Source organism: Carica papaya, chromosome 4 (genome assembly GCF_054855325.1).
Source record: "Carica papaya isolate Zhongbai chromosome 4, ASM5485532v1, whole genome shotgun sequence".
NCBI classification, from domain to species: domain Eukaryota; kingdom Viridiplantae; phylum Streptophyta; class Magnoliopsida; order Brassicales; family Caricaceae; genus Carica; species Carica papaya.
Window position 1 is genome coordinate 11,985,294 of NC_142312.1, and position 72,089 is coordinate 12,057,382.

Consider the following 72,089-nt stretch of genomic DNA (forward strand, 5'->3'; position numbering starts at 1 on the left):
ATATGACATGGTTTACCACAATGATGACATTTAAAGTTCTTGTACCTTGATTTTGATTTACTTCTGATCTTGCCTTTATTCTGATCTTGACCCCTTACTTTTACTCCTCCCTCTATTTTCAGTAACCAAGATTTTTTACTATGAATTAAATGTCCCCTGAGTTCTTCTTATCACATTTTCATTCAAAATACTAAGCCTTACATATTGCATGGTTACAACACCATTAGGAACATAATTAGTTAAAGATACTCAAAAGTTTTCCCTTGAGTCGGGAAGTAGAGTCAACAACCAAAGTCCAATAACATCTTCATCAAATTTGACACCAATATCAGACAATTGATTAAAGATACCTTAAAATTCATTCACATGACCAAGTATAGAACTATTTTCTCTATATTGCAAGCATATAGCTTGTTTAAGCGAGAATAACTTATTGTTTCTAGTCTTTAAAGCATCAAAGTTTCAACCTTTTTTCACAAAGTTTTGGCATTTGTTTCAGTAACAATATGAGTCAACACATTATCTTCTACCCATTGTCAAATAAAGCCACATATTTATTTATTTATTTTGAAATAAAAAGTATCAAATGTGTGTTAGCAAGGTACCAAGAACGGGAGTACTGCCCATGTATATAAATTTAAAATAAGATTAGTGAATCAATAGCAATTCCAAAATCTATATCTTCAATAATATCATGCCCTAACAATATAGACCCAAAATAATCCAACTATCTATCTCTTAACCTAGTCATGCTACTAACCTCACTATCAAAGACTCTATTATTCCTTTCTTTTCATAAGACCCAAAAAACAGTCAATGGAATCATATTATCTAACTTATTTTTTACATTTAAACTATCCCAAGCCCAAATCTCACCACCACCGAACCCGCAATAACCCAATTAATGCCCAACAACCCATAAATAAAGGAACACAAACCATAAATCATGGGACACCATGATAATAAGTGGTTACAAGTTTCCTCTGCCTTCAAACAACAATAACACCTATTCACTAGTATACAGCCCTTGTTTCTAAGCTTATCAGTAGTTAAAATCTTCTTTTAGTAAGCCTCCCAAGCAAAAAAAAAAAAAGACATATGAGGCGAAACCAAGGTCTTCCAAATTTATTTAGCCGAAAAGACCATCTTGCACACATCTCTCCCCTTGCACAAGAACTTATAATAGGAAGAATAAATTCCCAATCTTACAAATTCTCAAATTCTCAATCTTCATCGGATTTAGACTTAGGTTTTGGAGAAGTAAATACAGGTAAATGCAACATTTTCACAATAAGAAAATCCATCATTTCATAATTTGTATCATCTAGATAAACTATTTTACTCACAGTCACCTTCATCATTCAAACAAGCAAAAAATCCACAATCAACCAATGAATTAGTAAGCCAGACTTTGATACCACTTTGATGAGAATGAACCAAGATTAATTGGTCTAAAATCAATACCAAAAAAAATTTTGCCAAGAGGCACAAAAACAATCGCACAAAGACACACGAATTGTTTACGTGAAAAACCCCTTCAATGTGAAGGATAAAAACCACGGGACCTTTCCTGGTATAAGCAGAAAGGCTCCTCTATAAAAAATTAATGTTTACAGTAACTACAAGCTACCATAAAAATTCTAAAGCAAAGTCTCAACAATAAATTAACCAAATAATAATAGATATATAAGGGAATGGAGAAATATCACCAAAAATAGATACTATTCATGCAAAGTGGATGAGTTCTGTTTGTTCAAATCTGATCTCTATTGTCCATATCAAAAAAAAAAATCTATTCTAAATGTGCTCACTAAATTTCAACCTAATCAAACCACAAATAACCATTCAATCATAAAAGAAAGCTAAACTCATCACTGCTGCAAAACTGTTGTGAACAATAAACTTTGAACTATAAATACTAGAAATCCAACTGTCCAAAGATGATTGACATTGTTTATAATGGAAAAAAAAATGAATCATTTAAATGCCCACCAAATTTCAGTTTGATCGGAGCATGGATGGTCATCTGGTCGCTGAGAAAATTGAAACTAGTCTAATGTGATCTCTTAGCAAAAATCGCATTTTCCCTCCTTTTTTGTTCTCTTTCTTTTTTTAGGCTAATAAGTTTTCTCACAAGTGAATTAAGACACAAGTGGCATAAGCTAAAATATTAATAACTCTAATTAACCAAAAGAAGTGGAATCAAACAACATGGGTTTTTCGGATAAGAGGGAACCCAAACCCAACAGAGAAAACTATATATAAGCAAGTGATCTTCTACAACAATTCATACCTCCAACATGTATTAACACATTTCACACACGGATGTAAGATTCTATATCCTTAGCTGGCCTCTCAAAAACAAAACTAGAAAATCAATAGCTCCATGTTTATATTCCTCACTTGCTATTAAAGGATTTTTTGTCCAACTTTTATCCATTATCCGAACTTAAAGGTAAGCTCAAGAGGAAGCCTGTGAAATAATATAAAAACATTAATAAGCAAATGTTTATTTTGATTTATACTTATAAGGACTTATAAATAAAATCATTAATAAGTCATGCTAATGGGAAAGATTAGCCAAAGGCTTTGTTTCTTTATAAGCATATTGGCCAAAGGCCAAATGAAATTGAATGCTTTTAATTGTAGCCATCATGGCTTTTAGGTCTTTTCCACTTTTGTTGTTGAACTTAAAATGAAGGTTTGTAGGAAATAAAATTAAAAAGCAAAAAAAAAAGGTGGAAACATAAACATCTATGAGAATAAATTTTACATAGTTGTAATGAAAAACCAGAAGTTATTAAAAATCTGTTCCTTGATATCCTGCTGCAGATGAATATTTCAAAATCAATGATTACTGGGGATGTCTCCTCAGACTTTCTTGAAGGTTTTGAGTATTTTGTAAAGCAGATGAATATTTAATTATAATTTATTAAAAGTAATAAATTTAGTAAATTTTGAGGTTTGATAGGATTCTCGTGGCCCCATCTTATCCATTTCTTAGTGACGATTAGGATCTTAACTTGGATCTTGAAATTGAGATATCAATGTTCATATAAATTAACATATACATGAAATTAATTTGTGGTATTTATTATGTCAACTAAACAAACTAATCAATCTTAGGTACATCAAGGATATAATTTAGAACCCAATGAGATATGTGTTTTATGACTTTTTTTATTTCAGCAACAAACTATAAACTCCACACTCTTGGTCATAATAAAGGGAGCTCAAGGATGAATAGTGACGTTTACATTATGGGTTAACAATAATGACTAACTCAGTCAATAACTTCCTTTAAATACCTAAAGATGTTGAAGGATTAATTGAGTATATTAAGTTCTACTTTCAAAACAAATGTTTTTAAAGTATGACTTATTTCACCTAACGCAAAGTTGAAGAGGAAAGATATATCTAGAATATATTTTTATTAATATGAATCATATATGAAATTACACAAGATATGATCTATTATTGTCAATACATCAAGTAGAATATGTATGTTGCATTTTATGTTCAAACACAAGAATAGATAATGGTGATTGGTGAGATGTGTATGAACTAATTGCTTAAAAAATCATCAATAAACACATGAGAGATATAACATTGTAGAGTAATTATAGTAATAACAAAGAATATTGTGCCTATATTGATGAAAAAGTTTAACTTGGACCTCTTTTTAACACACATAATGACATTAACTTATATGTAGGTCCAATAGAATTTATTACAATATTGGTGGAGAGGAGCAAAGAAAATCTAAGATAGATATAGAAGAATACCATAGTAATGTATGTGAATATGCTAATAATAGTGATTTTTATATTTTTTAAAAAAAAAGTTATTTCAAATATATATCTATTGTTGCTATCTTGATCAAAAGAACATAATTGTTACAAAATATTTTTTTTTCTGCTAGAACTCTAATAATTTATTGAGACAAAATCCAATTTGATCACACAACTTCATCAATAAAATGATGAATTATGTTTTAAACTAATTAAACTAAATATCTAAATTAAATATTATGAATTGACTACTGACAATATATAATACACTCACAAAAAAATTGTGAATTTTACGTTTTCATTAAAATTAAAATTTATAACTGATGAGTACAATGCTATAATCTTAACCATTAGGGTATTATGCTAACTATGTTAATAGTAGTAATTATTACTTTAAACTTTTGTATATATTTCATTAATATACTTTGTATTATATTAAATGTTTAAATATATTTAATTTTTAAATAAATTTGTATATAATTAATTAATCATTACACGTGTTGTTTACTATTGTTGTTAACACATGTATAGTATATATTATAGTTTATAGCTGGTGGTGCATGAGGGTAAAACATGTGAGAGAGAGGTAGGCAAAATCAACCACGTAAAGAGGGCCAATCTTTGGGGTGTTGGGTTCATTAACGTAGTTAATTTATAAATGAAGTTTGTATCTTGATGCATGCATTTTACCAGCAAATTGAATTCATTCATTTTACTCCTACCACTTTACATCAACTTAATTCATAACCTTTTAACATGGGATTTGTCCCAACTTTTAATCATGATCAAGCCTATAAATAAATAAATAAATATTACTTAAGGTTCATGAATTGGAGCTTTAATTTTTAATATTAATTAATTAAAGAAAAGGCAAGAAATATTTTGGGACTTGAGATCATCTTTTAACATTCTCACAATTAATTAACCAAACGATTATCTTAAGAACCTAATTAAGTAATTATATATATACTTAGTTATGTACACGGGATTATAATATATATCTGTGCAGGTAGGTATACGGATGCGGAGGACCACTCTATAAACTTCAACACGTACTGATGTTTCTATTTTTATGATATACTTAATGGCGACAAAGAAAGTAGATGGTTGCAAAAGAGTTAGAGAAAGTGGGACGTATAGCTATATATATATATATATGTACGTGTATATGATACCATACTTCATGTGCTGAAGCTTTTACGTGTTGAAGAAAATTTGAATTTATATAAAAACACTGCTTTCGTATATACAAAGCCAAACGGAGACTACCAAGAAAATATTGCTTTCATGTATATACATAATATGTGTGTGTGTGTGTATATATATACACTTTTGATATTGTATAGTAAAATCTTTGTAGTAAAAGATAATAATAAATAATAACTATAAGTATCAAAAAAATTATGAAATATTTACATGTCCAGCAGACAAACATACTCTAAAAATCATATATCATGAATTATTATTTTTTATTTAATTTTTGATCGTATCCATAAATAAATTAATATTGATGCACACAAATGATATACTCCTACTTGTTAATATCTTAATGTATTTCTTTGTAAAATTAGTTTAGTTTAGTTTATTCTTACAAAAATTATTAAGTAAATATATTAATTTTTACATATATTATAAAACTAGCTTTCCATTTACGTACAAAATTTATAAAACTTTGGGAGGGCTAAGAATAATATGATGTATATGTATACACACACATAATTAATTATGTGGACATAATTAGGATCTTCATTAATTAAGAAAGATAATTAGAAGGAAAAAAAATCTGTCCACACAAATCGAATGAGTCAAAATTGGTTTGTTTAGTCAGGAGAAACTGAACCAATCAGAGTCAGTTTAATTTTGTCGACAAATAAACTCGAGTATAATTTTCAATTTGACTTGTTGAGGACTGATGAAGACATTTATAAAATATTGATAAAGAAAAAAATAATTAAGATATTTAAATAATAAAAGTAATATATTAGCACATCATTTTATTAAAGGAATTTGACATAAAACGTTTTGTAACAAAATTATTAAAAAATAAATGTAAAAATTAAAAAAATAAGAATGAAGAACAAAGATTAAAATATTCTAATTAAATTTTTATTCTATAATATATGGTTTGAATTAAATAAATCTTTATAACTCAAAATCACCTATTGTACAATTGATGGTTAGAATTTTATTCTTTTAATTTAAAATAATCTTAGAATCTGTAAGTTTTTTTTTTTTTTTTTTTGAATGGAGAAATAAAATTTTTTTTTTTTTTTTTTAAATTGGAAACATGACCTCTTAAAAAATATATCATTTCATTATTTTTAATTTAATCCATCATCAAATTAAAAATTAACAATTTACTTTCTACACATTAAATCTATAACTATTTAATACTTTAAAATTAATTATTAATTTTATTAAATCAATAATTAAATTAATTATATTTTAATATAACAATACACATTAAATCACATATGTGTATTTATATGTTAGAATTTTTTTTAATATATATATATGTAGTATTTATTATTATTATCAAATTTAATAGTTATGTACATGTATTAATACAATTAATGATAGTTTTTATTTTCATTTTTACTTATTTAAAAAAGAAATTAATTCATTGTAAAATAGTGGAAACAAAACTTAAACGAAAATCTGAAACTAATAACCAAAACGACAACAGGCTTTCACGGCAAGAAGATGCAGAGGAGAACAGCAAGGTCAGTTTGCAGCGTTCTTGTAGGCCCCCAGCTCTGGTGCGAGCAGACAAATTCATGACTATGTCCATATAAATATTTATTTTTAAATAGTTTATATTTTATAATATTATTTTATTGGTATTTGGTGGTGTCAGGTCCGTTTTGGGTTTGAACTTATTATGCCTCCAGTCTTAAGCTAAACCAATGATCCTTGTGCTGGTGAGTTAATTCTTTTTAAATAATATGGATTTGTTAATTTCTAAAGTTTTGGAGTATTATTACGTTTCTAGAGTGAGATTTTCGTGTTTGTAGTCATAAATAATTAATTAATTAAAGTTCAATCCAATATGAAAGAATTCAATTAGTTATTTACACTTTAACATGTTCTTTCATGCATAATTTGACCAAACTGAAAATTTGGGGACTAAGCACAAATTCATCAAAATATTATGTGAAATTAATTTTTTAGTAAATATAGAACAATCAGAATTAAAGCACTAATATTACAAGTAATCGGTTATCTATTGACTAATTTATGCATACGTTTATATGTATATTGCATGTTGTCTCACTCAGTATCATTTCATCATTCAATGCGAAAAATTTCTTTCTTTTCCATATTTGGTAACATGGTATAAGAGCTCATTTGCTGCATATTCTCTAGTTCTTGATTCTTCTTCATTTTTTTTTTTTAATGAGAAATATGTCTTTTGGGAATGCCAAATCTACTAATGATTATTTTTTAAGCCCATATTTCCTTCATTATTTAGATAGTTTACTACTTACTCTTGTTTGATAGTAGCTCACATAAGGAAAACTATGCATTTAGAGCCGAGTCATGTCCATTGCTCTTGTTTGTGAAGAATAACCTAGGTTTTATCAATGCTTACTTTAAAGATCTAATGATTTTTATCCAAACATTCTCAATTCATGGATCAAAAACAACATAGTTCTTTGTTTATTTTGAATTCAAGGTCTAAAAAAATTTCAACTGCCATCATATTTTCAAAAGTTGCATTTACTATATTGATTGATATTAGAGATCAATTTCAACAAAGAAATGACAATTGCATTTTTCAATTGGTTTTGAATTCATTAATCATTCACAACACCAGCATCAAGTGAGTGTACATTTCACAAAATTGAAGGCGTTATGGAAAAAATTGAGTAACTTCTAACCAGTTTCTACATATGAGAAGCGCACTCATAAATGAGTTACTAAATTAAACACATACTTTTGGATGGAGGATATTATGTCATTTTTCATTGATCTGAATGAGTTTTTTCCTCAAATTAAAGGCACTAGCTACTTCTAATAGATCCTATCCCATCAATTAATAGTGTTCTGTTACTTGTTTCTTAACAAGAGCGACAAAAAATTATATATTTTAATTGTGCTTCATAAAAAAATTTACTCAATTCTTAAAACAGGATTCATGGTCAATGCTGAAACTGTTAAGAAATCTACTATTATTGTACATAAAGTTAATATAAACAAAAAAAGAGAGATTGTTTTATACACATCGTAATGTTCATATTCATAAGGATGAATGGCGTTATAAAATACTTTGTTATCCACTAAGATATAAACAGAGGTAGAAATCGCAACAAAAAACAGCCAATCAAGTTACTCTATCTACTTCTTCTAATATTTTTTATATATATGACCACAATAATGTTGGAAGTTCCATTAACAATTTGGATTTTGCATAATATCAGTAGTTGATGACTCTACTCTCTAATGATTTAGTCTTTTTTACCAAAACAAATTATTATCATTTTTCTACATCATATACATTGTTGAAGAATAATTCAAAATCATAGCTAAGTATCTTTTACTCAATCATTCTAGTTAGTCAAGCTGTGATTATTTTTCTCATATTTGTTAAGGATGTATTTGCTAGTTGTATAGTGGGCATAGTGGTAGGATTTATGGACTGCTTTTTAGTTGATTTTATTTCTATGTAAGCCTATAAATAGAAACTTTCTTTTGTTGATTAATAATAAATCTATTTGCTTATTTATTTTTAAATTCTTCTTTGATTTATTACTTCATTAAAATTATTACTTATTAGTATTTTCTTATTTTCCAACAAAATTTATATTAGAGTCATGTTCATTAGTCAAATGTTCTATAGAAGTTTTGTGAGAAAGCTTCCATGGCAACAAATGAGAGTAGTGTGAATGTTAGGTAGACCCTCATTTTCATCTTTAAAGGTGAGCTCTAGAGCATCAAGATAATGACGTTGTTCAAGTCTCAATACTTTAGGAGCTTGTGGAGAATGGATATGCTACCACAGATGAGGAGAATCGGTTTAGGGACGTAGGAAAAATGACTTAAAGACATTATTTTTCATCTAGCAAACTATCCATGATATGATTTTTCCAAGGATTTCAAGTGCAACTATAATAAAAGAAGCACGTGAGACATCAAAGAAGGAATTTAAAGGCTGAATAAAGGTAATTATGCTGAAATTTTAATCTTTACACTATAAATTTGAAATGTTATTTATGAAAAGCAATAAGACTGTGCAAGATTTTATGTCTAGAGTAATAGAAATTGTAAACCAAATGAGATCCTATAGGGAGAAACTTCATAATCAAACTGCTGAGATTTTGTGTGAAATCAACTTGTTGTATGAGCTATCAAGCTTATGTTTATCCATGCTCAAAACCAATTTGCAGAAATGTTTATAAAGTCTCTACTTCTAGTGTCTTATTGCCTTTATTACCTAAAATATTTGTTAAAGACATTCACAGTACATCTTAAGGTGAAATATTAGATATAATCAATTATCTGTTAGTTAACTTAATATAAACTTGCATGTATACACAAAAACCTTAGGAAACACAAAAAAAAAATAAATCATCACTTAACCATTCCTATTGAATGCAAGTACAGATAGATGATGTAACGGCCCCGAAAATTTAAATGAAATATATGTATTAAAAATATCAAATACGGAAGCATAATAAAAATTTTGATTAACATTCCTTACACAATAACCAAAACATACTCAAAATATGAAAGAACAAACTAACTAAAAGAGATACTCGAGATAAGAATTATAAATATAGCTATGGAGTCTTTAGGCGTCCCCTTCGCCGTCTTCCTGCGGAACGGGCTCGGGAACAATGTCTTCCTGATCTGAAATGGTTAAATAAGGAATGAGCTACACCAGCACAGTAAAGACATCACACTATCTCACCGCCACGGAAGTAAAGGTGGGTAAAAAACAAAAATGACCAATGGAACATAATTTATAACAAATTCATTTATCAATAATAAAATCATTTACTGTCCACTTACCTCAGCGAGATCTATGAAAACAACATATGAAAATAATAACCTTATAATATCATGAAATCATACACACTTTATAACATAACATATGTCACACCTTTACATTTCAATCATCAGGAAACAGATTTTCTCTTTTACCAGCCTACTAGTATCCTTGGGGATCCATAGGGGGTCCCCTCTACACGTGAATTATTAACATTTACAACCTGATTCCAGCGCCGTCCCCATACCCCGTCCGGTATGGGCGCCAAAATCATGAACCTCAATATCCCGTCCGGTATGAGGGTGAAACGAGCCATCTCCATACCCCGTCCGGTATGGGCGTCAAAACACATAAGGTCTCCATACCCGTCCAGTATGAGAGACCACATTCCCAGTAGGGTTCCCTACAGACCCGGTCCATCCACCATCTCCCAGGATATCTAGTCAGGCTGTCCACATTATCCACTTATCAATTCACATAACTTTTTTACCTTTTTTCTTAATCTCAATCATCCAATCATACAAAACATGTAAACCACTAATTGACACCAAATAAGACAATACAGTACAGGGTTCACCATAATACAAACCATAATAAAAGGAACTATAGTTCATGCATACGAGACTATAACATAATTACATCAAACATCATACTGCATTTAATACTGGAAATTAAATCAAACAATAATAGACCAACACTATATCAGGCTCGGGCTCCATCGGCAAACTTAATCAATTATACATCTATAAGGTCATACAGTACAGTTTAATTATTTATTTAGCTTTAATACCGTGATAGGAGATAGGGTGAAGGGTCCTTACCTGTTTTGGGGTCTGAATTCGACTCTACAGTGTGCCTATAAGTCCCTAATTTCTCTGAATTTTTTCCAGAAAGCTGAAACGCACTACCGGTACCTGCACGTGTCCCAAAAAATCCCAAATTAGACCTAGGGTCCCTTTCGGCCAATATCGAAATTCTGGCACGGCAGCTCCGCCGTGCTCCGGCGACGACGGTGGCGATTCGCCTCGAGTTGGGCGTTTTCGACCGTTTTCGGCCGAATTCGACCACACTTGTATCGGTTCCTGTGATAAAATAACCCCAGGATCCTCGGTGGGCCAAAAAATACGAAAAACTGAAACTTACCGGCGGTGGTGTCTCGGGTACGGCAGCTCCTTCGGCGTGAGTCGCGTTTTGATGTTTGGCTCCGATTAACCTGTAGAGAAAAGAACGGTGATCACAGTGGTATAAAATTTGCATCGAACAGAGGTCAGGAAGGGCCTCATCGGAGGCAAAAATAGAGGAGGGGCGCGGCGGCGCCGCTGGGCTTCGGCTAGGTTTTTTGGCTGTTTGGCCGGTGGTTTGGCTCCAGTTTAGCCATAGGCGGACTCAGCATCAAAAAATGAGCCAGGATGAGAAAATTTACCTCGATCGACGGTCAGAAACTTCCCCGGTGCGATGGCGGGTGGCGGCGGCCGGCTCCTCCGACGTCTGGTTCTTCTTCTCCGACGAGGCACTAGTGGCTAGGGTTTTTGTGGTCAGGTGTGGGTGGGGTTATTTATAGCATTTGCCTTTTAATCTCAACCGTCCATCAAGATTAAATCTGGACTGTTCGATCACGATTTAATTGGGATTAAATCTGGGCCGACCATCACAATGCAATCTGGGTTGTCCGTGCCTGATTGAATCTGAGCCGTCCATGCATGTGAATCTGGGTTGTCTGTGCGCACGTTTGATCTGGGTCATCCGTGCGCGCAGGAACGGATCTGGGCCGTCCGATCGCGCACACGCGGATCGCCCACGTGGCCCGTCCCCTGGTCAGCGTTTCCTTGCCACGCGGCATGTCCTGGTTGGCCGGGGCTGCTGACCGGGCTGCTGACGTGGCTGCTGACGTGGGTGCTGACGTAGCACCACTTTTCTAAATTGCGTTTTGACCTCCGATTTTCGATTTTCTTTTCAAAAACACACCCAAAATCCAAATTTTCACCCTTTTTTCCCAAAATCAATTTCAATTAAATCCAAATAATATTTTTACCCAATTTTATCATTATTATTATTTTTATTTTCATGAAATTAAATTAAATTAAATCAAATTAAATTAATTAAAAATCAAAAAAATTCAAATAATTAAAAAATAAAAATAATAACACTTTGGTGTTACAGATGAGGAGAGGAAGACCTCTATTAAACCGAGCAGCCTAGGAGGGTTCACTTCAAGAAGATGTTGACCAACTATTTGAAATGTTGGAGAGATTCATCGCTGCCCAGTAGGCCCGGGAGGAAAGGAGGGAGCTACCTGACCCTCATCCGCTGCCACAAGTTAAGCCACCACTGTAGTGGGAGGATCCTGAGCCACCACGGTATGACCCTGCTCCTCCACAGTACCATCTGGCACCACCACAATATGGTCTGGTGCCCTAACCGCATCACTTGGCACCACTAAAGTATAGTCCGGTGCCCTAACCTCATCACCTAGCACCACTACAGTACAATCTGGTGCCTCCACCGTATCATCCAATACCACCACAGGGCCATCTGGTCCATCCCCAGCACAATCCAGTCCCTCTTCCACAGGACCCAGTTCCTCCCATGATGGACTCAGACTACATTGAGAGGTATAAAAGACTAAATCCATCTGCTTTTACATGGGCATCCTCCTTTGAAGAGTCCAAGTACTGGTTACCTAAGACAGAAAAGGTCTTCACGACTCTTGGGGTGATTCCTGAACAGAGAGTTATACTTACCACCTACATGCTGGTAGGAAAGGCAGGCCGCTGGTGGTAACTCAAGCAGACCACCATGTCCGTTCCAGTCACTTGGAAATAATTCTTGATGGCCTTCAATGCAGAGTACCTCCCAGAGCATCTCCGACATATAAAGAAAATAGAGTTTGCACATCTAGTCCATGATAATATGATTGTATCAGAATATACCCAAAAGTTCCTAGAGTCTGGTCGATATTTTCCTGAGAGCATGATGGAGAAGGCAGAAAAGCAAGAAAGTTCGAGTGAGGTCTCTGTCCTGAGATTAGACAGCAGCTGTATGTATTCAAACTCAGTACTTACTCGGCCGTTTTAGCCAAAGCACAGCTAGTGGAAAGGAACCTTTATATTTTTTCCCAACAGTAGGGAACCTCAAGCCTTCGGTTTCACACTGCAGACTAGCACCTACAACATCTATTCAGTAGAACAAGAGACCTAGGTCAATGACTCAGGCTCCTCCTCAGATTCCAACAACAGAACGCGGTAGGACTTGCCAACACTGTGGTAAGGATCATGGGGACTGACCCTACTATTGCCTCAACAATACTTGTCGTATATGTGGGAGTGTCCAGCATTACACAAGAGAGTGCCTGAAAAATCAGAACTAGGCCAGACCTTCTATCTAGGGCAAGACTTACAACCTCACTCAGCAAGATACAGAAGTCAATGCAGACGTGATACAGGGTACGTACACTATTTGTAATCATCTTGCACATGTTTTGATTGATAACGGTACCTCACATTCATCTGTTTCATATGGTTTTACACCAAACTTGAATGTATTACCTAAAGACTTGATTCTGTATTGTTTGTGCCTACTTTTGGGAGTAGGACACTACTGAGGGAGGTTATATACAAATGTTGTATCATAGATATAGCAAATAGAAAATTGAGTATAGATTTAATAGAGATTAATATGGTGGACTTTGATGTAATCCTAGGCATGAACTGGCTAGCGGCGTATCACGCCACCGTAGATTGTTTTCATAAGGAACTTATATTCAACCCTCCTAATGAAGAGTCATTTACAAATCAATAAAATTCTTTAAACATTATTCCCTTATAGCAATTTTTTCTATTATTAAGTGCTTCAACTCGGTTACTTTCTTTAACTAAGCAAACCTAAGAAAGAAATTTATATTCAAGAGATTCTAGTAGTCCAAGACTTTCTGGATATGTTTCCGGATGAACTAACCGGACCGCTAGTGGATAGAAAAGTCGAATTCACCATAGATATTCAGCCAGACACCCAGCCTATTTCGGTTGCCCCTTACTAAATGAGTCGTATTGAGATAGAGGAGTTGAGGAAACAGATCAATGAATTGCAAGATAGTGGATTCACCCGACATAGTGTGCCCCCTTGGGGTCCGAAGTCATATTTTTAAAGAAGGGGGATGGGATGTTAAGGTTATATATTAACTACAGATGACTGAACAGGTTCACGATCAAGAACAAGTACCCTCTTCCCAAGATTGTTGACCTTTTTGATCAGTTGCAGAGTGTCCAAGTCTTCTCCAAAATAAACTTGTATTCAGGTTACCATCAGGTAAAGATCAAGGTGAAAGACATTCTTAAAATAGATTTTCAAACCAGGTACAGACACTACGAGTTTCTGGTCATGCCATTTGGATTAACCAACGCATGAACCATCTTCATGGATTTGATGAACAGGATTTTTAAACAATTCCTATATCAGTTCGTCATTGTATTTATCGATGATATCTTGGTCTATTCAAAAAGTAGAGAGGAATACGTTCATCATCTGACTCAGGTTTTGCAAGTTCTCATAGAAAAGAAATTGTATACAAAGTTGAGTAAGTGTGGATTTTGGCTCGAGCACACTACCTTTCTAGGGTACATCATATCAAAGGATGGAGTATCAGTGAACCCCGAAAAAGTAAAGGTAATGCTCAGCTGGAAAAATTTAACATCGATCAAGGAGATTCGTGGCTTTATGGGATGACAAGTTATTACCGTAGGTTTGTGGAAGGATTTTCTAGTCTAGCTGCTCCTTTGACTCGGCTCATAAAAAAGAATGTCAAGTTTGAGTGAAACGAGAACTGTGAAAGGAATTTTTCAGAACTAAAGAAGTGGTTGACTACTGCACCTGTGTTGACCTTGCTGAGCGGGACAGGTGGATATACAGTTTATAATGATGCCTCTTACCTGGGGTTGGGTTGTGTTCTAATGCAGCATGGGAAAGTCATAGCTTATGGGTTCAGGTAGTTGAAGAGTCATGAGAAAAACTACTCCACCCATGACTTAGAACTCGCTGTGATTATCCACGCCTTAAAGACTTGGCGCCATTACTTGTATGGGGAGACATTTCAGAATTACATCGACCATAAGAGTTTGAAACACATATTCACTCAAAATGATCTCAACATGCATCAGAGAAGATGGATAGAACTCCTCAAGGAGTACGATTGCAACATCTTATATCACCTAGGCAAGTGCAACATGGTAGCCAATGAACTCAGCAGAAAAAGTGCAGGTATATTAGCTCACTTAATAGTTTCAGAATGTAGGGCAATAGGGGTCACACAACATGTACGACTTCAGGACCTAAAGAGGGTTACATGTTTGGCCCACCTGACTATTCAACCGGAGTTGATCCAAAGAATAAAGAAAGATAAATCCACTGATTCCACCCTAGCAGCCCTAAAAAAAGATGCAGAACAGGGAATGAATTTAGAATTTTGAGTCTCTGCCGATGGGTTGCTTAGATTTCAAGACAGAGTATGTATTCCATGTAATAGTGAGCTGAAAAAGGACATCATGACCGAGGCCCAAAACTCAAAGTTTTTCATGCATCCCAGAAGTACTAAGATGTATCAAAGTATGCGACCCCGATTTTAGTGAAACAAGATGAAAAGAGATGTGACCGACTTTGTTTCCAAGTATTTGGTATGTTAACAAGTCAAAGTAGAGCATTAACGCACAGGCGAGCTATTTCAGCCATTACTAATTCTGGAGTAAAAGTGAGGACACATAACAATAGATTTCGTGATAGGATTGCTTAGGGCACACTCGGAACATGATGCCATTTGGGTGATTGTTGACCGGCTTATTAAGTCTTTCCACTTTTTAACCATCAAGATGACTGACCCCTTGAGCAAGTTAGTAAGAATGTATATCTGGGAGATAGTCAGGTTATATAAAGTGCTAGTGACAGTAGTGTCCGATGGGGACCCCAAGTTTACTTCTCGGTTCTATACTAGTTTTCAGCAAGTCATGGGAATGAAACTATCCCTTAGTACCGCATTCTACCTTCAAACCAATGGACAATCAGAAAGGACAATCTGCACACTAGAGGATATACTCCAAGCTTGTATTCTTGACTTCGGGGACCATTGGGATGATCATTTACCCTTAATAGAGTTCGCCTACAATAACAGCTACCAAGCAAGTATTGGCATGGCTCCGTACGAGGCGTTATATGCCCGCCAATACAGATCGTCGATCTGTTGGGAAGATGTGGGTGATAAAAAATTATTCGGTCCAGATCTTGTGGAGGAAACTATAGCCAAAATAGTTAAGATCAAAAAGAACATACAAACGGCTCAGAGCAGGCAGAAGAGTTATGCAAATACTTGGAGGAGGGATTTGAAATTTTAGAAAGGTGATCGAGTATTCTTTAAGGTCACTCCTTTCAAGGGAATCAGTAAGTTTGACAAGAGAGAGAAACTAAATTCTCGATTTATTGGACCATTTGAAATCTTAAACAGAATTGACACCTCTGCCTACAGACTGGCACTGCCTCCAGAACTATTCAGGGTCCATAATGTGTTTCATGTGTCCATGCTACGCAAATACAATCCGGACCCTTCTCACGTCTTGGCCCATGAGCCCCTTTCACTACAGGAGGATCTGTCTTACAAGGAGGTACCAGTGGGTATTGTGGACCGAAAGAGCATAGTACTTTGTAACTAGGAAATTCCTTTCGTTAAAATCCTTTGGCAGAATCACACACAAAGAGAGACCACATAGGAGCTAGAATTAGACTTCATAACTCAATATCCCCAACTATTTGATTAAGTGAGAGAGAGACAAATTTAAAAGACCAAATTTCTTTTAGGGGGGAGAGTTGTAATACTCGGGTTCGAAATTTGGTTCGTGATTACTCTTAAAAAAAGATAAAAATAAAAATAAATATATATAAATATAATTTTTATACTTATAAATTTTTATTTAATGTAAAAATTAGGAAAAAATAAATGGATGATGAAATTGAAAATAATTTTGGGGAAAATGAGTGAAAATTTGGGTTCGACAGTATTTTTAAAAGAAAATTCAAAAATTAGTGGTCAAAACGTAATTTAAGAAAAATATGCCACATGGGACCACCCAAGTTAGCAGCCCCGACTAACCGGAGTGCGCTGCGTGGCAAGGCACGCTGACTCAGTACCACGTGGGGGGCCACGCTGACAATCTGCGTGCTCGCGATCGGACGGTCCGGATCCGTTCCCTCCTTAGACACGATCGGACAGTCGCGATTAAACACGATAAACGATCCAGATTTATTTTCTCTTTAAACACAATCGTACGGTACATATCAAATTAAAATGAACGGTCCAGATTTATTTTTTTTAAATGCAAACGGACAGTCGAGATCAAACACGATGAACGGTCCAGATTAAAGGAAGACGGGTATAAATATCTCACTTCACACTGAACCTTAACCCTAGCCTGGCAGCCCGCCGCCGCACTGGAGCCACTTTCGACAGTCAAAAAAGGTAAAAATTTTCACATTCACTCGAAATTTGATTTTGAACACCTCCATGGCCAAATCAGAGCAAAAGAACCGACGGATGAGCCAGAAACTGTGGGTAAAGTCCAGCAGCGCTATCGTAAAAAAAAATCAAAAATTGCCTCGGATGAGCTCTTTCCCGATTCCTGTTTCGTGCGATTTTTCCACCATTGTATTTATCATTCTGTTTTTTCACAGATTGACCGATGAAAAACACACAACCACGAAGGTGACGCCGCACCGGAAAACCCTGCCACTAGTAAGTTTTTATTTTTTGACTTTTTTTGGGTCAACCGAGGCCCCTTAACGTATTTTCTCGCAAGAATGAGTATAAAATCGGTTGAAATCGACCAAAATTGACTTAAAACGGCCAGTCTGAGGCAAACCACCGCCACAAACGGTGGTGCCGTCGTGTTGGAATTCTGAAATTGGCCGAAAAAATTTTAACACTAATTTTTGGGTTTTTGGGGTATTTCTAAGTACTTGAAACTTGTTTTACTCTCCGAAGAAAAATTCAGGGAACTCGGGGACCATCAGTAGACGCAGCTGGAAGTTTAGTATTTTAGACACTGATCTGTGTAAGAATCTCTTACCTTATTTCCTATTATGGAATTGAAGTTTAATTGTAAATAATACGGTATTAAGCATTTTGCGTAATTTAAAAAACTTCGATAATTAATTACAGGTTATTAATGGAGCCAGAACCGATCATTTATCAGTGTTTATCCTGTTTGAACTAATTGATTGATTTAACAGTTTTAAATGAATGATAATACGCTGGAGTTGGTAAGATGATTCAGTTGTGTTTCATTGACACATGTATTGCTTGTTTTGCGTGATTTACAGTTAAATTGTGAAACTAGAATTTAAATGTAAACGAAAAATTACTTGATTAAGTGAATGAATAAATGGTACCCTTACTGAATATCCTGAAAAATGATGGACGGACTGGATACATAGAAAACCATACCGTGAACGTTGCCTTATACCGGACGGGGTATCGAGGATTAATATTTTAGCACTCATATCAGACAGGGTATGGGGATGGCCGGTTAGTTGACAATGTTGAATAAGGGTTCACGCGTAGTGGGGATATCCATATGGACCCCCATGGATACCAGTAGGCAGATAAAAATGAAAAGTTGTTGTTCTGGTTAATTGAATATGAGACAATGATGTTGTTTGTGTTATTGTCTCTATAAGTCGGTTTTGGAAATCTCGCTACGGTAAGTATGCAATAAATAATTTTATTTATGATAAATGAATTTACTTAAATTAAGAGTTGCATTAGTTATCTTTTATGATTTTTACCAATCTTTATTTCTGTATCGGTGAGAAGTGTGACATTCTTAATGGACCAGTGTATATTACTCTTTTATTAACTATTCTAGATCAAGATGACAAAGATCCAGATCCCGATTCACAAGAGGGTCACGAATAGGATGTCCAGTTGTTTACTTTTTATTTGTTTATTTGATTTTTAGTTTGTTTTTTTTTTTAGAATGGTCATTCTCGTAACCTTATTGGGTATTCTATATTATTGTGTGAGAAATGTAAATCATAACTCTATCATTTCGCTTTCGCATTCAATTTATTATTATAAATTTTTTTCTAAAGTTCCGGAACGCTACATCTTATTGCCTTTATTTATTACCTAAGATGTTTGTCAAAGACATTCCACAGAAGGTGAAATATTAGATATAATCAATTATCTATTAATTAACTTAATATAAAATTGCATGTATATATAAGCTTTCTATCATTTTATCATTCAATGAGGAAGTATCTTTTTCTTTTCACATTTAGTTAGTAACAACTGGAGACACATTGTAGCATTATTTTAGATTGATATATATATATTATAATTTGGTGCAAACTGAAAATCGAATTAGTTAAATTTGATTTGATCCACAATAACCAAACCAATCAAATAGAATATTTAAAAATATAAATTAAGAAAATGTAATTATGAATAGGTATTAGATTATTATTGTTTTCTAATTAAGTTGGTTGATTATTTGTTGATAAATAATTATGATATCTACAGCTAGTAATAGAATGGAGAGAAATGAGTTTATATACAATAGACTTGCTGAGTGTTTGGTCAAGAAAGAGAGAAGTAAAAAAGAAGATTAAAGAAGATAAAAAGAAAAGTAAAGCGTCGTAATTGGGCACTTATTATATTCATCTTTATCCTTGTCTCTTTTGCTTTAAAAAGATACTTAATTTTCACTGTTCTGGTCTCCACTTTCCCTACTTGGTTGACCACTCCCAAATCCCAATATTAGCATGTACTAAAATTTTATTCATATATAATTACTATGGTTTTGGGCTACCCAGATGTTTTTTTCTTTCTCTTTATTCACAAACATCTGATTCGTCTCCTTCTTCTTTCATTATCGTCCAAAATATAAAGCTTTACATACAACTCTACCCCCTCCGTACTACTAAAAATATTTAAATACAGATTTTAACAAAAATAAATTAAAATTTATGTACAAGGAACGTGGACATAACATAAAAATAAAAATAGACTCTCATTACACCTACCTACTTGTAATATATCATTTGATTTTCATCATCATTTTCCATGCAGCCAACTTTCCTTCCTAATTTTCTCTCACAACTTTCCCTTTTCTGATTATTTCCTACTCGATTCCGTCGATTTTTCATGACATGGATCGCTCACTGATCTTGGTAAAACTGATGCCTCAGACTCTGCCAAATCAAAATCAAAAAAAAAATTCAAAAAAATATTTTAATTAATTAAAATATATTACTATTTCCATTTTGTTTATACCTCGAGACGAATTGAAGGATCTCTTGCAGTGCAAAATGGCGCCTTGGATCCCATCCTGCTGCTGCAGCAGCGAATCGTCGCGCCTCCTTGACACAACCGGTGCCGACGGAGCCGCCGCTACAGCTGCAGATGAAGCCGATCGACTTTTCCCCAAATGTTTGCACACCACCCTCAGTCCTGCCGGAATATTTCCCTGTTTCTGACTTCTCACTTGACTCTCCCCATTCTCCCCCTCCGATTCCCCCTTCTCCCCTCCTGATTTCCCCACAGATGATGATGAAGACAATGATGTTGTGCCAGACCCGAAGCTTAACTGGCCAGAGAACCTCAATTTCTCGCCGTACCTCCTCGAAACGCGAACGTATAACGGCTTCATTTTCTTCAGATACTTGTGCATCACATCCTTCGAGAACCGCTTCTCGTCGGAGACTGGTTCCTCCCCGTTCTGTTTCTGCTTGTTTGTGGAATTTCTAGAGCTGCTGTCTCTGGTGAATAGGGACACTATAGGTACCTCCTCCACCTTGAACTTCACGGTGAACAAATTACGCTGATGTTTGTTTGCCTCTCCTCCCTTTTTGGGAGTGTCGCCGGCGCCGGCAGCCTCTGTTTTGTCGTTTCCGGTTTGTGGCGGCTTCGATTTCTTGAAACCCAACATGAAGACCCGAAACTTGGTGGCGGATTTCAACAGCGAAACAGGGAACTGAGGCTTGGTGCTTAAGTCCGCAGCATTCAACGAGGGCTCAATAGGAACCAGTCTACCTTTAAAGAACAGGTCATCTGAAGGGGAAAGGGGAAGATTGGAGTCCGCACGGTCGTTGCTGGAGCCGGATGAAAGCGTGAAGTTAAACTCGCGTTCGTCGTCCTGTGTAGCGTCGGATTCGACATCTTCCTCACTGACATCGTCTTCTTCCTGTTTGTTGTTCTTGATTTCATCTCCCTCCTCTTCGTCTTCGTCGGGAACGGCAAACTCCAGGTCAAAAAAGGGGCCGTCGTCGTCGTCTCCATCTTCGGCGTCGGTTTCCATTTCATGTTCAGTGACGGCAGTGACTATAGTGGTGGTCGCAGAGGGTGGCGCAGTGCAAGTTCGGAGGTTAGAAGCGGCATTATCAGCGGAAAGGGGAGCGCCGCCACCGCCTCGCCAGTACTTGAGCAAGCTAAAAGATTCCATGGTAGGGAGAGCCAGAATAGAGAATGGAGAGGTATGGGTGATGGGTGGCTTAGGGTAAAAAGGAGAGGAGAGAGGAGAAACTTAAAAAGGGAAGGATAGTTTAGAGAGGCGTAGAGGAGTAAATGGTGGTGGGGGAAGGTGGCAGTAAGAGAGTACTGAAAATGGGAAAAAGCTTTTTTGGCAGGGAGATGGAGAGAGAGAAGCTTTAAATTTATATAATGTTTGGTAAACGTGGGTGCAGGTTACAGTCATGTGAGAGCGCAGGGTGAGAGTGAGTAGAAGACAAAGAGTGTAGGGATAAGAGTGTATCAATCTACATCTACTGGATACCAATACAATAATAATAATTCATTATTAACTAGTTTTTATTATATTTGACTTCATTATTAATTTGGTTAATGAAGTTAGATAATTATTACAATAGAGATATTGGGCGAGACAAGAAAATATATCATTGAAGTTACCCATATGGTCTAATTTTTTAATTATATTACTACACAAATTTATGCTTTTTAAATTCTAAAAATTCAATTTCTTGATCATGAAAATTCAATCCTCCCCTTCAAACATAAAAATATCAAAATTAATATTTTACCATCAAATAATTAATATATAAGTGGCCAATATGTTTAATACTTGTTTTTCTTTTTTACTTGGACGGTTAAAAATTAAAAGTATAATCACACACTAAAAACTAAAAGTTCTTTTGTAGTTTGAAGAATAATTTGTTTTTTTTTTATTAAAAATAATATTAGAAGCTAAAAAAATGGAAACTTTAAAAATAAATAAATAAATTGTGACATAGAAAGTAACAATATTTTTAAGTGAGTATATTAAATATAAAATTAATAAATTAAATATTTAAAAAAAAAAACATAATAATATTGATTCATTATTACTACTTTAATAAATGTCATAACTTATTAAATAATATTTATTTTGTTGGTGCATATTTTTTTTCTCTTTTTGGCATGTATGGAACTTAATATTATATATCTTTACTTTTAAGGATAATATTTATATATTTTAAAGATAAAGTTATTTAATTATTAAATGTGATTTCCTTAATTGTAAATTAATATTAAACCGTTGGATGAGACACACCAAGTTTACGCAACACAGACATATGAGAATTGAGATTTCTTGGCAGACGGAAGTCAAAATTTCTTTTTCTTTTTTTCTTAAAAAAAAAAAATTAATTAATTTAGCTATGATGGAGTAATTTTCTTTTTGAAATCTCTAAAATAAAATAAATTTATTTTCACTTATATAATTATTTCAAAATTTCAAATAAAATTTTTAATTATTAAACTTAAAATATTCATCAATTCAATGCTTCAACACTTTACGACTACGCACAAAACTTTTTGTTTCAGATATTGTGAAAGGAAAATTATTAAATTTTCTGAATTAAATTTAATCTATAAATCAAAAACTTAAATTTCAACCCTTTTTTTAAAATAATAATAATAATAATAATAATAATCCTACATTCGTATAATAATGTGTTAAGGATAGAATATAAGTTTTAATAATTAAATAAAAATAATATAAATATTATTTTGTATAAAAAAGATTTTAAAAATTACCATTATTTAATTTTTGGTGAAAAATTTATAAGATGAATGAGTTGTATAAAAATAAATAAATAAGTGATCAAAAAATCGTACTTTACACAATTTAGAGTTTGTATTCATATAAACCTTCAATTGATAGTAATAAATTAATGATCATAATTTAATATAATATAAAATGCGAACTACCATATGAACAATGTGGCTTGTCATTGTTAAATGATGATATCACATTGCCGTTAGTAATTTTTTTGTTATTATTGTTGGTTACTTTTTAATTATTATTATTATACATTATATTGAATGCCAATATTTGTTATTGGATATTAATAATCATTTTATCATATATAGATTATATCACTTTTATAAATTGAAGATTGTAACACCCAATTATTTTTATTTTTATTATTTATTTTATTTCATTTTTATTGATTCTATATAAATATAAAATATGTATTAATTAAATTAAATTTAATTTAATTTATTTTAATAAATAATAATAATAATAATTGTAACAACCCCGTAAATATTAAAATGAAATGAGTAATTAAATATATCAAATGCGGAAGCGAGATCAAACTTTCAGTTAACATCCTTTACACGAAAAACCAAAAACGTACTTAAAATATAAAAGATTAAACTAACTAAGAGAGAAACTCGAAAATAAAACTATGAGTATGACTACAGAGTCTCTAGATTCACTCCCTATTTAATCGCGATTGGACAGTCCATATTAAAAGCGATAGATGACTTAGATCAAAAGCGGATGGTTATTCCCCATCCACACCCAAACCCAAATCCTAACCACTAGAGCCCCTCGCCGGATAAGACAGCCCAGCCCTCGGGGAGCCGACCGCCGCCACCCGCCACTGTAACGGAGCAATTTCGGTCGCCAAACGAGGTAAAAATTCTGCCATTTGCTCAGAATTTGATTCTAAACCCACCTATGACCAAATCGGAGCGAAAACACCAGCCAATTGGCTGGAAAATGCTGCCGAAGCTCAACGCCGCCACCGCGAGGTGTTTCAATTTTTGCCTTCGATGAGACCCTTCCCAATTCCCGTTCGATGTGATTTTTCCACCGTTTCCTCCTCTACAGGTTGACCGGAGCAAAATACCCAACTGCAACATGAGCCGGAGGAGCCGCCGCACCCGAGAGCCCCACCGCCAGTGAGTTTCAATTTTCTAGGTTTTTTTCACTCACCGAGGGTCCTAAGTGTGTTTTCTCATAGGAATCGATGTAAGTTTGGCTGAATTCGGCTGAAACAGCCAACCCGAGACAGATCGCCGCCGCTCGCAACAGTGCCATCGCCGGAGCACGGCGGAGTCACCGTACTGGAATTTCAAAATTGGCCGAGTAGGCCCTGAGTCTGATTTTTTGGATTATTTGGGACATGTGTAGGTACCGTAAGCGCGTTTCAGTTCCTGAAAAAAAATTCAAAGGACCTAGGGATCGTCCGTAGGCGCAGTGACAATCTAGTTTTCGACGTCGAATTAAGTAAGGACCCCTCACCCTATTTCCTATCATAGATGTGAAGTTTGAATAAATAATAATACTGTATTTTGTACAAATTAAATAGATATGCATAATTAATTATGATTGCTAATGGAGCCCGAACCGGACATTATTATATGTCAATTCCTATTTGATTTATTTACAGTTTAAATGCATTATGGTATCTGGTTTATCTATTCTATAGTTTTAAACGCATGTGTTACTGTCTCACTTGACCACTGTATGATTTTAAGAATTTAAGATATTATTGTATTACCAGGTGCATGTTTATTGTTTATGTGATTATGTTCAACTTGGTAACAGAGACTAAGGAAAAACAAATAAGGTGACAGCTTCACTAGATATCCTGGGAGATGGTGGACGGACCGGGTTCAGAGAGAACCCTACCGTAAACATCGTCTCATACCGAACGGGGTATGAAGACTTGGTCATTTGGCGCTCATACCGGACAGGGTATGGGGACGACCTTGGAATTAAGACTGTTAAAAAGAAGGGTTCATGTGTAGCAGAGATACCCCTATGAATCCCCATAGATATTAGTAGGCTGGTGAAAACGAAAAACGGTGAAAATCAGTAATTGTTAATAAATATAGATTTATGATATATTTTATGTTACCGATTATGCATGAAATTGTGATCTGTATGATATTATTGTCTTTATAAGTTGTTTTCACAGGTTCTCCAAGGGTAAGTGATTTTATTTTAAATGATTGTATTGGTTTAAAATTTATGCTTCATTGATTGTTTTTGGTTTTTTACCAACATTTACTTCTGTGACGGTGACATAATGTGATGTCTTTACTGGGTTAGTGTAACTCATTCCTTATTTAACCATTTCATATAAGGAAGACCTTGTTCCCGAGCCCAATCCACAAGAAGACGGCGAGTAGATGCTAGATGTTTTATAGTTTCCTTTATTTTTCTCATTTTTCGTATTTCTTTTAGAGAACTTATTCCGTGATATTGTTTAGTACTTTTAAGTTATTGTTTAAGGGATGTTAACTTTAATCTTCTATTTCGCTTCCGCACTCAAATTATTATATGTATTTCCTTTTGAATTTTCGGAACCGTTACAAATATTATTAATTATTATTTTATTGTCACAATTTCTAACAATTTCTTTTTCTACTATTAATCCTTGTTCATTACCGGTGTTGTAAAACTCATATGTTAGCTGCCACAAATAAGCATAAGTTTTTATCATAAAAAAAAAAAAAATTGGTGTCCAAAGAGTAAAACATTTGGTTTTAAAGAATTCATGCTTGATATTTAGATCGGAAATAAAAATTACGATTTCAATATGATATTTTATATTTACAAGATTTAATTATTATATATATAGGGCTCTGTCACATTATATTACCGAAATTATAGAACAATATTAAGCTAAAATAGAAGGTTTGTCTTGTATAAATTTTTATGTTTGAAAAAACAAAAGAAATATGATTGGAATTAGTTTGAATAATAGCCTAACTTAACTTATTTTATAGAAGCTCCAATACAATAAAAAATATTTATAAAATACTTGTGAGAATTGTACTTCATAAGTATTTATATACATTTTAAAATAATAGATATAATTATAATTATATTTAAATTTCAATAAATTTTATATAAGTTTTATTTTTTTTATTGGAACAAATTAGGTAACATTATGCACTTAAATAAAACTTTACTAATTCGTAATAGGGTGAAATAACTAGTTACTCAGTTACTAATTTTAATTTAAAATGTGTGTGTGTGTGTGTGTGAGAGAGAGAGAGGGAGAAGGTAATTTTGATTAAAAAGGAAATATAAATTAGGCAAGTAAAAGTAAGCATGTCTCCATTAAACATACTTTTGTAAAGGGTAACTACACTATTACTATTCATTCCCAAAGAAAGTCAAAGACCCTACACCTACTACAGTTTTCTTAGCCTGCCTTAACTTTAAACTCAACTTTAAGGCTACCCTAAACCATGCAAAAAAAAAAACAAAAAGACAAATGCTTAAAATAAACCCTGCTCTCTTCTTTTTTCTCTTCTTTTCTTTTCTTTTCTTTTCTTTTCTCTTCTCTAATATGTATACAAAATTTTGAATATATATCCCCTTTGTAAAACAAAAGTATTTGTGAGGTTTTTAAAACAAGTTTCACTAAAAGTCGGTAAAAATATTTAATTAAAGAAGGAAGATTTTAAATTATTTTATGGTTATTGTGCAAAAATTTTAAAAATATATTAAGTGATGTTGTGGGTTATTTATTGCAAGAAGCATAAAAGTTTGAAGCCTACCCCACAAGCAAATCTGTATGTCAATAAAACCCATATGAATCTTTTGAAGAGAATGATACAAAATCCTAATCAAAGCTTTGTCATTTCTTGCTTAGTTTTTTGGAGAGTGGCCCATCATCCTCTCTTTACATATAATCTTTTCCTACTTCATAAAAACACACTTGTCTCACATTACATACCTCAATCATACGCATATACTCGTTCTAATTTTCTTGGTACTTTTGTCAATGTCCCCATGAGACCAATTTAATAGTGGGAAAGTTACTAGTAAAATCAAATGTCCATAAAAAAAAGGAAAAAGAAAAAAAATATTTTTAATAGTTTGAGAAGTTTTTAATGCGCAAAATATTTTTATTTGAATAAAAAATTGTATATAAAAAATTTTCATTTTAAATTAACTAAATTTTACTGTGATAATATAATAATGTAGGATGATTAGCATGGCTATTAAGAGTTTTAAAGAACAAAATTATATATTTCCTTCTTAAAATAAATCATTTCTAAGTTTTTTTTAAGGAAATGTATATAATTTCATATTTACATATTAGAGCTCCCATACTCATACGAAACTTTCTTTTTTAGAATGCAAGTCCTCAACATTGGCAAAAAAGGGTAGTTCTTTTGACTATGAACAATCATTAATCATGACTACATTAAGAGTAAGCATTTTTGGCTGGATGTAATTTATAAATGGTTTTTCATTGCATTATTTGATTGCATATCTTGGTTCAGAATTTAATTCGAAATTAATTTTAAAATTTTAAAAAAATATATAAAAATTTAATTTTAAAATTAATAAATTTTTATTTAATATAAAATTAGGAAAAAAATAAGTTGATGATGAAATTGAAAACAATTTAAAAAAGAAATGTAAAAATTTAGGTTCAGATGATGTTTTTTGAAAAAAAAAATCAGAAACTGAGAGTCAAAACACAATTAAAAAAAATTGCGCCACGTAGGGCTCAGTCAGCAGCCCCAATGAACCGAAGCGCGCTGCGTGGTAAGACACGCTGACTTGGTGCCACGCTAGCAATCCGCGTGCCTGCAATCGGACAGCCCGGATGCATTCCTGCACGTGTGGACAGTTCGGATCTGTTCCCTCCTCAGGCACGATCGAACGATCGAGATTAAACACGATGAACGGTCAATATTCATTTTCTCTTTAAATGCAATCGGACAGTTAAGATCAAGTCGCGATGAACGATTTTGATTTATTTCTTCTTTAAACACGATCAGATGGTAGAGATCAAATGCGATGAACGACCTAAATTTAAGCGAGATGGGTATAAATATATCGCATCACACCGAACTCAGACCCTAGCCGTCAGCCTCCCGCCGGATAAGAAGAACTAATCGTCGGAGAAGGGAGCCAATCGCCGACCCCCGCTACGCTGGAGCCACCTCCGACCACCAAAAAAGGTAAATATTCTCTTATTCGCTTGAAATTTGATTCCGAGCACCTCCATGATCAAATCGGAGCAAAAGGAACAGCAGATGAGCCAAAAACTGAGGGTAAAATCCGAAACCACCTCTGATGAGCTCCTTCCCGTTTCTCGTTTCGTGCAATTTTTTTTACCATTGTGTTCACCATTCTATTTTCTACAAGTTGACACAAGAAAAATGCTCAGCTGCGAAGGTTAGCCGATGGAGCCGCTGCAACGAAAAATTCTACCACCGGTAGGTTTTTATTTTTTGGCCAACCGAGACCCCATAACGTATTTTTTTCACAGGGATGGGTTTAAAATCGACTGAAACTGGCTGAAACCGACCGAAAATGGCCAGATCAAGGTAAACTGTCGTCGCGGGCGGCAGTACCGCCGTGCCGGAATTTTAAAATTGGCTGGAAAAGATTTTTAACACTGATTTTAGATTTTTTAGAGTATTTTAATATACATGAAGCGTGTTTTAATCTCCGCATGAAAATTTAAGAAATTGGGGGACTGCTAGTAGGTGCAGTAGAAAGTTCGATATTTTGGATACCGATTTGTGTATGAATCTCTCACCTTTTTCTCTATTATGGAATTGAAGTTTAATAATCGGTAATATAGTATTTTGTGTAATTTAGAAAACTTAAAGAATAGTTACAGGTCACCAATAGAGTCGAAAACTTGTTAGTCATTTATTTGTTGTTTTATTTAACTGATTGTTGAATTTACAGTTTTAAATATATGATGATATACTGCAATGGTTAAATGATTCAATTGTGCTTCATTGATATATATGTTGCTTGTCTTGCGTAATTTATGGTTGATTTATGAAATTGGTAATTAATATGCAAACGAAAAAATTGTTTGGGCATGTGAATTAATGAATGGTAACCTTAGTAGATATCTTGAGAGATGGTGGACGGACTAGATATATAGATAACCTTACCGTAAACGTTGCCTCATATCGGACGGGGTATTGAGGATTAGTATTTTGGCACTCGTACCTCATACCGAACAGGGTATTGAGGGATGATATTTTTAGCGCTCATACTGGATGAGGTATGAGACGGTCGGTTAGTTAAAAATGTCGAATATTGGTTCACGCGTAGTGGGACATCCCTATGGGTCCCCAAGAATACTAGTAGGTAAATAAAAAAGAAAAAGTGATTGTTATTACTCACTTGAAAATGACATTGGAATGTTATTTGAGTTATTGTCTTTATAGGTTGATTTTAAAAATCTCGCAACAGTAAATATATGCAATAAATAGTTTTTCCTTATGATAAATGAATTTACTTAAATCAAGAGTTCTATTTGTTGTTTTTATGATTTTTACTAACTTTCAGTTTCCGTATGGTGAGTAGTGTGATATTTTTACTAGGTTAATGTAACTCACCATTTCATTAACTGTTTCAAATCAAGAGAATTAAGACCCAGATTTTGATCAACAGTAAGGTTGTGAATAGTTCACCACCTAAAATCTCTTCAAAAACTAGTGAAGATCGTTCTAGAATGCTCAGTATATTGTCTTTTATTTATTTCTTTGATTTTGTTTGTTCTTTTAGAATGATCATTCCCGTATCCCTATTGGGCATTCTAAATTATTGTATAAGAAATGTAAATCCTAAACTCTATTATTTCACTTTCACATTTAATTCATGACTTTATTTCCTTTTAAGTTCCGGACATTTACAAAAAGTTTATAATTGTAATATAATCACCATTCTGTTACACCATGTTATTGTGATTACATTTTTTAACATATATAATCAATAATTACATTGCTTCTCCTAATCGTATAAATACCCAACAATATCTATAGTGTCAGAGATATTAAAAGACAGTTTTAATATTTAAATATATAAAATTGTCTACAGGTATTCAGAATAATCCAAAATGACTTAATGTACTATGAGTACTGAAAAATATTCTCGAATATTTATAAATCATAAAGTACTTCAGTACCTAAAATATCTAAAATGTTCAAAGTGTATTTAAAATACAAGGAATTATCAATGTATAAAAAGGTTCATCTCAAATACTCTCATATACTTGGAATATCTACAAATAATTGTAGGTACTCGAAATACTCATAAATAATTAATAGTAAATGAAATACCTAAAAATATCTCTAACTATTAAAAAAAATTATCTAAATTATTTAAAAGTGTCAACGAGTACGTAAAATATTCTGAATACCCTCAGATAGATAAAATTATAAAAAATATCTTTCAGTATCCAAAATACTCAGTAAATGTCTTTTAATATTCGAAATACTCGTAAATAATGTTAGATATTCGAAATACCTAAAAAACTCTCATAAATATTAAAAATACCTATAAATATTCCATGTACCCAAACACCTATGACAAATTAAATATCCTAAAAAACTTCAAAAAATATGTTGTCATGAGCATTGAAAATACTCTTAAATAGCTTTAAATACCCAATATATATATATATATATATATAAATACCTTCTTAATACTTGAAATACGAAAAGAAAAACACCTATAGTAACGTAAAATATCTAAAAATGCCTTCAAATATCCAAAATAACAAAAATTATCAATAGATTTCCAAAATATTCAGAAATATCCCCAAGTATTCAAAATATCTGAAAACACCTCATTGTTGTGCCTTTTTATTATTATTATTATTTTTTTAGCTTTCTGAGTATTTATGCAAGTTTTAAACTTTTTGAGTGCTTCACAATCTTTTGGAAAATTTGAATATCCAACAATCTTTATGAACTTTTTAAAATATATTAGAACAAGTGAAACTAAAAGATTTTTATCTCTCAGTTATTTGAATTTTAATTTAAAATCAAGATTTAAGTTTCAACTATTCCTTAAAAGAAAATTATCATATATTACGATCTACTCCGGAAAAAAAATATATTGGACAAATCTTGATCTCAAGTTCTTGAAAATGTTGCTATGTTTTTCAAGAATCTCTTTTCTTAAGCTTTTCAAATCCCAAATATTTTTGAAATTTTCTTGTATTTAAGACCATTTCTAATTTTGCAAAACTGTAATCATATAATATAATTGTATTGCATAATTGCTTTCGTTTGTATATTAAACAAATCATTGAAAGATTGCACTACAGAAGCATTCGCATTGACATGATCAAACATCTTAGTACTTATCATAGCCAAATTATATTGCATTACATAATAATACTTTCAAATTCAGCCGCAGGCATCATTTGTAGAGAGAATACTTATCATAGCCAATTTCACTTCCAAGTCAATATTTACTCTGAACTCTCCATCCCCAGAAAAAATAAGAAATAAGAAAAACATGACTATAAGTGGAGAAAGCTGATATCCAACAAATGACCAACCACTAGTCAAGATGTTTCCATAACATATTGAAAACACCAAGATTAGAATGAACCCTACAAAAACACAGATCCCACTGGCCAAATTAGACAGTAAGAATGCTGATCACTGTGTAATATTTTTACAAGATGCAGCTCCAAAAGAATCATCAAAATGGCATCTGGTTTGTCCCTCTGGACGACATTGCAATCAAATCGGACAAGTGACCAAGTTCCTTGAATGGCAGAAAATTTTTATATTTAAGATTAGTAAAAACAAAAACAATCGCCATCACTAACATTTGTTGTATCCTCTTCCAGTAGTACAGACCTCCAACTACTTCCTGAACGACGCAGTGGAGTATTTTCCCTTACCAATCAGTTCAAAACCCTTTTTTTTCTAAATAATCGATTCAAACCCCATTAAGATGGAAACTGATTTTTTTTTTCTACTGAATCAGACCAAATTTTGGATCAAAATGCTTATTTCGATTTCTTTTGCTGGTCGGAAACCCTGGCTCCCATAATCTTACAAACAGGTTCATCTTTTGACTGAATAAGCTTTAAAGCTGGATGAACCTTCAGATCTCCCATTACCAATTTCTGGCCCACATCCAGCCCACTAAGATCCACATCAATATAGGGAGGGACGATATCAGCAGGGCAAAGGAACTTGACAGTCCTTTTAATCGTGTTTAAATAAGCTCCTGCGTGATTTTATCACAATTAACATCCACAAGTCAGATCAACAGAAAACTTTCTATTAAAACATGGAAAACCATCATTAGGGCAGAATATTACCATTGACGTGAACAAAAACAATCCACCATTAGACACAAAGTAAGCTGATATTTTGAAGGTTGTAACTAGTATTTTTCTTATTTTAGTAAAATAAGAAATATATTTGAAAGAGCAAATACTGTTATAGACAGGATTTAAACTGTAACACATCCAATTAAAAGAATGTACTAAAAGGAGAGAAAGCAAAAATAAGGACAAAATACAAACACAATCCCTTAACAGTGTATACAAAGTCAACCCCTCTGGATAAGGCACCGCCAAGTGTAGCTTTTTCGCCTGGAAGGTTGCTAGAGAATGCATTCTCACTCTGGATAAGCTAATTAGGAGGAGAAGAGTCTTGGTTAATGGTTGTTACTTGTGCAAGAGAAATGCATAATCATGCACCTATATACTATTGTGGTGTCCTTTTGCATACTGCTTGCGTACATTGGTCTGTGGTCTGTTGGCTATCAACTGCGTGATTGCTGGCTCAGTTTAGGATAAGATTAGAGCATGCCATGGGGTTAATAAGGACAAAAGGGCAAGCCTCATCCCTTTGGCTACTTGGAAAGAAAGAAACATGAGGGCTTTTGAAAGATATGAGTCGAACTACAATAGATTTAAAGATTATTGGTTCTATACCCTAGGTTTTTTTATAAAGGCTCATCCTCTTTATATTGTTGAGAATTTGGGAGATCTAATAGATATTTTGCTTGACATGTAAATTTGTTCTTAGACTGCATCCTCTTGGTGCTTGTTTGAATATATATATTCTTATACCTTTTCTTTAAAGAAAAAAAAAAGTCACCCCCTCAAGAAAATTGTTGCTTAAAAGCCTAGCATTTTGTTATAACGAAATGACTCGTAAAACAACAAAAGCAGCCCCCCTCTGTAGCACCTTAGGCGCCATGGCTCTCAAAAGATCATACAAGTATTAGAAATTAAAACTATTTCCATGTTAGGGGACACAGCTTCCTGAACGTGCGTAGTTAATTAGTATGGAATAATGACATAGTGGAGTTCAAATATGTTCATAAAGTATTAAAGGCAGTATATGTTTATTGAATTAGAATTGGACTAACTACTTGGCATAAGAGTGATGTTATGGCTCATTAGACTTCAAAAGAAAGTGTAGAGAACACTTCTTGAGTTCTAATAACTTATTAGCAGAGGATAGTCTTGTTTATAAAAGGCAATAGTGCATTCTTACTCATGTAAAAATCATTGCTCTAAGAATTAAAGCTAGTAGTATGTTATTAAGGAAACTTTTTTTAAAAAAGAAAAGAGTCATCAAGGAAACTTAAATATGGCTGATATGCAGAAAAGCCTGAGTTGTCAGACAATGAGAAAAACCTTAGGCGACTGATAACGAGAGAAGTATATAGTGATTAACTAAATCTGATAAATAGAAAAGAAATCATTTAGTCATATTACCGATACATCTCTAAGATGTTTCACATACGATTAAGAGAATTAAATATCAATGGACCATATCTTCAATAATATTTAATAAGTCCAAGAAATCACTATGTTTTTCCTCATAACTAAGAAAACCATAATAGTAAGACTTTATGATACTAAAATATTAATATATTTAATGCGAGGAGATTCTTGAATTAGATTTAAAGAGCATATGTTGCTGAAGTAAAACAAAACTTCAAGTGGGTTAGGTACGTCATGCAGGAAGGTATAAATTGATGAATCTAGTTAGTTATAAGACAGCTTCGGTTTCAAAAACAATCAAAATTGAAATAACAGTTTTTCCAAAGAATTTTAGCATACTTCTGAGGAAGAAAAATGATAACTATTTTTTGAAAAAGAAATTATTAGCCAATAAAAAATATAACAGAAGCTCAATGGATAGCACTATATTATTACTTGAAAAGTCATTTTCTGGTGAAATTTTAGTCTAATAAATTAACATCAAATTTAATCTTTGGAGGTCTGTACAAGTTGTAAACGGCTTGAAGAAAAGTATTAGATCAATGAAGAAAAACAAAGAAAAAATCTTATTGATCTTGAGAATGTTTTACATTTGAGAGGGTGATTATATACCAGAAGGTATAACAAAATAGTTCAATGAAATGAAAACACCTCAGCTTCTAGAATATGTCCAGCTCATTCTAGAAAATAACAAACTTCCTAATTGTGAGCATTGTGATGATGGAATGATACAAAAAACCAGAAAAAAATATAACAGAAACTAAAAACATACAAATAACATCCCCCACTCAAGTTGGAGTTTGATGAGGCTCAAGCAAAACCCAACTTGGAAGTTATGACATTGAATTGAGGCAAGCTAAGAGACTTGGTCAAACTATCAGCAAGTTGCATGAATGGAAATGTACTGCGGCAAAATAAAACCATTCTTATATTTCTTGCGAGCAATATGACAGTCAATCTCGATATTCTTTGTTCTTTCATGGAACACGGGGTTGGCGGTGATATGCATGGCGGATTTATTGTCACACCACAAGGGAATGGGAAGTTGGAGATGTAATTGAAGATCAGAGAAAAGATAAGTGAGCCACATAAGTTCACGAATAGTATTGGCCATGCTGCAATATTCAACTTCACAAGAAGACCGAGAAATGATGTCTTGTTTCTTTGTTTTCCAAGAAATAAGTGAAGAGCCCAAAAAAATGCAATAGCCAGTTAAGCTACATTTGGTTTTGGGACAAGAGGCCCAATCACTATCTGACTAAGCAACCAGTTGAAGATTACTTGAGGATGGATAAAATAATCCAGCGGAAGGAGTGCCCTTGAGGTATCTGCAAACGTGAAGAGCAGCATCCCATTGAATATTGGTGATTCTGTAAACTGGCTAAGTTGATTAACTGCATAACTGACATCTGGCCTTTTAAAATTCAAATACAATAATTGACCAATAAGACGACGATACTGCTTAGGATCAGGAAAGGGATCTGACTCAGTGTAAAATTTGAAATTCTTTGGAAGAGGAGTAAGAGCTGGTCTGGATCCAGTTAAACCAGTATCAGCAAAGATATCAAGAACATATTTTCATTATGTGATGTACATGCCTTTTTCAGAGCGTGCTAGTTTGAGGCCCAAAAAATACTTTGCTTCACCAAGATCTTTTATGGTAAAGGCATCATGTAAAAATTGCTTTGTTGCTGAAATAGCAGACTTAGAACTTCCAGTTATAAGGACATGATCAACATAAATTAGTAGAGCCAAGAATGTACCAAAATATTGCTTTATAAATAAGCAGTGGTCGTGTTCTGATTCAATGAAACCAAACTGTAGCAGTTTCTCAGTAAAAACAGTGTTCCATTGTTGTGAAGCTTGTTTGAGAACATACAAAGACTTTTTTAGCCTGCAAACTTGCGAAGGAGAAGCTTTAGCACAACCGGAAGGAGGTTTAAGACAAACTTCTTCATCAAGAGTGCCATGAAGGAATGCATTATTGATATCCAGCTGATGAAGAAACCAATTTTTAGCAGCAGCAAGTGCTAAGAAGAATATGATTGTGATTGTTTTAGCTACTAGAGAGAAATTTTCAAAATAATCCACACCTTTTGTTTGATTGTATCATTTGCCTACTAATCGAGCCTTGAAACGTTCTACTTTACCATCTGGAAGAAATTTAACTTTATATACCCATTTTGTCCCAATAGCATGTTTATCAGCAGGAAAAGTTGTGAGTTCCCAAGTAGCATTGGCTTCCACGGCATCAATCTCCCTTTGCATAGCAGCAATCCATTCTTTATGTTTGATGACTTGTTTATAAGAGTATGATTCTGCAATATTAGTAATTTTTGCAAGAAAAGCTATGTATGAAGATGAAAAATTGGAAGAAACTTGATATGGATAAGTTGGAGGTGTGAGTCTTCCAATCGGCGAACCTAGAGGCTGCTTGTACTATTTGTGATGGCAGAATGGCAAATAAAATCTTTCATCCAAGCAGGTTTGGTTCTGTGTTTGGTGCTGGCTACAGGTGGTTGAACAAAATTATGGAGATATGAAGAAGATGAAGTGTTTTGAGGAGATTGTGAAGATATGAAGAAGATGAAGTGTTTTGAGGAGATTGTGAAGACTCTGGATGAGAATCATGCGTCGAAGTAGTACCATGAATGGGAGAGGAATTAGGATCAGAAAAGGGGGCATCAGCTGAAATATCAATCTTGGGCAAAGGAATTTCTTCTTGGTTATAACGAATTGAATGAAATGGGAATGAGTTTTCATAAAAAATAACATCTCAGAAAAAATGGTACTGATGATGTTGTATATCATAGACGTTATAAGCTTTTTTGTGTACTACATACCCTAAAAAAATGCATTTAAAGGATCTAGTGTCCAGCTTATCTCCAGAGGACAAATTGTTAGATATAAAACATAAACATCCAAATGTTTTAAGTTGGTTGTAATTTGGTTTACGACCATATATAATCTCGAACGGGGTTCTCCATTGTAGGACTAAGCTGGGAAGTCTATTTATGAGATAAGTGGCTATCAAAATGGCATCTCCCCAAAAAGGTTTAGGCAAATTGGATTGAAACAATAAGGTCCGGACTATCTCTAATAATTGTTTTGTTGGGATGTATAAGAATATAAGATTTGATGAACAATACCCAAGGAAGCAAACATTTCCTTACATTGCTAATTTACAAATTCAGTCTCATTGTTAGACCGGACTGTTTTATTGGGCACTAAATTTGTGTTTGGATCATTTGAAGAAGGTGCTAAGAGTGGTTTTGGTTTGAGACTTATGATTTAGTAAGAAAGTTCAAATTCCCCTGCACATCAACTAGAGTTAAAATATACTGAGCATCGCTATGTGTCTGCATTTTATAAGGTCCCCATATGTCCATATGAATTAAATCAAAGGTGTGGGTGGTTTTTATGCTGCTAGTGGGAAAGGAGAGCCTATGTTGCTTAGCCATATGACATACATCACAAGGATGGATAGATTGATAAGATTGATGATTAATGAAGTGCAAGTGCTCCATGGTAGAAGCAGAAGCATGACTTAATCTAGAGTGCCAAATCTAAGTAGAAAGCTCATCTTTATTATCAGAATTTGAAAAACTATTACAAGAAATAGAATTTGACAGCTGGTTATAAGTACTTAAAATGGACATAGGCATTTCCCTTTGTAAGGGAGCAGAGACACATATCTGGTTCTTGGTTTTGTTTATAACTGCAGCTTTGAAGGATGAGCTATCAAGGATATAGAGTGATCCAAATAGTCTACCAACATTGAGGGTAAAAGATAAAAAACAGGTTAGAAGTTTTGACAACTTTGTTAACAGATAGAAGGTTGCAATGGAAAAAAGGAACCTACAACACATCTGTCAAGGGTATGCGAGGGTGTAAGAGAGCAGTACCAGCTTGTTTCACAATTTTTGTGGTTCTATCAGGCAAATATACAGGGGTGCTTAAGCCAATATCATGCAGATCATGAAGCAATTCCTTGTTAAAACAAATGTGCGTGCTTGCACCTATGTCTATGATCCACATGGTGGATTAAAATTTTTTATCAAATGAGAACATAGCATTTTCTTAGGATATACCTGCAAATTTTGTCTCATAAGCAAACATGACTTGTTCTGCCTCTACTAGTCGTTTGCCTTTCATAAACTTAGTTATCTCTTGCTGAATCAAGGATGTAAATTTGCTCTAGTGAGTTTCACCCACGTCAAGAGGGGTATCAGCAACAGCAACGGTGTTGGCTGCCATTTTTTTTTTGCTTAGATTTTCCCTTCTGATTCTTCAAATCTTCCCACCAAATAGGATATCCATGTATATTGAAGCAGGAATCCTTCAGGTGACCTGGAGCATTACAGTGTTCACAGATTCTATCTCCTTTCCTCGCGTTCTTTTTCTTAAAGTTGGATCTAGCCAGTAAAGCATTATTTTCAACCGCATCAGTAGTGTAAATATTTACTTGTCTTTATTTCTCTACATATAAAATCATTGAATAGGCCTTGCTTATAGAGGATAATGGATCCAACATAGGGATTTGACTTCTAACTCCTTCATATGAAAAGTTGAGATCCATTAAGAATTGAATAAGTTTTGCTCGAGGAATTCATCACATTCAACCTCCTCGTAATGTCACAGGAGCACCCTTGACAAGAGCAGACTAGAATCGGAATTAATTGATTAGTTTATCCCAATTCTTCTTTATCCTATTGTAATACATAGTAACAAAAATGCGACCCTGCTCTATTGAGACAATATCTCTTTGAATTTGATATAAAAAAGATCCATTACAGATCCCATACATTAGCTTAATCTTGCTCAAAAAATCTTGAGCAGTAGAGCAGTAAATAAAAGAATTCACAAGATCCTTTGAAATGGAGCCAAGAATCCAAGATTTTACCATGGCATCTACTCTCTTCCATTGAGCATATCCGTTACTTGAAGGATTTGGTTTTTGAATTTCTCCAGAATTGAAACAAATCTTATTCTTAGCTTCTAATGAGATTTTAACAGCAGTACTCCAGGTTAGATAATTACTCACCATAAGAGGAGCTGTAACCAAAGATATTCCTAGATTATCAAACCCATGTATCATCAATGAGTTGCCATTAGTAAGGGTTTGTCACAACGATGCCTTCCTCTCCATCCATATCTCAAGAGAAAAGAAGAAGAATGGGTAAAAGAAAAAAAAACAAAGCTAAGGCTCTGATACCATGTACAAGCTGTAAACAGCTTGAAGAAAAGTATTTGATCAATGAACAAAAACCAAAAAAAAAAAATCATATTGATCTTGAGAATGTTTTACATTCAAGAGGGTGATTACATACCAGAAGGTATAACAAAATAGTCCAATGAAATGAAAACACCTCAACTTCTAGAATATGTCCAGCTCATTCTATAAAATAACAAAATTCCTAACTGTGAGCATTGTGATGATGGAATGATACAAAAAACCAGAAGAAAAAATAATAGAAACTAAAAACATACAAATAACAAGGTCAAAACTTGAATGTACATATTCACATATATAGGATAAAAATGTTGTTACTTGGTGCTAACTAATTGAGTCTATGGGATTACAGACGATTGAAGAAATAAGTTTAAGAGTATGAGGGAATCTATCACCAAGAAAGAAATACAAATCGAACCCATTAAACGCAGATAGATGCTAGTAACTTGGACCAAGACACGAGTGACCATGATGTGTCAATCCAACTATGTGAAAGTTATACTTATAGGTATAACATTACCTAGAGTAAGTTATTAATGAAAAAGCCTATAGAATACTTAACTCAAGTTATGCTTAAATCCTTTATGTTAATAACTTACAAAAGGGAGGATTCGGGCCGGTGTTTTCGAAAAAGGATAATAATCGTTAACTATCTCAAAATGTCTCATATTATTCTCTATAATTCTCTCATGGTTAGGGCATTTAGATGACGGAAGTTACACTTCCTTTGTGATTGCACCTTTCACAGTTAACTCAATCCTTAAAAAATTCTTGGAATTCCATGTAAATAAGGTATCTATTTAGTTTTTATGTATAAAAGGAACTAAAGATGATTTATTTTCTTTAATAATATTGCATAAAAATCATGTAAAAAATTAAGTTCTCTTGATTTGAACCTTCAAGTATTGTATATAATCTATGAACCTCGATTGAAACATAACTTTCATACATTAGAATCCAAGAAATAACATGCAAAAATATTTATCTACTGTATAAGATGCTCATAACTTTCGCACTATCACGATAATGTGCTAATCTCAAACCCATGAACATTTTACAAGAACTTACATTAAGGCTTCTTGATCAAATCGACACCACTTCTATCTTGAGACAAGAGAAAAATTTATTTGAAGTCCATATTACTTTCGACTTCTAATATACATTAACTCCATTAAGAGATCAAACTTGACCTTCCTCATAAAAGACAAACTACAAATAATATCTTAAACAGAGTCTTTAACACTAACAGGCATACAGTGGTAACTTGCAATTACCCATTTAGCTTTAGAGCTAACATTCAAAGTTCGCTTCTCATTATCCATGTTAAAGAGTTCTAATCTCATTCAACTTTATGTTTCTTTCCAAATCTCTCAACTTTATGCTTTCTTTATCAAATATCTAGACAAATTTTTTGTCAAATATAAAGACACTGCATCCTAGGATCCTATACTGGAGTTATTTGCGAAGAGGTCGGGTGGAAACATAACTTCTTTTCAAAGGGTGGTAGATACACCTTAATAAAGAGCACAATGACCAACTTTCCCATTTATTATCTATCTACCCTCACAATTTCAGTGAGAGTGGCTAAAAGATTAGAAACAATTCAATGTCGCTTCCTCTGAGGTGATGAAGATGAAAAACATAAGTATCACATGGTGAATTGGGAGAACATTAAAAAACTAAACAGTTTGGGTGGACTTGGTATTAAATATATGGTGAAAATGAATGATGCCCTCCTCGGCAAATGGTTGTGGAAGTACATGAATGAAGATAATAGGTTGTGGAGAAGGATTGTGGATGGGGTGACCCAAATTGGGCTGCAAGTACACTTACCATCCCGCATGGTAGAGGTTTATGGAGGAAAATCTTATCTCAATGGCTCTAGTTCAATCTCTACTTATAATGGAAACTGGGTAGGGATGCTAGGATCAGACTTTGAACTGATGAGTGGTTGGAGATAGGTAGCCTTATGAATTGTTTTCCGATGATATTTAATATCGCTCAATCCAGAAATATGTTTATTGAAAAAGCCTACCAACGGTCGAATGATAATATAAATTGGTCAATAAATGTAATAAGAAACTTAAATGATTGAGAAATAAGTGACTACGCAGACTTACTAAGGATTTTATCATCACAACATATCTCTCTAACCTCCAACAAATTTGTTTGGAAATTGGAAAAGTCTAAGAAATTTTTTGTTAAATCTTACTACAATTTCTCAATGGAGGATTCATCCATGGACTATCGGAATTTTCATTATAAACAAATCTGAAAAACAAAGGTTCCTCCGAAGGTCGTTTTTTCGCATGGGAAGTCTGTAGGGAGAAGATTCTTACCATTGACAAACTTAAAACTAGAGGACAGATCCTTGTCAATGGGTGTTACATGTGTTTGAAGACTAAGGAGTCCTGCAATCATTTACGATTTTGATGCCCTGTATCTCATGATCTTTAGTGCATTATTTATGATTTTTTGGGGATCCAACGAGTCGTGGCAAGTTCAATTTGTGGGAAAATTTGAGCTTGGGATGGGTTATATATAAAAAGAAACATTGTAAACATTATTCTATTAACTGTTTTTTTGGTTATTTGAAAGAATGGAATTCTAAAACTTTTGAGGGCAAAGTAAGTAGTGTTTATAGTATTAGAAATAAATAGATGCATTCTTTTAGAACCATCGTGTTAGGTTATGACATTATCAATTATAAGAATTTTGAAAATGTCATTGATACTCTAACTCTTATGTAAATTTTTTGTACATGCGTGGTACTCCTGTTTTGGTATCCTGTTAATATTAATATAATGCATACTTTTTATTTTAACAAAAAAAAATTTTGACGTATTCATGTTGAAGACAAATGCAGGTTAAATGTCCAATCACTGGCCTAACATTTATGCGAATGTAGATTCAAGGATCCAATATTTTATTGCATTCAATCAAGCGTCTAATGCATTCAATCAAGAGTCTCCAGTAACCATCTTCTCAAAAAGAGTCCCCAATAACTGCACACTAAATCCCAATTACACCTTTGCCACGTAACGTGTCACATCATTAAACATGACCACATCAACATAAACATGTGTAGATGCCACATCAGCCTTAGCTAAGTCATAATTTACCAAAAAAAATCACCTTTCATTTTTACTAACTTAACCTTTAAAAAATGAAAAATAACAAAATTAAATAATGAGTCAACTAGGGTTGACGTGGTATGTTCACGTGTTATGTTGACGTGATATTGAGTTTATAGTTACTACAGGCTCTTGATTTAATGCAATTGAATACATTAGGCGCTTGACTGAATGCAATTAAATATATAAGTCCTGGGATTGAACATAATAAAACATTGGGCCTCCAACAACACATTTTTGCAAACATGAGACTCTTGATGAGTATTTAGCTGAAGGATATTCTTCTACATGCCTCAAACACAATAGCTTCACTTTCACAGGGAAAAGCAAGCCGATGGTATTGGGACGAATGTAAGATGCAGGTCTTTTCCATGGATGCCCAACTTATAGCTAGTCCAACAAGTATATAAATCAAACTGGAGATAAAACTTTTATTGTCATTAATGCTCATTACTCGACTTGTAAAGTATCCTCCTAGCCCCACATGAAAATACCCTCGATTGAGTACTTAGCTAAAGAATATTCTACTACATGCCTCAAACACAATAGTTCATTTTCACAGGGCAAGCAAGTAGATGGCATTGGGATGTAAGATGCAGATCTGTTCCATGGATGCCCAACTTACAGCTACTCCAACAAGTATATAAATCCAACTGGGGATAAAATTTTTATTATCATTAATGCTCATTGCAGACTTGTATCAAAGTACTGTTCTAGCCCCACAGGTGATTAGAATAGACAATAGACTAAGTCATACTTAATTGTTCTTCTCAGATGCTCAAGAACTTTACAAAACATTTTCCAATGCTAGGGATCTAGTCGGTCAGCAAACCAAGAAAGCTTACATGCTAAAATACTATCTATGTGCAGGTAAAATGCATGAGATACATTAGGCTTTCTGTAACACTTTGACAATCTATTTGAACAAAACCGATCTGAATTATCAATCAACATACAAAATCACATAAAATATTGGCATCTTTTATTCCAATATCATTGAATTTCTCCAATATCTTCATAATGTTATGAAATAGATCCAAAGCAGAGCCTTTGTCATGAATGGAGGCTTTGTTTTCCAAAGTAGTGTCTACTTCACTCAAATCTCTCATCTTAAATAGAGCTAGATGTTTTCAGGTTTCATTACTCAATATATATTATTCCCAAAGATTGATATATGACTGGTATAAACATATAATGACCCCATTATTTCTCAGCACTGTCGTTTTTAAACCCATTAGGGAGTATTACTCAATCAAAATTCTCACGCCCTTACTAGGGGGCTTGCTTTAGGTCATGAAGTACAAAACTCCTAAATCATTCCACATGGACTTTCTCATCTAACTCCCCATTTTAAGAAATCGTTTTGACATACCTTTAGTTTATGTGTAGGGATGACAACGGGACCTATGAGCTACTGGTACCTGGACTGTCCTACCCAGACATGACTGTTTTTCTTCCAAAAAGAAAAAGTTCAAATCAAGTGGGCACTAAGAGTAAAATTTTCTGGGTCATGACAAACTTGGTATTAACCCAAAATTATCCACCCAAGCTATTTATGTATATATTTTATATTTATAAGTACGTAAGATGAAAAAAATTTATTAAATACATCTATTTTTTAACCTAAAGAATTGATTTTGATAACACAATTACGTACTATTTTTAACCATATTTGTTAAGCTTGTCTTCGCTTCAAAAAGAAAACATTATGAAAAAACATGCTTAAAGCTATAATGTTAGCAAGGAAAATTCTATAAAGGCTAAAGAATAAAAAAATAGAAGATAGAAGATTGAAACTTGAAGATTTGTCTTCACTTCTTGTATGCTGTTTATGTAATGGTAATTTCATTATTTGGCCCAAAAATAAACTCAAGAACTTTAGAATTATTGCATATGCAATTATTTTTAAACGAATTTGTGGCATTAGAAAGAATTATAACTATACATTTGAAAATCCTCCAAATAAACTTTGAAAATTTTTCTTGAAATTCCTTAGAATTTGTCTCTAAATAACAAAATAATTAAAAAAAAAAAAAAGGTTTTACCCACCATATTTCAGAATAAGTACAGCACAGAAGCAGAGCCATAAGTAGAGAAGCCAACACGTAACTCTTAACTCATTCAAAGTGTTTATTACTCACCTTTTCTTAGTCCCGGAGACACATCTTGTCCTCTGAAGACAAGAGGGACATCAACCTTTAACAAAGCATGAGAAGGCGCCCTTAAGAAAGTGATATTGAGCGGCGCATCCGTGCCCGCATGCAAATGAAGCTGGCACCACATGAAGCAGACAAAATACGGATTAGGAAACAACAACAATTCTCTGTTCTCCATATATATATATATATATGTCAATAGTAATCCAAATTAACTAATGAACAGTAGCAAGAAGCTTATATTCTACCCATTTCATCATTTTACACAGTCATGCCCCAAATTTAGTTAACCAACAATTCTCTTCAGTTGAGGAAAAAGAAACAAAGGCAGAAGGAAATAAGATCCGGACCCAAAGTAAAGACACTAACCAGTAAGTTTAGACAAAAATTTGAAACCAGATTAGACAAACAGTTAAACAAATAGAATGATCTAATAAAACTAAAAGGAAACAAGTACCATTCTGGGTAAAACGCGGACTTTCTCGATAACATCGTCCGAGCCAAACTCTGAATGGACCTGAAGATCAAAGAGCCTGGAGAGGAAAAAGGAACGGCCGAGAAGATTAACCAACTTTCTTATCTGATTGGTTTGCACGGAAATAAGCCTCTTGTTGCCGCCGTGTTGGCCGTCTTCCTGCTCGAAGACGACGCTAGGAACCCGACCCTTCTTCCTCTCCTTGGCGGAAATGTTCTTGCCGGAGTTAGGGCGAGAGATGGCGTAGATAGTCTCGGCGAACTTGGGGTCGGGAGTGGGAAAGCCGTCCAGGTAGGTGAGAGGGGCGAGGGCTGCGTCGTCGAGAAGCGCAGCGGTTGCTGCTTGAGAGAAGAAGCGAAGGTGTAGGGTATTAGAGAGTATTGACGAGCGAGAGATCAACATAGCTGATGACACAGAGAGAGAAAGAGAGAGGGAGAGGATTAAGGGAGGTTTTGGGGAGACAGTCGAAGTGGGGTTTGAGTTGCACAGGTAAATGAGAATGAACAGGGAACCAGTCCACTCCCATGGGCCATAAAGTCGGATTTGGGCTGAAAATGAAATTATGTTATAATTATAAAAATGCATTTGTAATCTACATTTTAATGAAGGGTTAAAATTTTCAATTAGTGATAATCAAAATAGTGTATGTAGATCATTTAAGGATCCACCCACGATAAATATTTGTGTTAGTTACTTTACCATATTCAATTTATTTCCATTGTTAATTTTTCCCATGATAATTTTTAGAATTAAAATTTTTCTCAGATCACCTATTAATCATCCTTCCAGGTGTTTTACAAATGAAATTTTGACCATTAAACATCTTAATATGATGCGATTATATTGTAATAGTACTTTTATTAGAATTAACACGAATTAAAGGAGAAAATAAGACTAAAAAAGTGGCAGATTATATGATCCAAGAGTTTTTTTTTTTTTTTAGTGAACCGGGGTGGCCGATTCCATGGAATTGAACCGGGCGGTCCAGTTTGGATATTTGTCTAAGTAAACCAGGGTCATAAGGAAGTTTAATGGAGGGATTAGTTGTGTCAGCAAGCAATAGAGAAGGAGGCGATAAGATGGATTTTGTGGGGTCTGCAACGTGAGGTTGAAATCTCACAGATGCACTCTCAAGATAAGGGAAGAATCTATAAGGCATAATTCTATTGGACATTATTTTCCTATCAAAAGCAAAACCAAACCAAACCCATTTCTCTCTTTATAGCACCTTCCTTCAACATCTCAAAACATAGATAGAATAACAATGGCAGCAACCGTAGCCATGGCCATGCTCAATGCCAAGTGTTTGAGCATCAACTCACCCAAAATCACCACCCCTGCAAAACCAACCACAAAACCCACCTCCCTCCTTTCCATTCAAAACCTCCCAAAAGGTCTAGCCATCTCAAAACCAATTCAAACATTACCAGCCACAACCGCCATTGCAGGAGCTATCTTTTCAACTTTGAGCTCATCTGATCCCGCCTTCGCTGCCCAACAGATAGCTGTCATAGCTGAAGGAGACAATCGTGGTCTTGCTCTTTTGCTGCCTCTCATACCAGCCATAGCCTGGGTCCTTTTCAACATCTTGCAACCTGCGCTTAACCAGCTCAACCGCATGCGCAGCACCAAGGGAGTCATCGTTGGGCTCGGCCTAGGTGGATTGGCTGCTTCAGGATTCGTGTCAGCCCCACAGGTCTCGGCTGCCAGTGAGATCGCCATGTTGGCTGATGCATCAAGCAGTGACAACAGGGGTACACTGTTGTTGTTTGTTGTGGCTCCTGCAATTCTTTGGGTGCTCTACAATATTTTACAACCGGCTCTGAACCAGATCAATAGAATGAGGTCTTGAAAGGGATTGGATTTTGTTAATTTGGGGTGCCATGTTGAAAAGTTGGCCTGTATATTTGCACCTTCTGTTAATGAATGGCTTCTAATTATTTTGGACAACTTTCTTCTCTTCTACAACAAAAGTGTAATTGAGTGTTCCATACAATTATCTGATCTGATGTACATCGTTTTAAGTATAACTCAAATGATTTATAGCGATTTCTCATTAAGTGGAAACACACTACAATCCGTGTACAGACAGTTCTTGATCATCACTAGCAAGATCCTTGCAATACACATACAAACACGCACACAAAATAGCTAACATTATAAGGTGAAGAAACACACCGGTATTACTGATCCTGTTCTTCTCCTAACCTACAGAATCCGACATTTCTCTCCATTCTTGTTACGTAAATTATAGACGCCAGCCTAATTTACAGGAAGTAAGACAACTGTTGCTTCTTCCTTGAACCACCTTCTCCATACAAATCATTCCACTGCTTCAACTCGCTCATTATAGATCCTTCTGCTGCAAAACTTGCTGCAACCTGCATCCCGCAAAGCATATATCATAATCATTCATGTTCCTTTATGCTGAATCTGGCTCTTATCTACATAGATTGCAAGACCAAAAATGGTTGGGTTTATCTGTTATCTGAAGAAAAATGAGCTGTACCTGATTCTTTGCTAGCCTGAAATCCTCCATGTTTAATGGCCTAAGAGTAATTACCCTTTTCTCTTTACCGTCTTCTTTAGTACATGATGCATCTCCTGACTTGTGCTCTTCTGCTGCTTTCTTCTTTTTCTCCTGTTAATATGTTAATATTATCTTCATAAATACAGTCAATATCTTCTATAGCGAATCAACTAAGTCTTCCATTCGAAAATAATATTTTTATACTGAAAATCTTTCTTCTTCCTGGTAGAGATAGAAAAGAACAGAGCAATGTTGATAAATTCTACATGGGACACTAACCAAATCCTTTAGTCTCTCCTGCTGTATCAGCTCCCTAACTGGTCGATATGCAGCGGTTGTACATAGGTTCTGTTCAAGCAAAGATTCCCCCCGTTGAGAAACTCCTTACCATGCTTTAAATTTTCAAATATAAAGCAAGTTACAAACCTTGAGGTCACTTCCACTATAACCCTCTGTCATAGTTGCAAGCTCCTTGAGATCTAGTCCTTCTGCTTTTTCTTTAGCCAGCAGAGTTTTCAAAATCATTTCCCTATTCTCTGCAGATGGAAGTCCCACCATAATTCTGTTTCATAAAATATGCATATTAGAACAGACAAAACATAATCTGATTCATTAGTATCTCCAACTTGCACAGTCTCTTCCATTGACTGACAACAATGCATATGTTACTAAAGAATGATATTACTACCTGCGCTCAAAGCGCCTGATAATTGCTTCATCAAGGTCAAATGGCCTATTGGTTGCAGCAAGAACGAGGATGCGCTCGCCTGCTTTTGTCATGAGGCCATCCCAGTGAGTCATGAACTCGTTCTTTATCTTTCTCATGGCTTCGTGCTCCCCGACCCGGGTCCGTTGTCCAAGCATGCTGTCCACCTCATCAACAAAAATAATTGTGGGAGAAACCTTTGCTGCTAGGGTGAATAAAGCACGGACATTCTTCTCATCTTCACCAAACCATTTAGATGTGATGGTGGACATGGATACATTGATGAAGCTTGCTCCAGCTTCCTTGGCAATGGCCTTGGCCAACATCGTCTTCCCAGTTCCAGGAGGCCCAAATAGCAAGATTCCCCTGCAGGGCTTTAAAAGCCCCCCTTTGAAGAGGTCAGGTCTTCGAAGAGGAAGCATCACTAGCTCCTGAAGAGATTCTTTGATATCTTCCATGGCACCAATATCTTCAAAAGTTACACCTATTTCATTTGCTGGTATAACCTCTGGCCTTATCCGCTTTTCGAATTCATTATCGGGGGAAACTTCCTGTTTTCAAAATAGAATGGTATGCTTGCATGAATGGTCATAGTAAGGAAGGAGAAATCTATAAAATGTGAATCATGTAAGCCATTCTAACCTAGTGAAGAAGAATTATGTAAATTATTGTTCTTAGTTCCTGTATTTTATCAATGAATGAATCTTTGCTAGATCTTGCAGTGTTCATCTGAAACTGTTGGTACAGTTAATATGTCCATGTTCAGGCATAAAAAATTAGGCCACTTTAAGAGAAAAAAGAAAAGAGTAATTTACTGGAAGTTTTGGGGCTACAACTGGATTTTCTCCTTCCGTCTTTGTTGCAGTTATTTTCTCTGTTTCACTTTTATTTTCATGATTTGTGCCTTCAGATTTTGCTCCAGGCTTCACAACAGCTGGCTCTCCGCTTCCTGATTCCTAAATAGTTAACAAGAGTCATGAATAACCTTGGGTTAGTATTATACCTGCTTGACTTCTTTCAATTACAGGTGTACAAGAAACAGGAGTTAATACAGACCTTAACAGTTTCTGTTTGAGCTTCCAACTTCAATGTGTCTTTGCCAGCAGATTTCCCTTCCTGGAAAATGCTCAATCCATGGGACAAACTGTTTAAATGCAGACACAATTAGTACATACCCAGATAATGCTGGGGATTGCAGTGAAAAGGATTACAAATCTTACCTCTTGGATGATATAATGAGTTTTCCATTTCTATAGTCAACATCCTTATTGTTCATTAAATGGTAAGAAATTGCTGATACCATGATCTCTTCGATGTAATTACTGAGGGCCGTTGTATCTCCAATGCAGATTGAGTCCAGATCATCACAATCCACATCGTTGGAAGAAAGTACCTCCATAATGTGATTTCTATTATCCTGAACTTTGATCATCTTCATGTCCTGCTCCAGCTGAGACTTCCAGCTGACGCGATGGTTTTCATCTTCTGGTGGCCGTATCTCAATGTTATAAGGGAAAAGGGCCAGAAGCCTATCATCTAACTCTCTATACTGATCACTAAGATCAACGATTCGTGACCCAAGGATGAGTACAGATCCTGAAAGTTTGTTCAACATTTTCTGAAACAAACTATATATTCTTTGTGACCTAAACAATAGCTTATCAATGTCCCTGAGATAGAGCACAATCGGTGTGGTCTTTGAGACACAAGTCAGGACCTGCAAAATAAATTGAAAATTGATAATCATTTGTTACCATCTGTATAAAGTAATATTTAGTTAGTCGAATTCTGTTGCAGACTGATTTCTGAACTTTAAGGTGTTTGCTGAAAATGATATACCTTGTAAAGAGACTGTATAAGAAGCTTCTCATCAAAAGACCAGCTGCTTGTGCGCTTCAGAGGTGCTGAAAAGAGCAGTATGGAGGAAAGATTCAAGTTATGAGAAGCAAAAAGGTACAATGGCTATCAAGCATAAACAGTTTGTGCATGTGAAAAAGAAAAACGTACAGGGCATGCTCAATTATTTCAACCATTTCTTCTGCAAGTGGAATTGTTGAACCAACAATTTTCAGTCCCAGATATACGGCTGCTATTGATGGCTGCTATTGGTTTTGCTAATTGAGAGATGAATCAACAGTTCCGTTCGTCTTCTGGTTTCATTGATTTTACTTTTATAGTTTCTATTTCTGCTGATGCAGTAAGGTTTTGTTTATGTTCCACGGCTTGTTATTTGTTTATGATTGGTTTGAACAGAATCCAATTTGATTGTAGCCAATTTATAATACAAAATTACCAGTAAGTTTATGTAATTTTAATTTTAAAGATACGGTAAGTATATATAGTCCAAAATTTCATGAACAAACCTGTATTTGCAGGAGTGCATTGAGAAGCCAGATTACTGATATTGGCAGAGGCAGATGCATTTCTGCGTAAAGGGAGAGAATTACGAGAACTCTCCATTCCACTGCAGTTAGGAAGAAGATAACTTGTGTTTTAGGACAGAAGAAAACCTCCAGATAATTAGTAAGGAATCCATCCTACAATACCTTAATGTGACATCCACACCACTGCCTTGCCTCCTTAATTTGCCTGAAACACATGGAGAATTGTTGCATCAGTAACAAGTTTAATATAATTATTGTGTTGCTGTTTGATTTAATTTTAATATTAGAACTGAATAAATATACTTTTGTACCATACCTTTGGGCTCCTCCCTCTGTGAAAGAAGTGAAAAAGATCCAAGTAGGCCAGACAATCGCTCCAATGCTGATTCTGAAGGGGACCTCTTGAAAGACTAGAGAATAAAATTAAAAAAAAATTCCATGGAAATAAACAAACGAAGCTAAACTAACAATGACTTCTGCATATCAAGAAGTGAGGGCAGATGCTAACTTGAGTGCCAGACTATTGCAACAACAAACCATGACACGATGCAACCATTTGTATACATGTAAGAAGCCGAGAAGAAAATGATTGTAAGAACGAAATACTTACAAATTCTTTGGTGGCAGTACCATATTTGCTTTGTATCTGGATAGAAAAGCCATTTAATGTACCAAAAAATTACATTCCAAACTACATGAAAGAATAAAGAAGAAAAAGCCATTTCATAGCGAGTTACCTTTAGAGAGAAATCAGTTACATCTAAGAGTAGGAGCTTGGCTTCGAAAAAGTGGGCTAAAGCTTTAGCTAGCATTTGCTGGTAAAGTTCTTCAAGGGTAGAAAAATACTGCCAATTAGTACTTACTCGTTCAAGAATGTAAAGAATGAGTGAAGAAAATTTAAAGGATATCCGAGTTTTTGTGTTTTTAGAAGTAATGAACCTGCAGGACCGGAAAGCAAGATAGCTCGACTTGCAGGGGAAAGATTTCTGGTATACTTAGATATATCAGCATGCTTCAAATGAACATAGGCTGCACTTGTTAACAAAGCCCGAGTCTGCTCACTGTCGTTACAATTACCAACAAACATAGTTCAATTACCATGATTAAAACAAGTTTTACTATATGGTTTTTCACCTCTGTAGGACTGTCTTATCAGTAATTTATACTTCATTTTACCGCTGTTGATTTACTAGTCTCACTTCAGGAAATTATGAAGAAATGATTTACCATGTTTGTAGAGACAAATATTGAGAATAAAACCAAAAGAATTCCTCTTTATGACCCAAGAAATAGCAGAGCTCACGTGAGAATACATTTCTATTCAAAGTAAGGGTGACATAAGAATGCCCGACAAACCGCTTGCATGGCAACAACCATTATATTAATTAATTAATTATCTTAATTGTTTCCAGTGGATTTATCTTCACTTTAAACTAATTAAATCACATAAAACCAATATTTACATAAGAATTTGTAAAATAAAACTACATTAATACTTAAAAAAACAAAAAACAAAAAACAATTGTTGTTCTTGACACCTCGTTGTACGTACATATACCAAAAAATGTACACGTATGCATATTCATCACGTAAAAATATCATATATATATATATATACACAGAGAGATTTCTGTAGACATTCACATTGCTCCACCAACATCTACTCAAATGAAAACCCAAAGATATATATGTTTTGGTTAAACTATAAACATGAAGATGGGATGCAAAAAAAGAAACTAGTTACTTGATCTCTTTTCTAATGTATGAGATCAAATAAGTGAAAGGCTTGAATTTTAAACAATCATATATAATTTATGGTTATGGGGAATATGCAACAAAACCAAATTGTCCTCAGAGAAACAAACAGACCAAGCCATGGCGGTTTGATTGTTGAACAAATTTTTTGAAAAGAAAAATAAACAGAAAAAGGGAGGGATAGAGGTTTGTATTATTACCTCAGATAGTAAGGAAAATCATCGAAGGTGACCTTGGTCTCTCTGCCATCAATAACTTGGCGTAATAATTCTTGTTCAATCTTCTCTGCAGTTACCCCATGGGCGGAGGACTTGGCCGCCCACTGGCTAACGGTCTGGCCGGAAGCCAACCCCAGCCCCACCCCAACCCCGACCCCCACGCTCAACGCCGATATCAGCAGGTGTTTCTGGTCCATGGATGGGTAAAAAATTCAAAACTCAGAAACGTGGAAAAATTATTATTAAGAGAAGAAACCGAGAATTGAGCGATGTGTCTTAGAGTGCTTGTGGTTTTATGGAGGGAACGGAGGAAGCGGATCTGGTGACACGTAAGAGACGGAGGAGAAAGGGGGAGGAAACGGTGATGTCGACGACGGAGGATGTGGTGGAGGAGGTTGGCATTGGTTGATGGTTCCCGGCTTTTCAGGTTGGCTTTCTGGTTTCTGGGGAGTTTTAAAGAGAAAATGGGAGAGAGAGTGGGAGTTATTACAAAGTTGCTTACGTGGCAGTAATTTGACGTTTTATCATTCGGTTGTGCAGCCTTAAATAAAAATTTCCCACCAAGGACTCGTCAAGTCGCGCCTACCTACGTAAATAATACACTCTTTAAATTTCTTTTCTTTTTTTTTTTTTTTTTTTGGGTAAAATTACATTAAGATGTTGATTTTTTTCCTCAAAAAATAACTTTTAGAATATATAATTTTATATTTAAAATTGTTAAAATATTTCCCATTGAAAATAAAGCATTATGTATGATATTCTAAAAAATATATATATATATGTACGATGCTAGTAGTTAGACCATCCATAGGTGGTCACAATTGACCATTAAGTTGGTTATGTGAGGCAATGAAGAATTATTTTTTTTTTTCCTTTTTAGTTGTTTTGCTGTTAAGAGGTAGATTAGTCTGGTTAAAATGAATTTTTTTCTTATAAAATTAAAATATCTTTTTAGTTTAATTTGATATTTATTTGATCTAAACATTGATAGGTTTAATAAAGTTTCGATATTGAGTTATTAGATATTTAAAACTATTGATTGATACAGAGAGAAGGGTGTTTATTTAGAGTTTATTATGTTAAGTTTTATTAGTTTAGATATAGTAGGATGAAAAAATGATCTGACATGAATACAATAATTTTATTAATTGATTTTAGATTATTGATTAAAATTAGTCATATAGTATTATTTAAATAATAAAAAATAAAAAATAAAAATCATGAGTTTAGAATTAAGAATTTTATTTTTAATATATTATAAAAAAATAAAATAAAAGTTTGAAAAAGCAAAAGGCAGAACACTTTTTGTTGAAATAATTTCAATATTCAAGTTAATTATGGAAAAGAGTTAAAACTTTTTGTTTAATTCATTCATAAAAATTTCTAAAATATTTGAATACGAAATCAAACTTTTGTATCTTCAGGAAATTATTGAGGTTGATTTTTTTTTTTTATTATTTTTTTTTTCTGGTGCGAATTTCAAAGAAGGAAAATTTACAATAAAAATATAATTATAAAATAAAAACAGTCGCCTGATGCCACCGAAAGTTTGGATTTTAGCGCACGAGCAGCACTTCTCAGCTTGGGGCCCACACGACTTTATTTATTACAAAATTCATGTTGTGATTAATGTAATGCAAAATTTATAAATATTATGCATGATTAAAATAATAATTAAACTAATTTTTTATTTTATAATTATGGAATAATGTTCATCTTTACCAAAAATTAAATTAAATTGAATTTAAATAAAACTGAATGTTGAATGTTTGAAAATTGTTTAATATAATATATGATGTGATAGGATATAATAAATTCATTAGGATCAGCGGACTTGAAATTTTAATCGTAGATTTCCATGATCTGCCTGCGTATGTACACATATATGTGTTTGCACGTATACATACTATGTACGGGGCCTGGAGTAGGCTTACTACTGCAGCAATTGCATGTACAGCTGCATTTCGTTTTCCAGTAAATGATTTAGTGTAGTGTCTGCAATGTATCTCTCGGTTGATGAATATTATATATACAGAGAGTTCAGGAGGAGGTAAGTGTATCTGAAATTAAGCGGCAAAACCCAGCTTGTATTCCACTTGACTATTACAATACTCTTGCGTCAGAGAAGCCAATTAAAAATAAGCAACATGGGCTTTTGTTTTTCTTTTCTTAAAGTATATCCAAAAGGTGAAAATAGAACTAGTTTTTTTAGCTACAAGTGGGATATATTTTTATTTTTATAAGAATAATATAAAAACTAAAAATAAATATAATATTAATTTACTTTATTATTTTAAATTATTTGAGAGATTAAACAAAACATGTCAGTTTAATGTATATATTGTGTGTGAAAATTATGTGAAACTGAAATTAATTACTATTTTAACTTTAACGTAGATTTAAAATTATAAAAATGCAATATATATATATATATATGTATAATTTATGGAGTATAATCATAATTATCTTAAGCATGCATGGATCAGTAACAACTTTCCAAGAAAGAATGGAGACATGTGTCGATCATGCATGTATATTGTTCTAACACAGAGAGAGATGTAACGGCGCCGGAATTTAAATAAAGATGTATGTATTAAGAATCTTAAATGCGGAAGCGTAATAAAAATTTTGATTAACATACTTTATACCATAACAAAAAACTTACTCAAAACTTGAAAGAATAAACTAATTAAAAGAGATACTCGAAATAAAAACTATAAATAGAACTATAAAGTCTTTAGGCGTCTAACTCGCCATCTTCCTGCGGAGCGGGTTCGGGAACTCCGTCTTCTTGATCTGAAATGGTTAAGTAAGGAATGAGTTACACTAACCCAGTAAAGACATCACACTATCTCACTGCCACAGCAGCAAAGATCGGTAGAAAACAAAAACAACCAATGAAGCATAATTTATAACAAACTCGTTTATTAACATAAAAACCTTTACTGTCCACTTACCTCGGTGAGATTCATGAAAATAACATATGAAAACAATAACATTATAACCATTATAAAATCATATCGACTTTGTAACAGAACATATGTCATACTTTTGCACTTCAATAATCAGACAATAAATTTCCTCTTTTACCAGCCTACTAGTATCCATGGGGATCCATAAGGGGTCCCCGCTACACTTGAACCATTAACATTAATAACCTGATTCCAGGGCCGTCCCCATACCCCGTTCGGTATGGGCGCCAAAATCATAAACCTCAATACCCCGTCCGGTATGAGGGTGAAACGGGCCGTCCCCATACCCCGTCCGGTATGGGCGCCAAAACACATAAGGTCTCCATACCCCGTCCGGTATGAGAGACCACGTTCCCGGTAGGGTTCCCTACGGACCCGGTCCGTCCACCATCTCCCAGGATATCTAGTCAGGCTGTCCACATTATCCATTTATCAATTCACATAACCTTTTTACCCTTTTTCTTAGTCTCAATCATCTAATCATACACAAACATGTAAACCAGTAATTGACACCAAACAAGACAACACAGTATCGGGTTCACCATAATACAAACCATAATGAAAGAAACTATGATTCATGCATAGGAGACCATAGGCTTGATAGAGGTTTTTTTCATTTCATTTTTTTTACAAGATAATATGTGTAACACCCAAAATATTTTTTTTATATTTTTTTCATTTCGTACACTTGAAGATATGCTCCGAGCTTGTGTCCTGGACTTTGGGGGCCATTGGGACGACCATCTAACCCTGATAGAGTTTGCCTACAACAACAGATACCAAGCAAGCATCGACATGGCTCCATATGAGGCGTTATATGGGCGCCCGTGCAGATCACCGATTTGTTGGGAAGAAGTGAGCGATAGAAGATTGTTCGGCCCCGAGTTGGTAGAGGAGACAACGTCCAAAATAGTTAAAATCAGAAAGAATATTCAGACAGCTCAGAGTAGGCAGAAGAGTTATGCAGATACCCGGAGGAGAGACCTAGTGTTTGAGAAAGGCAACTGGGTGTTTCTTAAGGTCACTCATTTCAAGGGAATTAGTAGGTTTGACAGGAGGAAAAAATTAAACCCCTTATTTATCGAACCTTTTGAAATCTTAGACAGGATCGGTACTGCCGCCTACAGACTAGCACTACCTCTAGAGCTCTCCAGAGTCCACAACGTGTTCCACGTATCCATGCTACGTAAGTACAACCCGGACCCTTCTCACGTCTTGGCTCATGAACCGCTTCCACTCCAAAAGGACTTGTCTTATGAAGAAGTACCAGTCGGTATCACAGACCGAAAGAGCAAGATACTCCGCAACTGGAAAATATCATTTGTAAAGGTCGTGTGGTAGAACCACACACCCAGGGAGGCTACATGGGAGCTAGAATCGGATTTTAGAGCCCAGTATCCCCATTTGTTCGACCAAGAGTGAGAGACAAATTTGGGGGATCAAATTTCCTTAAGGGGGGGAGAGTTGTAATACCCAAAATATTTTTTTTTATATTATTTTTATTTATTTTTATTTTGTATTTAAATTTTTTAGATTTTAATTTAATAAAAATAATAATAATAATAATGATAAAATTGGGTAAAAATATTATTTAGATTTAATTGAAATTGATTTTGAAAAAAAAGATGTGAAAATTTGGATTCTGATGGTGTTTTTGAAAAAAAAATTAGAAACCAGGGGTCAAAACGCAATTTAGAAAAGTTGTGCTATGTCAGCAGCCACGTCAACAGCCCAGTCAGCAGCCTCGGCCAACCAGGACACGTCGCGTGGTAAGAAAATGCTGATACGGGACGGGCCACGTGGGCGATCCGCGTGTGCGCGATCAGACGGCCCATATCCGTTCCCACGCGCACGGACGGCCTAGATCAAACATGCGCACGGAAGACCCAGATTTCACGCATACGGACGACCCAGATTCAATCAGCCACGGACGGTCCAGTTTCAATCAAGTATGGACGTCCCAGATTACATCGGGATGGATGACCCAGATTTAATCTTGATGGACGGTTGAGATTCAAAGACAAACGGTATAAATAACCCCACCCACACCTGACCACAAAACCCTAGCCGCCAGTGCCTCGCCGGAGAAGAAGAACCAGACGCTGGAGGAGCCGGCCGCCGCCACCCGCCGCCGCACTGGAGAATTTTTCGACAACCAATCGAGGTAAATTTTCTCTTTCTGGCTCGTTTTTCGATGCTGAATCCGCCTATGACCAAATCGGAGCTAAACCACCGGCCAATCGGCCGAAAAACTCCGCCGAAGTCCAGCGGCGCTGCCGCGACTCCCTTTTATTTTTGCCTCCGATGAGGCCCTTTCTGGCCTCCGTTCGATGCAAATTTTATACCACTGTGATCACCGTTCTTTTCTCTACAGGTTGATCGGAGCCAAACATTAAAACGCGACTCACGCCGGAGGAGCCGCCGTACCCGAGAGCACCGTCGCCGGTAAGTCTCGGTTTTTCATGATTTTTTGGCCCACCGAGGGCCCTAGGGTTGTTTTATCGAAGGGACCGATGCAAGTTTGGCCGAATTCAGCCAAAAACGGCCGAAAATGGCCAACCCGAGGCGGATCGCCGCCGCAGGCAGTGGCGCCGTCGCCGGAGCACGACGGAGCCGCCGTACTGGAATTTCGATATTGACCGAAAGGGGCCCTAGTTCTGATTTGGGATTTTTTGGGGCACGTGTAAGTACCGGTAGTGTGTTTCAGTTTTCTGGGAAAAATTCAGGGAAATTAGGGACAGCCCGTAGGCGCACTGTAGAGTCGATTTTAGACCCCGAAACAAGTAAAGACCCCTCACCCTATTTCCTATCACGGTATTAAAGCTAAATAAATAATTAAACTGTACTTTGTGACTTTATAGATATATAATTGATTAAGGTTGCCAATGGAGCCCGAATTTGGTACATTGTTGGTCAGTTATTGTTTGATCTAATTTTCAGTATTAAATGCAGTATGATGTTTGATGTAATTATGTTATGGTCTCGTATGCATGAATCATGGTTTCTTTCATTATAGTTTGTATTATGGTGAACCCAATACTGTGTTATCTTGTTTGGTGTCAATTACTGGTTTACATGTTGTGTATGATTGGATGATTGAGATCAAGAGAAAAGGCAAAAAGGTTATGTGAATTGATAAATGGATAATGTAGACAACCTGATTAGATATCTTGGGAGATGGTGGACGGACCGGGTCCATAGGGAACCCTACCGGGAACGTGGTCTCTCATACCGGACGGGGTATGGAGACCTTATGTGTTTTGTCGCCCATACCGGACGGGGTATGGGGACGGCCCGTTTCACCCTCATACCGGACGGGGTATGGAGGTTTAGAGTTTTAGTACCCATACCGGACGGGGTATGAGGACGGCCCTGGAATCAGGTTATTAATGTTAATGGTTCACGTGTAGCGGGGACCCCCTATGGATCCCCATGGATACTAGTAGGCTGGTAAAAGATGAAAATATATTGTTTAATGATTGAGATGCAAAGGCATGGTAAGTGTTATGTTATAAAGTCTATATGATTTCATGATGATGATAATGTCATTGCTTTTATATGTTGTTTTCATGGATCTCACCGAGGTAAGTGGACAGTAAAAGTTTTTATATTAATGAACGAGTTTGTTATAAATTATGCTCCATTGGTCATTTTTGTTTTCTACCCACCTTTACTTCCGTGGCGGTGAGATAGTGTGATGTCTTTACTGGGTTGGTGTAGCTCATTCCTTATTTAACCATTTTAGATCAGGAAGACGTTGTTCCCGAGCCCGTTCCGCAGGAAGACGGCGAAGGGGACGCCTAAAGACTTCATAGTTATATTTATAGTTCTTATTTCGAGTATCTCTTTTAGTTAGTTTGTTCCTTCATGTTTTGAGTACGTTTTGGTTATTGTGTAAGGGATGTTAATCAAAATTTTTATTACGCTTCCGCATTTAAGATTTTAATACATATATTTCATTTAAATTTCTGGGGCCGTTACAATATGTATGTCTCTTATGTTAGTCAAGAGCCGAACTTCTAATTTTCAACTTATTGAAAGTGAAGAAATATTCATTACGAGAAAATTGATTTATAGTTAAAAAAAATATTATTATAAGTTATAATTCTACCGGTGTAAGTTTAATATGTATATTAACAAAATCCTCTTTTATTATGTCATAGTTGTCTTTTGGTTTCAAATGTGCATAAAAAATTCTTATATATTTTAGACTTTTGGCTCTCTTGTAATTAAAAAAAAAAATTCTCTTTCATGAATAGCAATGGAATTTTGTTTATATATATATACATATATATATATATATATCTCAATAGTTTGAACATTAGAAAATCTAATATGCAATTCTCTCATCGCCTAAAATTTATATATTCTATATATTTATCTTATTAATTAAATTACCTAAATTTTATATATTATAGAATATACATATTAATTAAATTACAAACATAATACTTTCAACATTAAAAAAATACTATAAATATATTATAACTAAAATATAAAAATTTTATAAATTTTATATTTATTCATCACATTCTTTAAGTAACTTCATATCTTAAAATATTAAATATATATTTTTTTTAATAAAAACTATATATATCTTGTAATTTATACAAAAAGTGTTAATTTGTAATCTAAAATTAGACCTCATGCAAGGCATACATCCCCTCTTATCATTATGCATTATCTTTAGAGGATAGACCTGACACACTGTTTGAAGTTTCTATTTTACTATAATATTCTTTTGTTTATCATATATTATGTACACAAAAAAAATAATTTTTTAAAAAAATAATTCACAACTAGTTCAATATCATGTTTGACAAATTTAAATGACGAGTAATCTAATGGAAGCAAAAAGAAAAAAAAAAAGAAAATAAAATCATGTTCTTAGCTTGAATTGCTTCGTGACCATAATCGCCTATCTTGTTCGATAACAACCATTTCTTTCTTTCTTAGGTAATTATCTATGGGTATTTTGTGGGTAATTTCTTGGTAGTCACACTCTTCATCATTTTACCAATTGAATACAACTTTTTCTTATACAAATCAATACAGTTGGTCAACTTAAATAATCTAACAAGTATAATATAAATTATTATATCAAATTTTAACATACCTAAAACTGTACCCTCATCATCAAGAGAAGATGTTGTATTGACAAATAAATACAACATTAACAATTAAGATAATTGAAAGAAAAATCCAGTAAATATCTACCTATGAGGTTATTCTCAAATTCTAAATTACATATGATATGTGCAAACTAGGATCGACGTGCCATAAGCAAATGAGTTAATGAAGTTCATGTTTTTGTTCCTAAGATGAAAACCAAACATCAAAAGATATAAGCATAGTAATACTAAAAAAATACCAAGAATACAACTAGATAAAATAAAATAATTATGTAACTAAGAAAGAAATAGTACTAAGAAAAACCAAGTAATGCGCCAACTAACTCTTCTAGTGCCAAGTACACAAGCTACAAGACTCAAATTAGTAGTAACAAGTGTAAAAGTTGAAAGAAATGATCACATAATACAATAAACTATATACATTCAATTAACGAGCATAAATTACCTTGTTTTTCAATCAAAATTCTACGTGTGAAATATAATTCTCTCTTAACAAATTATATCAAGATATTTAATTCTTCAATTTTAAGTATACAACAAGAAATTGCAATATTACTTTACATATGTTACGTAGAAATGGCTTTAGGTTCTCCTTCTACAGATAAATGGCCAATATGATCACAAAAAACTAAACAACATAATTAGGAAATAACTATTAACTTATTTAGTGCTTCAACAATGCTTTCTCTTCCGGTAAGCTTGTTCAACAATCTTTTCACAAAATTTATAGCATCACTAGAATATATATATATATATATATATTAGTTTAAGACCTACTATCATTCCAAAATAGTAACTTTATTCACAATTCTTCTTGTTTGCTTATGCTTATTCCTTTATTTAGTTTTCTATTTATCCTCAAAGAGACATACCTCTAAATTGTTTAATTTTGTAAACCCTAAATATATTTATATATATATATTATCTAGTGATGCTATAGATTTTGTGAAAAGGTTGTTGAACAAGGCCTACCGGAAGAGAATGAGCTGCTCAGGCACTAAATACATTGGCTCAAAGAGACATACCTCTAAATGTCCCTAAAAAATTAGGAAATAATTATTGACTTATTTAGTGCTTGAACAATGCTTTCTCTTCCGGTAAGCTTGTTCAACAATCTTTTCACAAAATTTATAGCATCACTAGAATATATATATATATATATATATATATATATTAGTTTAAGACCTACTATCATTCCAAAATAGTAAATTTATTCACAATTCTTCTTGTTTGCTTATGCTTATTCCTTTATTTAGTTTTCTATTTATCCTCAAAGAGACATATCTCTAAATTGTTTAATTTTATAAACCCTAAATATATTTATATATATATATATTATCTAGTGATGCTATAGATTTTGTGAAAAGGTTGTTGAACAAGGCCTACCGGAAGAAAACGAGCTGCTCAGGCACTAAATACATTGGCTCAAAGAGACATACCTCTAAATGTCCCTAAAAAATTAGGAAATAACTATTGACTTATTTAGTGCTTGAACAATGCTTTCTCTTCCGGTAAGCTTGTTCAACAATCTTTTCACAAAATTTATAGCATCACTAGAACATATATATATATATATTAGTTTAAGACCTACTATCATTCCAAAATAGTAACTTTATTCACAATTCTTCTTGTTTGCTTATGTTTATTTCTTTATTTAGTTTTCTATTTATCCTCAAAGAGACATACCTCTAAATTGTTTAATTTTGTAAACCCTAAATATATTTATATATATATATATATATTATCTAGTGATGCTATAGATTTTGTGAAAAGGTTGTTGAACAAGGCCTACTGGAAGAGAACAAGTTGCTCAGGCACTAAATACATTGGCTCAAAGAGACATACCTCTAAATGTCCCTAAAAAATTAGGAAATAACTATTAACTTATTTAGTGCTTGAACAATGCTTTCTCTTCCGGTTAGCTTGTTCAACAATCTTTTCACAAAATTTATAGCATCACTAGAACATATATATATATATATATATATATTAGTTTAAGACCTACTATCATTCCAAAATAGTAACTTTATTCACAATTCTTCTTGTTTGCTTATGCTTATTCCTTTATTTAGTTTTATATTTATCCTCAAAGAGACATACCTCTAAATTGTTTAATTTTGTAAACCCTAAATATATTTATATATATATATATATATTATCTAGTGATGCTATAGATTTTGTGAAAAGGTTGTTGAACAAGGCCTACCGGAAGAGAACGAGCTGCTCAGGCACTAAATACATTGGCTCAAAGAGACATACCTCTAAATGTCCCTAAAAAATTAGGAAATAACTATTGACTTATTTAGTGCTTGAACAATGCTTTCTCTTCCGGTAAGCTTGTTCAACAATCTTTTCACAAAATTTATAGCATCACTAGAATATATATATATATATATATATATATTAGTTTAAGACCTACTATCATTCCAAAATAGTAAATTTATTCACAATTCTTCTTGTTTGCTTATGCTTATTCCTTTATTTAGTTTTCTATTTATCCTCAAAGAGACATATCTCTAAATTGTTTAATTTTGTAAACCCTAAATATATTTATATATATATATTATCTAGTGATGCTATAGATTTTGTGAAAAGATTGTTGAACAAGGCCTACCGGAAGAGAATGAGCTGCTCAGACACTAAATACATTGGCTCAAAGAGACATACCTCTAAATGTCCCTAAAAAATTAGGAAATAACTATTGACTTATTTAGTGCTTGAACAATGCTTTCTCTTCCGGTAAGCTTGTTCAACAATCTTTTCACAAAATTTATAGCATCACTAGACTATATATATATATATATATATATATATATATATTAGTTTAAGACCTACTATCATTCCAAAATAGTAAATTTATTCACAATTCTTCTTGTTTGCTTATGCTTATTCCTTTATTTAGTTTTCTATTTATCCTCAAAGAGACATATCTCTAAATTGTTTAATTTTGTAAACCCTAAATATATTTATATATATATATTATCTAGTGATGCTATAGATTTTGTGAAAAGGTTGTTGAACAAGGCCTACCGGAAGAAAACGAGCTGCTCAGGCACTAAATACATTGGCTCAAAGAGACATACCTCTAAATGTCCCTAAAAAATTAGGAAATAACTATTGACTTATTTAGTGCTTGAACAATGCTTTCTCTTCCGGTTAGCTTGTTCAACAATCTTTTCACAAAATTTATAGCATCACTAGAACATATATATATATATATATATATATATTAGTTTAAGACCTACTATCATTCCAAAATAGTAACTTTATTCACAATTCTTCTTGTTTGCTTATGCTTATTCCTTTATTTAGTTTTATATTTATCCTCAAAGAGACATACCTCTAAATTGTTTAATTTTGTAAACCCTAAATATATTTATATATATATATATATATATTATCTAGTGATGCTATAGATTTTGTGAAAAGGTTGTTGAACAAGGCCTACCGGAAGAGAACGAGCTGCTCAGGCACTAAATACATTGGCTCAAAGAGACATACCTCTAAATGTCCCTAAAAAATTAGGAAATAACTATTGACTTATTTAGTGCTTGAACAATGCTTTCTCTTCCGGTAAGCTTGTTCAACAATCTTTTCACAAAATTTATAGCATCACTAGAATATATATATATATATATATTAGTTTAAGACCTACTATCATTCCAAAATAGTAACTTTATTCACAATTCTTCTTGTTTGCTTATGCTTATTCCTTTATTTAGTTTTCTATTTATCCTCAAAGAGACATATCTCTAAATTGTTTAATTTTGTAAACCCTAAATATATTTATATATATATATTATCTAGTGATGCTATAGATTTTGTGAAAAGATTGTTGAACAAGGCCTACCGGAAGAGAACGAGCTGCTCAGGCACTAAATACATTGGCTCAAAGAGACATACCTCTAAATGTCCCTAAAATCTTTTTTTTTTGTTCATTCCATTAAGAATTTCAGCATATCTTCTCTATCCCTTGGAAGAATTTAATGTAAAAACATAAATATTCAACAAAGAAAGTATTTAACCCAATTAAGAGGACACTCCATTCTTGAATTGACCCATAATCCTATCACATAACATCTTTCCAAAAGGATAATTTTCTATTAAAATTTGAATAAAGAAATTCACTCTTAAGAGAAAATTCATGTTGTAAGGAAGATTACGAAGTAGAAAAATGATGAAGGGAACCTAATAAAACTGGTCATACCTTTTGATATTTGGGACCTTAAGTAACCACTTATAGAACTTTTCAAGACACATAATGAACAAAACGTGTCTTTGAAAAATTTATTTATATTTTTAAAAGTTTGATCTTGAAAAGTTAGGAAGAAAATAGGAATAGAGAATAATAATCTGTACCTGAACATGTTTAGAGGTCGCAACGTTGAAGGGGTAAAAGTGAAATGAAGAGTCAAATAGAGTGAGTGAACTCGAGCAAAGCATTCTAGATTGAAGCAGCCACGAGTAGGGAGATTGGACTAGAGGCTATGAGAGATTTGAAGAAAAATCTCGCATGAAAAAAAAGTAGGAAAAGAGACATTCACGAGCCATAAAGAGATGCCCATCCTAGTTCCCATGTGATGAAGTTAGAATCACTAAATTCTCTAAAAATCTTAAAAGAGAAGAAACAATTGATCACTTATTTTACAAATCCTAACTACACCGAATCTCATAACCGAATAGAGCAAAACACAAAATCAAACATCCACAAGAAGACCAACACCACACAAGCATATACCTAGACATATATATAAATACAACTGCATGTAAAGAAGAAAGACAACGTGTATAGAGAGAGAAAAAGAGAAAAATGACTTACAAAAAAAGACAAATAATTTAATAAAAAGAATAATTGATAGTAGACATACACCAGAAAATATGGAACTTACATAGAATCTCTAAGTTTCTTCATATTACTACAAAGAGAAATTTCATTTCCTTTAAATAAATCAAATTGTAGCAAAGAGACATACATCTAAATTGTTCAATTTTGTAAACCCTAAATGCAAGAGAAAAAGCCAATAGTTGGAGGAAGAGCAATGATTCAGCAAAGAGATTGAATTTGCAGAATGGAGGAAGTCCTAAGCTACTACTCTATTCTCTAGTGTTGAAGGAAGAAGCCTTTTGCTTAGCTCAAATGAGTTGGTAGTAGAGTAGGTAGACCATATGGCTATGAAAGATTGAGGAGGTGAAGGTGGACTGTTGATGGAAAAAGAGTTGTGTGAGAGATGAAGTTGTTTTCAAGTTGAGTTTATATAACTAAGATTTTACTAATTAAAAATAAATTGTTACTTATAGAGGAACCTACACAAAACGAAATTGCTTGTATAGGATGAATTATAGTAGTATATTTAAAAAAGTGATTATACTAACTAAAAATCACTTATACCAACAGTAAATCTAAATTTAGGGACAAACATTATTTATTATTAAAAAATATTTTTTACTATAGCTACAGTTTGATTCAAAAGTCAAATATTATAGGTTTAATAGAGAAATACCAATGAATTTTGGCATTAAGATTATCTGAATTTTACTTTAAGATAAACATCCAAATTTTAACTAATATATAAAACAAAATTAACATATATTACACTATATAAAAAAAATATATGTATACACGATAACAGAATGATTATACAAAGAGTAAATTGCTTTAACTATACAAGATAAATTGGAATGCAACAGGTTAATAATTTACATGGGTGAAATGAAGGCATCGGTGTAGCAACCACATATAAAATATAAATGGGGGAAAATAATAATGAAGTCCGCGAGAGAATCTCCTACTGCATGTAAACATATATACTCAGTTTTTGTTGTGATGTGATATTATTAAGTGGACTCGTTGCTCATTTTCCAAGCCGAATCTTATTGTATTAATTATTATTCACTATTTATGCGAAAGCCTTGAGGTGCTGAATTCTATTCTACTCTAAATTTCAGTGGGGTATGTATTAAATATTACTAACTTAGTTGCTTAGTTTCGATGGTTTCCTCGAGCCAAAAGAGCAATTTATTGAATTCCAATCCAAAGTTTCAGAAACACAAACTGCGCCTGTGAATTTCTGACACGTTATGTGTCATCCTCATTTGAGGACAGCAACTGAAGTCAGGATGGCCGAGTGGTCTAAGGCGCCAGACTCAAGTTCTGGTCCTCGTGAGAGGGCGTGGGTTCAAATCCCACTTCTGACATGACATGACAAATCTTTTTAACAACTTATTTTAAGTTGCCTCCTTTCAGAAACGAATATACACTGAACATCCAACATTTTTTCGGGGATACGGAAGCCTTTAGCCGTCATTTTTGACTTGTTGGAATAAAGCCTAAAAACCTTCTTAGCACACCAAGGAAGACAAAGTATTGAGGGTTGGAGCTGGGCTGGAACTTTGAAGGGGTAGAGATCAAACTTGCTTAGCTAAAAACATGACCTAGTTTTCCCTCTTTCCACATTGAATTTGACATTAGCAAAAGACGGGATGCAGCCTTTTAACATTACAATACATAGAATCAATAAACTAGAGGTTCAACATGCAATGAACTCAAACCATTTTTACACATTTTGAAGAGTAAGTTGCTGATTCAGCCACATGAAGCTAGACTGAGGGAATATTTATGCAGGATGCTTGCAGTTATAGCCCTCGTAAAAAAATTGGATTTACCAACCCCACCGGTCATTGAACAATACCTAAAATACATAGAAGCTATCTCATTAAATCTAAGAATACAAAACCATTCCACAGGCTATGCAAGAGCATGGGTGGCAGTAGATTCCGAGTTCGTGCAAAAACAACACCCATCACCGCCCCAAGAAAAATAAGCGGAAGCATTCTTTGTACATTGAAATGTGCCAGAGCAAAGGCAACTGAACTCACCAGTATTGCACACCATACAGGCATGTACTTTGTCAATGAAGGGAGAAGGAAACCCCGAAACACTATCTCCTCCCAGACTGGGGCACAAACTGAAACTACAATAGCATATAGTCCCATTGCCACTGGATCTCGTGCCATAATTGACTGTTCAACACTTGAAAGGGTGACAGGTCCAGATGGCATTAGAGGCAATAGATTAAGATTGAACTGGGAGAGTCGGTTAACCAGTGGAAACATTAGGCATCCCAGCACAACATCCAACAGCCAATTTCCTTTAAGGCTAAACCTAAACCAATCAGCTGGAAGAGGATGAAACCGTGACAGACAGCGATGGAGAATTACGATTCCAGCAACCCCTTCTGTAACATCAGTCACAAGGCTGAATAAAGCTTGACCTCTGAATGTCAAAGATTCCTTGCAAAATCCCAACAAGTGGGCTGCAAAAGGTATCATCCAGGATCCTATGAACCAGAAGGCAGCAACCCAGAGAAGCATAACCTACATTACCATGTCCATGTTATTGGTATTTCTAATTTTAATTCTAAAAAGAGCATATACAACAAGAGAAAAAAAAGAAAAAAAAAAAAGAAAAAAAAAAAGAAAAAAAAAAAAGGAAAAACTATAGCAGGGGGAGGTTAATAATGACATCCTTGTTGGGTAGTCGAAATCAGCAGTTATCATTATTTTTGGAAGGGCTAAATCAATAACATTATTCAACATAAGAGAAGTATATCCTAAAAGTAAACATTTTCTTCACGGTTGTCCATGTTTAGGATTGCACAAGTTAAACTTTAATCTTAAGTACAAGAAACTGAAGTGTGGTACTTCAACTGTAAATTTGCCACCACTTTTGTTGCTGAAGGCATTTCAGGACCATCAAATAGTAATCCTTGAGAAGTTTACAACATGATTTCTACAATTGAAGCCTCATTCTTAAAACCAAACAGCTGCCAAGAGTCAACTACCAGTCTGCCATTTCTCTCAAACCTCATAAAAAAAATAAGAAAGTGGGAGAGTCACCTGAAAGATTGTCTCCGCTGTCCAAGGTACACTCCACTGACAACCAATTGCTCTGATCACTTCATCTACAGCCTGAAATGTAATAAAGTAGCTCATGAGCCTCCTGAGATATACACAGATTTCGACATCTGAAACCATGTTTACCCATGAGCGGAGAAAATTAGTAATACTTTACCAATTTAAACAAACATTTCTGATGCTGGTTAAAACTGTTTCCTTGTACACAACAATAGTACATTTCTGATTCAAGAAATCTCATGGAAACACAGTATTCTATTCAATCACTCAGAAGGATAAAGGTAGTGGGGCACATAATGAGTTCTGGAGCAATAAACTAGATATTATGGCAGCACAATCATAATGAAAATCTATTAAACTCTAAACTACATCACAAACATCATCAAATTGATATCAGTTTACTTCTCTAACATCACTCGATAACCACCTTGTCTTATATCAGACCACTTCCACTGCAAACACCAACTACTGTACTCACGAATAGATCATAATAAATAAAGTCCACCAACCAAGAACGTATAAGCTACCTACTAGCATCTTGACAGATGATGTGCAGCAATAGAAATGCGAAAAGATGAATATTTTTCTTCAAGAAAACATTTAAGATCAGTTCTTTCACGTAGATCAGGCAGCAAAAGAATAATCAAGAAATACTACCTTTCGAATAGCTGACGTCCAATCTCTTTTGACAGTGGTTGAGTTCTTGTTCTCTGGCTTCACCAACTCCTCGGGTACAGAATGCTCAATATATTCAGGGTTGGGAGTTTGCGAAGAAAAATCCTCATGCCTGAAGCATGAAATTTTCCATTTCTAAAAAATATAAGCAGAGGATGTTTCAGCAATAAAATACATGGACTACAGGAAACCAGCACGATAATCAAATAGGACATTATTTAACAAGAACGAAAAGACATAGACGAAATTGTAATTTTCAGTATCCAACCAACAAATAATTCCGGTTAAGCGCTAGTCGATATGCCTTTTTTCATCTCCGAGAAATGAAAGGAAAAAGAAAGAAAATAATAATATTAAAAACCAGGACGGATACATGTCTGAGGGAATAAAAGATTTTTCAAAAACATAATTCATTTCATTTTCTAGATTTCCTGAGCAACCAAACAAAAAGTATGTTAGAAAATAAAACTATTAAGGGCGCGGCGCAATTGGGAAAAAGAGCTGATACTCGAGAGGGATTACTCACCTTTCTTGAGAATCTTGAATTAGCAGCAAATATCGGAGAGGAGCGAGTCAGTGGAGATAGGGATGGGGGCCGGTTGGAAACCCTGAATTTAGAAGGAGAAGGTACAAGAACAGGGCGATGAAGAAGAGAACGAGAGCAGGGAGCGTTCAACATGAGAGCAAGATAGAGTTAGCGAGGGTCCGATTGGAAGAAACCCTAACTACTTGCGCGAAAAGAATGGAGATTCATAGATGGCGTTGTTGAAATCAAGTAGTTAAGAGGCGAAAATAGAAGAAAGAGAATCAGGAGAAAGAATCCATGAAAGAGGCTGTGTTGAATTTATGAAGAGGAAACGGTGAAGAGATGGGATTGTGGAGAGTAAATTTTCTGGTGAAGAGATGGGGGGGCGTGTGTGAACACGTGTAGTTCATTTGTCACGGCTTGGGGAACAAATAAATCTAAAACTCTAAAATAACCCTTTTTTAATTTTTAATTTTTCCGGATTATTCGTGTTTAATGAAATTCTAAAATTTCTTTTGTCCACAATAACAGAAGACAATGGTTTGACAAGCCTTTGTAGGTTCTTTTCTATATGTATATACATACATACATACATACATATATATAAACTGTCATTTCCTTTTTCTTCTTTGGTTCTCTAAATTTCCATCATGCCCTTTACTTCTTTCATCCAAACCCTAAGCTTCTTAATTCAAAACCTAAACCTTTAATCACATCTCCATTGAAATCCTAATCATAATTACCCTTCATTCAAGCTTCTTTCACAATTTTAAAATCTATATGAAGATGTCTAGAATTGTATTATTTGACGTTATAAATAGTTAATCTTTTTTATTTCATCATAAAAAATAATTAAAACCTATACTGATCTTCTAAAATATATTATGTTATAAAAATTTGACTACTTTTTATTTTTATATGATTATTTATTATTTTTTTAATTAAGTGTGTTATTTACTAAATAAAAATTAATCATTAATTTATATATTTTATAAATTAATTTAATTATGTAGAATATGTTTGTCCACTTTAAATTTCATCACTAATATAAATGTACGTTTAATAAAACAATTCAAAAGACTGACTTATTTAGAAATATTTGAATATGAATTTATTTTCAACTCCTCAAGTATTTAGTCGTTTATTATGTCATTCGTTGTCTCTGGGTACCTAGGTATTCATTGTAAGTCTTTTCTCGTTTGAATCTCGCCCTTAACTTTATAGTTCTATCATTCTAAGATGTTGTTAAATGGAAAGATACTATATTATCAATATCCATGAATAAAAAAATTATAAATTGAATTGCTGAATCAGAAAAATTTAGTACCATCATATACCTTTGTATCAACTAAGTTCACAAGCTATAGATAAACGAATTTGAATCACTAACATTCGTCACAAGATAAGCCACTACCTATCAGGTTCCTGATTGATTCTACCATAAAGGCCAACGATAGACAATAACTCCCTTTCCCCTCCCATCTTTCTTCTCAAAACACAACTTATAACTTTCATCATATTGTACTCTCTAAAAAATAATTCTTTTTTAAAATCTCAAAAGGTAAGTATTTGAAAGTAAAGGTTAAGAAAATAAATAATAGTTGTAACTTTGGAATATCATAATCATCTATCAAAATTTAAAATTTTCAAAAAAAAAATAATAATAACAAGTGATTTGAGTTGTATATAAACGTAAATAAACATATAAATTTATTTAGAGTCTTATTTGATTTTCTCTAAAGTACATTTTCTCTCTTGTTTTATTGTAATATGACATGTCTTTCAATTCTAAGATAAAAAGTCAACTAATCATCTTATAATCATTTTAATTTAATAGACGCGACTTAAAGAGAAATAGAGTATGTCATGAGTCAAATAAAGATATAATAACTTTTTTTTCTTTTATTTGAAAAAAGAAAAAAAAATTGAAAAACTTATCTCTATAGCTTTGTTGTGGAGGCTTTTTATCGAGGAGGTTGGTGGTTAGGGTAGAATAGGAAAAAGGAAAGACAATAGCAAATTTTATGATAAGAGAGGAAGCAAAGGCAAGAAAAACAAATAATCATCCAACTGTTGAACCTTATAATTTTCTTAAGGAAAATTACTTACTCCTAATTAAAATTCATGTCTTCCTTTAATATATTGCCATTATGATTTGTTTCTTAAACAATAACATCAATAGTTTTTGTTATTCATAAATAATCATACTAAATAAAACCATCTCTAATATTTTCAATGAACTATCTCATGATTATTTTTTAAAATTCATGATTAGTTTAATCTCTATTAAATTAATTCACAGAAGATTATTATGCCTTAAAGATATTAATGAATATTAATAGTTATATGTGTCTGATTGTTTGAACTCGTTATTATGTGTTAATATTGAAATATAACTTTTTTACATATATAAAATCTATCTATATTGTTAACGATATACTTATGATGAGTTAATGATAATCATTGACCTTCTTAAAATATCACAAATCTTTATGTGAAATAGTTCTTGTATAGTAATTTATTCCATCATATGATGCCTGGAATATAAATAATGTATTGGTGATATACCAAAACTCATGGTATTTATTACTATAGAACATGACTAGTTATCTTAATCTCATTATTCCAATTAAATCAAATAGATCATGTACTTTCTCAGTTAGTAGTGATAAATTCTTTATTAATACT

General features: G+C 33.8%; 5 protein-coding genes and 1 non-coding gene across 7 annotated transcripts; 2 read left to right on the top strand and 4 right to left on the bottom strand.

Annotated features, from left to right (window-relative positions):
* Positions 1 to 19,922: 19,922 nt before the first annotated feature.
* MAKR2 (membrane-associated kinase regulator) lies at positions 19,923 to 21,459 on the bottom strand. The gene is made up of 2 exons (XM_022035243.2): positions 20,090 to 21,459; positions 19,923 to 20,007 (listed from the first exon to the last, which is right to left on the bottom strand). Exons 1-2 carry the CDS (start codon positions 21,255 to 21,257, stop codon positions 19,931 to 19,933), a joined length of 1,245 nt encoding a protein of 414 aa, XP_021890935.2. The 5' UTR covers positions 21,258 to 21,459; the 3' UTR covers positions 19,923 to 19,930.
* Positions 21,460 to 31,166: 9,707 nt separating this feature from the next.
* LOC110809421 (Ribosomal protein L25/Gln-tRNA synthetase, anti-codon-binding domain-containing protein) lies at positions 31,167 to 45,090 on the bottom strand. 2 transcript variants are annotated; one of them, XM_022035244.2, is made up of 3 exons: positions 44,572 to 45,087; positions 44,100 to 44,229; positions 31,167 to 32,075 (listed from the first exon to the last, which is right to left on the bottom strand). In XM_022035244.2, exons 1-3 carry the CDS (start codon positions 44,989 to 44,991, stop codon positions 31,852 to 31,854), a joined length of 774 nt encoding a protein of 257 aa, XP_021890936.2. In that variant the 5' UTR covers positions 44,992 to 45,087; the 3' UTR covers positions 31,167 to 31,851. The 2 variants fall into 2 exon arrangements, with proteins under 2 accessions (XP_021890936.2, XP_021890937.2); XM_022035245.2 differs by lacking the exon at positions 31,167 to 32,075 and adding an exon at positions 34,135 to 34,919 and having other exon boundaries at positions 44,572 to 45,090.
* Positions 45,091 to 45,769: 679 nt separating this feature from the next.
* PSBY (photosystem II BY) lies at positions 45,770 to 46,539 on the top strand. Its single transcript, XM_022035255.2, has one exon. It carries the CDS (start codon positions 45,854 to 45,856, stop codon positions 46,439 to 46,441), a length of 588 nt encoding a protein of 195 aa, XP_021890947.2. The 5' UTR covers positions 45,770 to 45,853; the 3' UTR covers positions 46,442 to 46,539.
* A 77-nt stretch (positions 46,540 to 46,616) lies between these two features.
* Positions 46,617 to 52,681, bottom strand: DAA1 (P-loop containing nucleoside triphosphate hydrolases superfamily protein). The gene is made up of 16 exons (XM_022035254.2): positions 52,165 to 52,681; positions 51,149 to 51,270; positions 50,947 to 51,035; positions 50,820 to 50,855; positions 50,526 to 50,619; positions 50,372 to 50,414; positions 50,189 to 50,289; positions 49,665 to 49,729; positions 49,046 to 49,542; positions 48,882 to 48,969; positions 48,641 to 48,781; positions 47,808 to 48,376; positions 47,546 to 47,681; positions 47,399 to 47,467; positions 47,099 to 47,230; positions 46,617 to 46,970 (listed from the first exon to the last, which is right to left on the bottom strand). Exons 1-16 carry the CDS (start codon positions 52,377 to 52,379, stop codon positions 46,857 to 46,859), a joined length of 2,511 nt encoding a protein of 836 aa, XP_021890946.2. The 5' UTR covers positions 52,380 to 52,681; the 3' UTR covers positions 46,617 to 46,856.
* Positions 52,682 to 66,397: 13,716 nt separating this feature from the next.
* On the top strand, positions 66,398 to 66,481 carry TRNAL-CAA (transfer RNA leucine (anticodon CAA)). Its single transcript has one exon. It is a non-coding gene; the product is annotated as a tRNA-Leu (tRNA).
* Positions 66,482 to 66,819: 338 nt separating this feature from the next.
* LOC110809458 (CAAX amino terminal protease family protein) lies at positions 66,820 to 69,815 on the bottom strand. The gene is made up of 4 exons (XM_022035312.2): positions 69,402 to 69,815; positions 68,858 to 69,010; positions 68,183 to 68,254; positions 66,820 to 67,660 (listed from the first exon to the last, which is right to left on the bottom strand). The coding sequence occupies exons 1-4, from the start codon at positions 69,552 to 69,554 to the stop codon at positions 66,992 to 66,994; spliced, it is 1,047 nt and encodes a 348-aa protein (XP_021891004.1). The 5' UTR covers positions 69,555 to 69,815; the 3' UTR covers positions 66,820 to 66,991.
* Positions 69,816 to 72,089: the final 2,274 nt, after the last annotated feature.

Excerpts from the sequence above, each read along its gene's own strand:
- MAKR2 (XM_022035243.2), bottom strand. The coding sequence starts at position 21,257 with ATGGAATCTTTTAGCTTGCTCAAGTACTGGCGAGGCGGTGGCGGCGCT. Across the intron at positions 20,008-20,089 it reads ATCCTTCAATTCGTCTCGAG|AGTCTGAGGCATCAGTTTTA; the intron begins GTATAAACAAAA and ends TTGATTTGGCAG.
- LOC110809421 (XM_022035244.2), bottom strand. The coding sequence starts at position 44,991 with ATGTTGATCTCTCGCTCGTCAATACTCTCTAATACCCTACACCTTCGC. Across the intron at positions 44,230-44,571 it reads TCCGCGTTTTACCCAGAATG|CTTCATTTGCATGCGGGCAC; the intron begins GTACTTGTTTCC and ends ATGTGGTGCCAG. Across the intron at positions 32,076-44,099 it reads GTCTCCGGGACTAAGAAAAG|GAGCTTATTTAAACACGATT; the intron begins GTGAGTAATAAA and ends AAAATCACGCAG.
- PSBY (XM_022035255.2), top strand. The coding sequence starts at position 45,854 with ATGGCAGCAACCGTAGCCATGGCCATGCTCAATGCCAAGTGTTTGAGC.
- DAA1 (XM_022035254.2), bottom strand. The coding sequence starts at position 52,379 with ATGGACCAGAAACACCTGCTGATATCGGCGTTGAGCGTGGGGGTCGGG. Across the intron at positions 50,415-50,525 it reads ACAGAGGGAGGAGCCCAAAG|GCAAATTAAGGAGGCAAGGC; the intron begins GTATGGTACAAA and ends CATGTGTTTCAG. Across the intron at positions 47,682-47,807 it reads ATCAGGCGCTTTGAGCGCAG|AATTATGGTGGGACTTCCAT; the intron begins GTAGTAATATCA and ends TTTATGAAACAG.
- LOC110809458 (XM_022035312.2), bottom strand. The coding sequence starts at position 69,554 with ATGTTGAACGCTCCCTGCTCTCGTTCTCTTCTTCATCGCCCTGTTCTT. Across the intron at positions 69,011-69,401 it reads ATTCAAGATTCTCAAGAAAG|AAATGGAAAATTTCATGCTT; the intron begins GTGAGTAATCCC and ends TATATTTTTTAG. Across the intron at positions 68,255-68,857 it reads GGACGTCAGCTATTCGAAAG|GCTGTAGATGAAGTGATCAG; the intron begins GTAGTATTTCTT and ends ATTACATTTCAG.